The 72,089-nt window shown below is 43.9% G+C and overlaps 1 protein-coding gene and 2 pseudogenes across 1 annotated transcript; all 3 read left to right on the forward strand.

Moving 5' to 3' along the window:
- The first annotated feature begins 7,312 nt into the window (after positions 1-7,312).
- On the forward strand, positions 7,313-17,975 carry LOC136489170 (protein FAR1-RELATED SEQUENCE 5-like; annotated as a pseudogene).
- A 5,101-nt stretch (positions 17,976-23,076) lies between these two features.
- Positions 23,077-28,785, forward strand: LOC136489952 (uncharacterized; annotated as a pseudogene).
- A 35,586-nt stretch (positions 28,786-64,371) lies between these two features.
- Positions 64,372-65,222, forward strand: LOC136489171 (anther-specific proline-rich protein APG-like). Its single transcript, XM_066485884.1, has 2 exons — positions 64,372-64,435; positions 64,552-65,222. The coding sequence occupies exons 1-2, from the start codon at positions 64,372-64,374 to the stop codon at positions 65,220-65,222; spliced, it is 735 nt and encodes a 244-aa protein (XP_066341981.1).
- The last annotated feature ends 6,867 nt before the right edge of the window (positions 65,223-72,089 follow it).

Consider the following 72,089-nt stretch of genomic DNA (forward strand, 5'->3'; position numbering starts at 1 on the left):
CCACAGGTACACATCAGATGGAGAAGGGTCCCATAGGTACATGTCGCATGGAGAAAGGACCGAGCAGAGACTTTTATGACGAATTGTAAGCATCACGAATGAGTAACTGTAGGTCCCACAGGTACATGTCGGATGGAGAAAGTACCGTGTGGAGATCTATGAAGAAGCTGTTCGTTACAGATCGAATATTGTTTGTCACAGATGTGTAATTAGTTCAATGACGAAGCCCTGCTTGTCATAGTTTTAAAGGAGATCGTCATAGATGAGATGCGTGAGTGATCTGTGATGAAACCCTACGCTCTTCTTATGATGTTTTTGGTGACAATGCCTGATTTCGTCATAGAAAGGGAGGGTTGTAGGATCGTCACCACCGATCTATGACAAAACGGAAATATTCATCATAAAAAGCGCTCTTCTGTGATGGTTTTGGATTCATCATTAAGATTTTCGTCATAGAAGTGGATATTTCTAGTAGTGAGTCGGCTCAGCCGACTTCCTCTGTTCCGACAGCTGACGAAGCACTTTCAGGTGATTCAACAACTATTATTGATCGTTCCCTAAAGATGAAGAGCAATATCATTTAAATCAAGGACGTGCACTTCTCCAACTTGATTGGCAAGGTAGAAAATACAAATATTTTGCTCAAGTTCCAATTCGGTCATACTATTTCAATTTCTGCATCTATTAGAGATATTCTTGCTAATAGTTATTAAAAACCGATTGAGAATGACATTTTATTTGTTGATAAAAAACAAATTCCGATTCTATCGGGCAACACATTATGCCATATGGCAAGGCCGATAGTTCTAGTTTATCAAAGCTAAAGCTTCCCAAAAGCAATTGCAAAGGTGTGGCCGAATGGATTGATGTCAAATCTGATCCCTTCGTTTGCCTAGCTTTAGAGCCGACTCCACAAAAGAATCGGCTAAAGAAATCAAAATACACATTTGACTTTACTTTTTGTGATCATGTCTTTGATATCTTGCTCAAGAATAAGTTTATTAGAATCATTGATCACAATGCTTTGCCATCTATTCAAAACTTAGAAAACCTTACATATTGCAAGTGGCATAACTCATCTGACCATAATAATTCTAATTACAATATGTTTTGTCGAGTGATCCAATCGGCCATTGATAAAGGACGATTGATATTTTCTGAACAGGTTTCGAAACGGCTTGCATTAGTCGATTCATTCAAAGCTCAAGGCTCGGATGCCCAAGAGAGAGATGTGGAGCCCTCAAGTGAAGATAAGATTGTTGTTCATGAATTGCAAATTGAAGATATTCTAGAGGACATCAAAGTTATCACAACTCCAGAAGACACTGGGGGGCAGGTGAAATCTCTACAACTAATGCAAAGGCCGATTGATCCCATTGAGCAAGGAGAGTAGGCTAAAGATCCTCCTTTGAAGCATGTCTGTCAAGATGAGGATAAAGAGGTGAATGCTCACATAGCTATTGGCGGTAAAGGCCGTGATAAGCAAAAGAGTAGAAGGCCAAAGCTCAGCTTCGAGGAACTTCTAGCTAAATACAAGAAGGAAGCAGAAGCAAATGTCGCCAATTGGCCAAAGAAGGTCCAATCATCAAGGTTGCCTCCAAAGCATAAGTCTCAAGAGTGGAATTGGCAAGGAGATAAATCTCATGCAGCAGCAACACATTCTCCTTTTGAGAAGCCGATTCCCGTGTCATATGGACCACAACCCACTGGTTTTCATCCTTATTCACCTTAGGGCTGGTCTGATCAAGAAGCACATATTCCATCATACTTTAGGCCACAATATGTAGAGTATGCAGCTCCTAGACATTCAGAGGGATCATCATTTTATAAAGACCGTTTTGATCAAAATTGGTCCAGAGCTCAACCAAAGAAAAAAGTGGTAAAGCAAGTCTATCATGTGAAGTATGATGGCCGAAAGAAGAATAGTTCAGATCTGAATGCAACTATTGAAAAACCGATTACATTGTTGAAAAATCTGGCTATAGATGGCAAAGAAGTGGGGAAATCATATATTGATATTTTAGGTGCCAAATCTGAACTAAAGAAGGTGAGAGTGCCTAAAATCAAGAAAGAATTGCCGCTGTCCAAAATAGAAATAACACCGAGATGCTCACTCTGTTTACCAAAGTGACAAGAAAACAAGGTACAAAAGCTTAGTGCAGAAAAGCTGAAAAAAAGGGCTTGGCGTGGGTTAGAAAAGAAAGTGTTCAATTCTAGGTTAGAGGAAGAAGCAAAATAAGATCAGTTGGTGCTGTCTTTATTCATGGCAAAGAAAAAAATTCTGGTTCATGATCAGCTTAGCTTCAAGCAAGATGAAAAGTTGATTGGACAAATTTACCAAATTAAGGAGGATAGAAGGGTAGCTGGCAGTGTCATATATGAATCAAATCAAAGGCCAGCCCGTAGCAGTGGTAAGGGACAAGGAGAGTTGGCCAATAGAATTATGGTTGGAAGTGCACCGGCAATCGTTGAAGGAGCTGAATTTACAGGAGCTGCTATTTTGGTGCACGGCAATGAAGAAATTATCATTAATGGTCGGATTCAATTTCAAAAGAAGACCAAAGTTCTGGCAGGAGGTGGTCACACATCAGAAAATTTAGATTTTCCAAAAAGAATGGAAGGGCTAGCTATGGCTAATAGAAAGAAGATCACCAAAAAGGTTTATTGTATGAAATCAAGTGAAAAAACTGATTAATGTACCAGGTGCGGCTGTTACACACATCAAGGTCAAGGCTTGCCGAACCTGGCGTGATGACAGTTTGGTCTTTGATCAAGTAAGAAAGAGAAAAGAAAAATTGCCTTCTGATTGCATTATCGGCAGGAAAGTGGAGTCAAATTGCAATACTGTTAATGAGAACTTGTTGCCGATAAACAATGGTTCTCAAGATGGTTCATTGGAGGACAAGGACACACGTGTTAAAGCTATTGTGCCTGCATATAAAGGTGTCAGTACATCAAAGTTAGCTTGTCACACCAGGAGAAGCAGGAACAAAGCCACAATATCATTGGCGACCTCTTCATGGGAGCTCGTTATCTATCATGCCAATGCACGCACCTTGGTATATGCTTCTTGAGGTACGCCTAATTATAAAGCTTAGATATATATCGTCCTTGGACGTTTCATGATATTCCATATTCTGACGAGAATATTATTATTGAGTATGCTTACATGTCCAAATAGGCCGAAATATTTGATGGATAAATAGTTCTGTATCATATACTAGAATTTATTTCGGCTATAATAGTATACTCAGAAGAAAAATATGGACTATATTTATGGCTGATGCTTGTTTATCATCGTCCTAAGAACAAATATAAATATAGCCGATGAGTGCTCGCAACCATCGTGCTATGAGAAGACCCTCCACATAATTTAATTTGATGGCTTAAAGGCCCTGGGGGCATGATATATGTGTTTTGGATTTACCTCATGGATGTAACAATATATTTAATCGGCTTGCAAAGAAGGCCAAGGTGTTGGCATAATTATTATTTTCACATCGAGCCGATTAAATTACATTGCACCAACATTCAAGCCGAATGCGAAGTTTTCTTATTCGGCTTGGTAATAATATTGCAATCCATGACGGTGTCACATAGCCATTGGTGACTTGTGAAACATCAAGTCGCTGGTGCGTTTTAATGTTGAAGGATTGCCTAATAGTAAAGTTATCATGTTAGCTCAACAAGCATCAGGATTCGACATTGGAGGGTGTAATTTTCATATCAAAGAGAAGCACAAGCGTGATGCCAAAACAATGGCCGACATACACCCATAAAACAACATGGCCGATGTATACATCATCCTTAGATCCCGAATAGCCGATGAGTTGGACATCGTTGCTGTTTGGTGTTTATGTTTTTAGGTTCGCATAAACCTCACCTAAAAACAGGGGGGCATATGTTGACACTCAAATTGGGCCCACACCAATTTTATTCGGACTGCTGGCCGATTATTTGAGCTAATTGATAATCAGTAAATAAATTGCTTAAAGAGCTTTCTATGTGCTGAAACATGGGAGCACGTCGGTTATGGACAATGGAGTACTGATGCTGTACGTTGATCATACAAGGACATGTCCAGGGGAAGCACCTTAGCGACCTGGTTGTTAACGTGAAGGAAAACCTGCATGCAAGGCGCGGCGGTTGATTCGGACTCTACACTACAGCATGCATGCCGTGTTTAATAGGGAGTCAAAGATGGAAAGACAGCTTACGAAGCTGATTAGTTTTGGAATGTGCATGCATATATATACGAGATATTGGCATGTGTGCGTATGCTTTTGAGATGGTTAACCGAATCTGTTTAGATCAAGTTTGATCGGCTATTTTATTTAGCCTATGTATGGAAAGACCAGCCGCCCTATAAATATAAAGGGTGACGGCCGATCGAGGTATTCCAACACTCAATCGTCAAAAAATACATCTACTACTTCTCTTTACCCTCTTTTCCTATCTATCTCTTCTCCTCGTTCTTCATCGGCGCAACATGGACAGTGGATCGACGACAACGAAGCTCTAGAGCGGCCAGGCTGGCTAGACCAGCCCATAGGCGCTGCATGCCCTAACGGGTCCCTCCCGGGCGTGTGGGGTTTCGGGTCTCAAGAGACCTCGCCGGTGTGTCTTGCGTATCGCATTCCCGGTGAGGCTCCTCTGACGACGTGTCTTGCGTATCGCGCTCATCGCTGGAGGCACAAGGTCCAGGTGTGGACATCCCCTCGGCGCCGACCGATCTAAAAAATCGGCTAGACCCTATATCGAGCGATCTAGCTCCTTCTCGAGTGTGTGACCTAATTAAGCGTCAACAGCTCCAAAGAGCTCATTCAGCACTTGCGTTGAGATGCTTTTGGGACATCAAGTTACTCTTCCAGATGTTGCACCAAGTTCTGTTGTCACATATCATGTGAATAGATGCTGCTCTAGATTAGCAAATGCGTAAATGAATCTTTGCTGGTTACCGTGACCATACAAGGGTAAGTTTTGCAATCAATGCATTCGTCAAGGTCTAGGTGAGTTATGTGCCATCCTAAGAATTGCATGGGGTGGCTACTAACAATTTGTCAAACCTAGAATTGCAATCTCTTTAGGACGGAGGGGGTACGTTATAGCAGTGCGTGGGAACAAGATTTTTGACAAAAGTTTGCACTCCCTCTATTTCTCAAATCGATAATGATACCCTCAGAGCATCCGTCCTTCCAGACGGGATGGACCCGCCTCGCGTCGCGCTCCCTTGCTTCTTGCACCTCGCGCCGGACCCGCCTGGCGTCGCGCCCCTTGCTCCTCGTGCCCCGAGTTGGACCCGCCTTGCGCCTCGTGCCACGCACCCCGCCCAAGCCTCGCGTCTTGCACCATTGGCTCCTCGCGTTCGTGCCCCATTCATGCCTCGCGTCACGCACCGCCCGCACCTCACGCTACACTCCCTTGCACCGTGTCAATGAGCTGGCGGCAACAAGTAGATCAGCACATGTTTGCAACTATATGTCTCATGCGTTTTAGATGTAAGTTGCATATGTTTTATCTGGATATTGCAAAAGTAGATCCGGTGTTGCATATGTTGCAATGGCTACACTCGTTGTCGACAAAAGATGCTCGGCAGTCCACCGAGGGGTATGCCCACGATGGTAAATTGATTGGTAGAGGTGCGCGTGATCAGGAACTAGATGATAACAAAGACACAAGACACAAGATTATACAGGTTCGGCCTGTCAGCTCAATGTAATACCCTACGTCCTGTGCTCTATTGGTTTGTATTGTTGGAATACGAGATGAGATGTGGGATGGGGATCTACCGACTAGGGGACCCCTACCCCTTCTTATATACTATGGAGGGGTAGGGTTACAAGAAAAGTTTTCTAGTCGGTGATAGGGTAAGATTACAATATCTATAATATCCGATAAGATCTTCTAGTGCCTTGCGGTGTACACCGAGCAGTGCCGTGCGCCGTGGGTATCTGGGGTTATACCCCCCACACTCGTATGTTACAAGTGTATGTTGTAAATGTTTCAGCTATTTCAAACGTATGTTGCAAGTGTTTTATCTAGATATTGCATATGTTGTAGTGGCTATACACGTAGGTTGCAAGTGTATGTTCCAAATGTTTTAGAAATATGTTGCAAGTGTTTTATCTCGATGTTGCATATGCTGCAATGGCCATGCATTTGTTGCAAGCATATATTCCAAATGTTTCACCTATTTCAGAAGTATGTTGCAGAGTGCGTCATATTGCAAGTGTTTTCATTAGCACACAACATGCAAAGCAGCAATAGGCAGGCATGCATAGGCCAACAGCAGTAGGCGCTGTGGGCACGTGCAGCCTAGCAGCAGCATGCATAGGTGTGCAATAGCATCTTATGCATCCGGGCCCATGCAGCAGACGGGGCATGCAAAAACAGCATCGTAGGCACGCAGCCGCAACAGATGGTTGCTACCAGGAGAAGTGCTTTGCATGATGACCGAAGGAATCCTGCCAATTTTAATCCACCGCCATCAAATCCCCCATCTATAGAGCAAGCTTTGATGACACTGGCTCAGTTATTACAGACTATTGCTCAAAGTGTGTTGAACAATCCGCATCAAGCACCACCTATTGACAAGCGTGGTTAATTTATGAAGGGACACCCATCGACATTCTCTTGTAGAAGCGAACCACTAGAATTTGATGACTGGCTTAGAGCTGTGGAGCAACAATTGGACATAACTGTGTGTGATGACCATGAGAAGGTGCTTTTTGCGTCCGGCCAACTCCAGGGTGCAACACAAGACTGGTGGGAGTCTTACCAATATGGACGTCCCAACAATGCTGGACAGATCACCTAGAAGGAGTTTAGCGAGAGCTTCAGGTCCTACCATATTCCGTTAGGTGTGGAAGAACTTAAGCAAGATGAGTTACTCAACTTGAAGCAAGGATCTATGACAGTGTGTGAGTATCATAACTGGTTCACTCAATTGTCACGCTATGCTTCAAGAGAGGTGGATAGTGATGCTAAGAAGCAAAAATGCTTTTTGAAAGGACTGAATGATGGTTTGCAACTACAGCTGATGACCGTGGTGTATGCCAACTATCAGACGTTGGTGGACAGAGCAATAGTAATTGAGAACAAGCGTCGAGAGATGGAAGACAAGAAGAGAAAGCGTGACCTTCAACGCTAGTTAAGAAACACTCATCTCCTTATTGCTATACAACCAGAATATCAGTCACACCCTATGAATATGCTTGGGAGTATAGATTAGGATCAATATCAGCAACCTAATGATGAAGTGCAGCATTTCAGCTCTCAAGAGTCATGTCTATCATCTCCCACTATCACCTTGATGAAGACAAATACTTCTACCCGTGAGGAAGATTATGATTGTGGTGAGATTGAACGCTATAAGAACGATTGTCTTGACAAGTTTGCTGAGAATAATCAAGGACAGAGTCAACAGCAGCAGGAACTAGAACAGAATGTCCAAAAGGAGCAAGTGCGAGGAAATAAGTTAAAGCGAAACTACATTCAAGGCAAGTTGAACAATGTGGATCTGATTACCACTCATTGAGCTAAGGAGGTCATTTATGGTTTGATTGCAGTAAGCTCAGCCACTGCCATGGTTTTGTTTGGCCTAGTGTGTTACATTCGTTCATATCTAGGGAATATGTAGAATATCATAAGATAACTATGCTTCCGATGAGGAAACCCCTAATAGTTAACTCTCAAGGAGGAGAAAGGAAGGCAAACCGCATATGCCCAAAAGTTAGTCTTGATATAAAGGGGGTAAACTTCGAGGCAAACCCTATTGTTTTGGAGTTAATAAACATTGATGTTATCCTTGGAATGGGATGGTTGTCTACATGCAAAGGAGTGATTAAGTATGCCCAACGTTCGGTGCTTCTAACAACATCGTCAGGAGAAAGAATTGAGTATGAGGGTATTCAACCTGCACCTGAGGAATACGAGGATGATCTATTGGAAGGTGTATACACTAAGGATAGTAAAGTGGACTGTGATTTTTCATATGTTAGTGTAGAGGAACAAACACCTTTGGAGGAGATCAATAATATTGGTGATCAGGCCTATGCAAACTATCCAACTAAGAAAGGTCTGAATGCTCAAGGTGCCATATGAAGTTCAGTTGTGCTTTCTAGCTTTCACTTGGAAGAATCGGTTAATCTAATAAGAAAGGTGATACCCAGAGGATGTATATCACTTAAGGGCTTCATCATCCAGAGTAAGTATCCTTTGCTCGGTTGATAAGTTATTGGACCATCTACGAGGAATGGATGCATTCATCAATATGGCTCTGTAATTCGAGCTATCCTCAGCTGGGAGTCCAATCTTCAACATACTTAGGACAAGTAGGCATTGAGATATCTGATAACTATAGAAGGTTCTATGGAGTCTCAGGAAATCCCAATGATATACTAAGCATGACAAGAAGGTTGGGATTGAAGAAAGTTAATGATGTGATAGGAACCCACCCAAGGATATAAGAGAGAACTCAAAGTTTTCAATGAGATTTGGTTAAAGGTACAAGGGAGGTTTATCCAAGATCGTCAAGGTATTGATAGTGTTATTTGAGAAGGTTTTAAGTTCGTTGGGATCAAGAAACCCCAGGTAGGTATTTGAAGGAGTTAAAAAAAGAGAGGTTGAAGTAAAACCTATGTATTAGCTTTGCCAGATCAGGACAAGAGCTTTATATCCACTATGATGCACCCTGTCAAGGTGTGGGATGTGTCCTTATGCAAGAAGAAAAAGTAGAGGCTTATGCAAGAAAATATGAGATGGAACATCTGACGTATGATCTGGAGTTATCCATTGTGGAGTATGGAGGTACTATCTACTTGGGCATAACAAGTGACATTTAGGTGGATCACAAGAATCCAAAGGACATCTTCACTAAGGTTGTTTTGAGCTTGTGACATCATTGTTGGATTGAAGCAATCAAGGTTTTATGACTTGGAAAAGTGCTACCACTTCGAGAAGCAAAGTCGTGGTCGATGCCCTTAGCGAAGGAGAGTTGTGCTAAGAAGATTCAAATGACACCATGGATTTAGAATTATGTTTGAGAGTTGAGTAATTTAACCTGAGCAAATATAGTCGTGGCCGATGCCCTTAGCAAAGGAGAGTTGGTAATAGAATCTACTTTAGACCAAGAAAGTAAGAAGGCTCCATTGGAAGATGAATATTTTAAGAAAGAGAATTGATAGTATGGACTAAAAAGGAAAGGTGGCCTAGTGATTGGAGTTACCTGAGAGTTGTTTAAGGTACCTGTCAAACTCTTGGAATTAGTTGAGCAAGTTGCTTGAGTAAGGTTATTAGGGTATGCAAAGTAAAGCGGAATGTTTACCAAGAAGATGGAGCTACTCAAGGTTGTGAAAAAGATCCAAAGGCAAAATATCCACATCTCTTTTATCACCATCATCCGAATCTCGAGGACGAGATTCGTCTTAAGGGGGTAGAATTGTAACACCCAAAAATTTGCTCTTTCTAAAATAAAGTTAGAATGATTTAATTATGTATTTTTGTGCTCTTTAAATATAGGAAATAATAAATTTTCATTAAAATAAAATTCATCATAGGGTTTAGAAACATGGTTGTGCATACATGCTGGTGCATTTGTATTTTTGTGATGAGTTGTTTTGTCCAAAATTCAAAAGAATTTCAAATGCTTTTGAAATGGTTTGAAAATAGAATTTAGAAAAAACTCTCTCTCTCCTTTCTGGCCGAGCCAGCCTGCTCCCACTTCTCCGCTGCCCACCTGCTCGTAGCCCAGATCTGCTCCCACCTCCTTCATTGCCGCGGGCCGCTCGCTTCATCCTTCCTGGGCCGGCCCAACCAAGCCGCGTCACCGTGCCTCCTCTCTCCCGTCTCTTCTCTGCTAGCAAGTGGACCCCGCGTGTCAGCGTGCCGCCTTCATTCTCCCCGCGACATCACTGAGCCAAACTCTGCCGCTGCATCGGTGTCCACCGCCGCCACGCCTCCGCACCTTGCCTTGCGCCCCACTTCGCTTCCCCGGCCTTAAATAGGAGCTCCTGAGCCACGCTGCCCTCGCAAAACTCTAGCTCGCGCTGCCTCACATCTATAGTTGCAGCCACTGTACTCAGAACCCTAGCGTCGTGTCACTGAGCTCAACGTCCTCATCCACCGTGTCCCATGTCATTTTTGAGCCTCCACCGCTGAAGATAACCCTCTAGGTGAGTTCGCCATCTCCTTCTCCTTCTCCCTGTGCTTCCGATTTGCTCTCCCGTGGACTCTAGGGTCGATTTCAAGCGCGACGGCGAGGTCTCTCGCCGTCGGCCATGTCCACCGCCGCCCTCGGCTCTATTTCCGGTGCTAGCATCTCTTCTCGCTCCCCGTCTTCTAATCTCCGATGCCCATCTACGATTGAACGACTGAGATGGGTCGATACCCTTTCGGTGGGCAATTTTTCAAAAGAGCCCCTGCAGTTTCATGTAATAGAACCTGCAGTCCATAGCATATTTCTAGAATACGTTTTTTTCTTTGGAAAGCATAGTTTTCTTCGATTAGCAAAATATGTTTTCATCTATTTACAGTTTTGCCACTAGCCTTGTTTAGGCCATAACTTCTTTGTTTTAACTCCGTTTTGATCTGTTCAAGTTGCGTTAGATTAGTAATTGCGTAATCTACATGTTTATCTTACTATTAAACATGTTTTCAACTTTTTAAATTTGAGGTTAGATTTAATCTATTATTTTATTATAGGAAATCTTGTTTAATTCATAACTTCTTCGTTATAGCTCCGATTAGAGTGTTTTTTGTGTCTGTGTGCTCGTAGCAATGCTTAGATTAGTTTTCAAACCTTTTTATTATCTGGTGTACTATTCTAATTGAGTTTTATTGTTTGCTTCATGTATGATTGCATGGATGCCTGTGTTGTGTTCTATGATCATGTCCAGTCGGTGAGCTATACGTGGTGAATCCAGAAGCAATTCATTGAGGGTTTGGACTAGAAGAAGGATATGAGTTTAAGGCAAGTATAGCATGGGATCATTCTTATTTTCTATCAACTTTAATATTATTTTAATCATATGCATGTGTCTACCTTGACTACCACTATGGACTTCCTAGCATTTGTACTTATACCTTGTCACCTATGGATTATTGCATTGGGTAGTATGATGCTAGTGCCCAAACCAAAGCCGTGATCTTGTAACTTGACTAATGATATTTGCAATAAACACTAAAAAATGCTTTTTAGCAACATGGAACAAGGGGGCTAGAGCATTGGGCTATTTTTATGGTGCTCTAGATTCCTCTCCCTAAGGACTTATCTATAAGCGATCATCTGGGACTTACACTACAACTGTGAGGGCTACATGGCTCTGGCTTTAGTCAAGTATGAGGACCTTTTCTAGCTTGCTATTGGTTACCTTTATGGCGCAAGAGGGGCTCCGATAGGTATGATCTTTGCCTGCCTGGTTGAGTGCATTTTGGTTTCTTGGTCTTTTGTCAGTGACTCCTTGGAGGGGAGTTCATACTTATTGATGGGGAAACCTAGCGGCCCTAACTTGTTAGACGAACCTTTGAAAGACTTTATAGTGAACCCTGCTGACATTCCTTGGTAGTGGGTCAAGAGGTTGGCCGCCTCGGGTGAAAGGGTAAATCACGACTCACAGTGAAAGTATACAACCTCTGCAGAGTGTAAAACTGTTATAACAGCCATGCTCACGGTCACGAGCAGCCTAGGTCCCTTACGAAATAGATGATGAACACTGATGATACTAATGATAAAGATACTAATTAATGGTTAATTGTTTATGCCATTCATTATTCATGTTTATCTGATCATGTGTTTATATGGGTTTGTGAATAAACTTGATGTCACCCAATTGCTAAAAGATGACTCATTAAAAGCTAATCATAGTTAAACCAGTGTCAGCCTTTTGAGCCTCATGAACCCCATGTTATATTTGTTGAGTACGACATGTACTTATGCTTGCTTTACTTTTTCAATACTTTGGAAAAATCCCGGACGAATACCAGATTGCTAGAGTTTGGAGGAAATAGGCTTGTGATCAACCAGTCAGTTGTCCCTGTGGAATTGGAGTCTTCACTTGAAGATCGGAGTTGCCTTTCCGCTGTTTGCTGTCTAAGGTTATATCCTTTATACTAAATACATTATATATTGAGCATTGTCTTTCGATATTACCCTTATTTATAGCTATATGTGAGATTTGACTTTCTAGGCTCACATATGGTGGAGAAGAATGCACAGTCTTGTTTGATCAAAACCTAGGGCGTCATCCGAGACCCGCTGTTTGCCTGTCCAATGTTTGCCCAAGAGGTAACTTACTCATCCCTACTATAATTATCACTTCCATAACTACATTGCGCTGTAACAGTTATCATGCCATCCCAACTGTAGTGACTACTAATTTATTAAAATACAGAGGGAGAGGGAAGCATGGTCCCGATTTTAGGCTGGCTCCTCTTGAAGAAAGCCCTGTCAGCTATGCTTTAAGAACCTCGATCAACCGTCCAGGTGAGCTTATATTCATGCCATATGTTGGGTTGGAGTTCAACACCGTAAAAGATGCAAAAGATGTCTACAACCTTTATTCGTGGGAGATTGGGTTTGGGATTAGGAAAGGAAGAAATCGAACCAATGACAACAATTACATGACCAGGAAGGACCTTGTTTGCTCTTGTAAGGTATAAATTACATATCTGGACTTTAAAACCTCCAACAACACTGAATTGAGGCTCTAATTCAAAGTTTTACTTGTTGCCTGTTATGCAGGGTATATGAACATTCAGGACTGGCACTACCCCAGGCAACCTTTTCCCTGACAGCCAGAACCGTCATGGAAAGTGGCCCAAACCGTCAGGGAAGACTATTCCTGACGGTTACCGTCAGGGATCAGCCGTCAGGAATGAACTGTCAGGAAAAGTCTACCTTCCCTGATGGAAAACCGTCAGTGACCATTTCTTGATGGTAGTTACCATCAGGAGAGTTTTCCCCTGTTGGTTTTTCCTTCTTCGTCAGGGAAAATATTTCTTGTCGGTTCGACGCCGTCAGGGAAGGTTCAAACTTTCATTGTCGATCACAGTACCGTCAGGGAAGGATCAAACTTTCCCTGTCGGTTACGTACTATCAAGGAAGACCCAGCCTTTCTCTGTCAGTGAATGACCATCAGGGAATCTTCATTCAAATTATAATGTGCATACAACCCCAGTGAACTATTCAAACCATAGCCGATCCTTTTAACCACACACCAGCCAGTATCAAATGTTACACTCAAGTGTCATACATATAATCAACATCCAAGTTGTTCATACATTAGATAGTTCAATGGTCAATAAATCTTAAACTACATTCTAAAGGCCTTGCAAAATAATGCAGACCAAGTTACAATGCTCATGCAACTAGCATATAGGAAATAGATAGAAGTTACATATAATCATCATCCAAGTTGTTCATACATTAGATAGTTCAATGGTCAATAAATCTTAAGCTACATTCTAAAGGCCTTGTAAAATAATGCAGACCAAGTTACAATGCTCATGCAACTAGCATATAGGAAATAGATAGAAGTTTATTAATTACTACTTCCTACAAGCTCTTAGACAACAATACACGGTAGCTGCTACACATCAATTTATCTCCATATCCTACAGCCAAAATAAGAAAATATCAAGTCATGAGAAATCTTGTTAAATATGGCATTCAGATCCAAATTTGCAGCAAAGTCACTGTATATGGCATTCAGATCCAAATTTGCAGCAAAGTCACTCTTCTATATAGCATTCAGTACAAATCTGAGGTTGACAGTACAAATCTGAGATTGATGAATATTACCTAATGTAGTTGAAAAGTGTCTTGTGCTGCAGAAGCAGTTTGATCCTTTTCACCTGCAAGAAAAGGATTCCCTTATATCTATATATGGTGAAAGGAAACATAAAGTAGCATATGCTAGCTCTCTTTACAAGCAAAAAACATCTACTAGATCGCAGGTACATGAACAAGCAATAATTGCATGATTGCATCAAAGTAGAGACCAGGTGACTAGGAATTCATGAAAAACGTGTTGTCTACTAAAATCCTCCCCCCAACAACCCCCCCCCCCCCCCCCCCCCCCCGTTAGAAATAACAGAGCTGAACAACAGCTAACTGGACTTCACATATAAATCTGCACCTGACCTCGTTTCTATGAAGCACCTTGGCCTACATAACAACAGTAAGAACTAGACAGGTCTATGTGAATATTCAGTTTGATATTGTTGCTTGGAAAGCAAAATTAGGACTCACATTATGCAACTGCTCGCTCATGTATCCATCAGAGCCGATTTGTCTCCACAATTGAAGGCGTTGTCCACTGTTTTCCACAGCACCTGAAACATAGTTAAGACAAAAAAAGTTTAGATCCCAAATATATTAGTTACATACTTGCTAATCACAATCCAATCCCACATGAGGTGCATACATAAGGCAGCTTGTTAAATGTTCCTGTAGGGCAAAAGTTTTACTGGCTATATCTCACAAGTTATGGAAAGCTATAAAATTTTAAATTTCATCATGTTACAGGCCTGCATAGATGATTGCTTGTGCGAGGTCTCTAAATTAAAAGAGTGACCATGAGAGCACTACAGTATATTGGCAAAGTACTATAGACCATAGAGAGCACTATAGTCTGGGGTAAGGCGTTTGTGGAAGCAATCAATATAGAGGCAACGCAAAGTCACAAAGGGAATGAAAAAGACTTAGGACTTAGGCTAAAAAATATATAGAAATTCTACTTGTGCCAATGAATGCCTTAACGATCATGAGTACTATAGTTTAGAGAAACAAAACAGTACCCTCATCAAAGATGGAGCAGAATGTACTACCAAGTCTGGATGAAAATCGGCCACATGAATCTGTGTAGCAATATTACCAAGTAGAAATCAAACTTAAAGCATAAAGCTAGAGTGAATTAATGTGAAGCCAAAAAATGTAAGAACAATTAAAAACCATGATTCCTGCTTCCATATATGCATAAAAGACAGATTAATTGCAACAAGCACAGAATAGATTAATTCCCTAGCCAGTGTTCATGTGTATCATAGATAAGCAAAGCTATGAAAGAAATATCTGCAATGGTTTGGACAATCTAAAACACTAATGGATATGCTCCTTTTTAGAATAAGAAACATGCTCTTCTATGTTGGACAAAAATAATCACCATGTACAACGAAGCATATGGAGCTTCTTGTAGTTCAGAAAACTTCAACAAGATAGTGCACTAGAACCTATCTTTAGATTCAAAATGTTCAGATTTAAAATATTGTCTGGACAGCAAAAAAAATAAGAATATTCAGTCTTGTACCATGGTAGCTTGATCTTACCATGTCATTTTCTTCTCCTGAGGCATGTCAGATGGTGTCATCTCTTTCTTGTGTCAGCTTGTGAGTAATTAGATAATAGAGTTGTCTGCATCAGTGGGATATAGCATAACAAATTAGATCAGAAAATTAGTTGAGAAAGGCATTATCTATTCAAACAATAAAAATACTTGAAACTATCTCCATAATTTGCAGATCTGGCCTTTTCAAACAAGGAATATTAAGACAATAAGCACGCTTTTAGATGGTACATTATTTAACTTTTCCCTCATGTATATGGCCAGATACTTAACTGTTGAATAAGGAACATTCAGATGGATCTCGCTGGGGTTGTGTGCCTCCATGTCATGGATCCGCCGGATCTGGCATCTTCCTCCATGGGCAAGTACCTTGTGCATGGCTGCCACGCCATGGACCTGCATGGGGAGGAGCAGGGGCTCACCTTGCTAGATCCCACCATAGACATGCGTGGGGAGGACTAGAGGAGCAGGGGCTCACCTCGCTGGATCCAGGGGAAGTGAAGCCGTTGTTGACTTGGCCTCCATTGGGCCACCCTTCGTTGGAACCTCGCCCGCTCATGGCTGCTGGATCTGCCACATCCGGAATCTCTTCCATGACCCTGTGTGGGAAGCAAAGGGAGAAGCTGTGAGAGGGAACATAGAGAGGGAGCAAGGGGGTTACCTCGGACACGCATCGGCGGCGTCCTTGCCTGGGTTGCGTTGTGCTCCGGCCGGCCGCCGCCGTCTTTCTGAGGGAGAGAGAGGAGAGGGCGAAGAAAAGGGAGATTTGAAGAGTCCGCCCATGTGAATGAAAGGATAAGGACGGGAATTTTTTTACTTGCGCGGGGTGCGTGGCCGCCGTGAGCCTGCTTCCGCGCCATTCTTTTCATCCCTCTGTCTAACACGTGGGCCATACCAAGGCTGGGAGCGCGCGGGTCTGATTTTTCAGGGACGCCTAGAGTGTCCCTAACGGTGCAGATGCTTTCCCCTTCAGTTTTTTCGCACACGTCAGAGAAGGTGAAATGGCCGTGACGGGAGGTTCGGGCCGACGCGAGTGCTCCACGCCGCAAGGAAAGAATTGGGCTGGGGTAGTGTGGGTGGCTTGCACGCTCCAGTGAACATGGCTGGATCATTAGTCGTGTTGAGGCAAAGCATAATCACCCTTGCTCTGCCACATACGGGCAAAACAAACAGTGGCCATCTCATAGTGAGATTGATCCAATGGCCAAGGATGTTGTTCAAAAGCTCCGTCAAAATAACATACCCATAGGCATCCTAGGTGTTCATGGATCGCAACCAGGACCTTCTGTTAGAAAGGAAGCTGTCAGGTACTCACGTCACTGTGTGCTAGATTGGCGCAAGAGAACATGAAGGATGATATAGTGAAGACGCTGACGCTGCTCCAAGATATGAAGCGCAATGACCTGTTCATGGAAGTGAGGTTTGCTGTTGATGATGATGGGAAAATAAAATCGATGCTTTGGTGCACTGGAAAGAACAGGACTGATTATGCAGTTTGGGGATGTGGTTACCTTTGACATTGACACCACCTATCGTACAAATTTGTATAACCTTCCCTTCGGTCTATTTGTTGGTGTGAATAACCACTTCTAGTCTAGTTTTTGGAGGTTTACTTCTAACCAATGAAAGGATACAAGACTTTGAGTGGGCCTTCAGCAATTTCATTGAAATAAAATGGCCGGTAAGGAACCAGTCACAATTCTCACAGGTAACCAGATTTGGGTGTGCTGTTTATTTTACCTTCTCGATGCTATTCACAATTCAATTGTATTGTCCTGTTACTTGTATTTCCTGCTGACATTGTCTTCTTTGCAGATCAATGTGCAGCGATGGCTGCTGCTATAAATTCTATCTTCAAGTCCACCAAGCATCGATGGTGCCGGTGGCATGTTATGAGCAAGACAAAACAGCAAGTTGGACCGAAATATAGTAAGCATAGCAACTTCAAGAAAGAATTCAATAAACTAGTCACCGAAGAAACCATGGTCTCCAAGTTTGAAAGGAAGTGGAGGCAGCTAATTCGCAAGTACAACCTTGAAAATAACAAGTTCCTGGTGCGATTGTATAAGCACAAGGCAATGTGAGCCAAGCATTATTTTATGGATAGCTTCTATGTGGGTATGACCAGCACTCAGAGAAGTGAGAGTGCCAATCACATACTAAAGCGATTCATCTAGAGGTCTGCGCCAATGCACATGTTTGTACGGAAGTTCAATGAGTTTCAAAGTGACATGAATGATGAAGAAGAGAAGGAGGTTCATCTCACAAAACATGTGGGTATATCCTTCTGTTGTAACATTACCATCCAATTTTCCAGAGTCTTTGTCAATTAATCAAACATGTGTATCATAACATATCCATTAACTAATTTTTATGCAGATGCGTAGGAAGCACTGGGTGGGTGTGCGTATTGAGAGGCACGCTCAATAATTATATACAAGAAGAATGTATGAGAAGTTCTACAATGAACTTTATGCATCTGGTGGATTTCTTATCAAGAGCAGAGATGCAGATGGAGTGTTTCTACTTGCACATTCATGCACAATTGCCACTGGTAGAGAACAGAGCTTTACTCCCGGTGAGGAACCCCCTCTAGTCCCGGTTCCCCACCCGGGGGCAAGCATCCGAGACTAAAGGGGGTCCTTTAGTCCCGGGTCAGGAACCGGGACTAAAGGGAGACCTTTAGTCCCGGTGGGTAACACCAACCGGGACTAAAGGTGCCTCCTGACATGCCACGATGGCCGGCACCCTTTAGTCCCGGTTGGTAATACGAATCGGGACTAAAGGTTTTTTTCTTTTTTCTTTTCTTTTCATTTTTTTGTTTTCTTTTCAAAATAGGTTTTCGAAGTCGTATTGTACGCTGCTAATTATACATTTATACGCGCGTATAGTATGTTTCGGTTCAAGCACAATGAACGTATTAAATCACACAATTCAAGCATAGAAAAAAATATATATATATATATGCATGCATGCATCATATATATATTTACATGCATGCATGCATATGTGTATTTTACATTATATTATTTCATGTGCATATATTACAAAAGATTGCATTACAGTTGTTGTGATATAACAAGTTTCCTCTCATCCTCTAACTTGGCTTCCATGGCAGTGTTGGGTCGAAGTAGAACTCGCCCTTGGAATCGATGACCTGCTCATTAAAAAATCCGGCTATAGACTCTTGAATTTCTTTGATTTGGTCTTGCCGTATGACCTTTTCCTCCAACCATCGAGCCTACAGGTTTGAATTGAAGGAAAATAAATTCATATATATATATATATAAAGACATAGTAACACAATCAATAATAATAATTAAATGAATATATAGTGTATTTTTAACGTACTTTGACTCTCTTTGTAGGAGTTTTTTGGGAGACCACCTTGATAAACTTGCAAACATAGTAACCACAATAGTTGTTCCCCTGTTCCTGCCTCAGATACCACTTTACGAGAAAAAGATTTGTCATCCAATCTGGTGATCCGGTGAAAGCTATATGTTTAATTAATAAAGATGATGCGATTCAGAGGACTTACTTTCAAAGGGATTACATTTAGTGGCGCTTTGCATTTTCCCATGTGTTGCTTCTCAATAAAGGTTTTCCAAACACTGCCCAATAAAAAATTTGCCACGTCATCAGATATAGTTAATCATCATGTTTGTGTGTATATATAGTTGCTAGAGATACCGAAATTACATCTGGATAATATCTATCATATCTTGGTAGTCTTGTTGTGGTTTTCTCATCGAGTCATAGATTATCAAGTGACTTTTCACCAGATCGATGTCCATCAATATCCAGTGATTGATGCATGTGTTTATAGGATATAACGCATAACACTCATTAATTAACTAGAATCAACATATGAGCCATTAAGGATGATCGACATTATTAACACTCACTTGAAGTTGTAGGGAAAGAGTATATCCTTCTTGTGGCGTTGGTTCACTAAGAAGTTCATGAGGTTACTCTCTGACTCAGACTTCCAATTAGTCTTTGAAGTAACTGGGTCTTTGAATACTATATGGGGATCAACAAAACCAATTTCATTGCCGCCTTCCTTTCTGAGCTCTGTCATTGTAAATCTGCATATATATAGTACTTGTTAGGATAATTTATATGCATATACACACATATGATGAGTTTAATAATAGATCGAAAGAATTATTACTTACAGGCAATAGCAGCTAATGATAACTTTGTCCAGAGAGGTCAGGTGGCATAGTTGATGAAATTCTGCAAAGTCAACATACATAACATCATCGCCACAGAACCAATGTTTGTCTCTAATTCTAACACCAACGCAGAAGTCTCCACCGATAGACGCCTACATGTACCACTTGTTTAGCAGGTACATTTGCGTCCCCAGATCACATAAGGCTTGAGGGTTGTATAGACTCTGGCCTAGTACAAATTTTTTCTTCCAAATATCAACCTCCGCCGCACTCTCAATGTTTCGATCACCAAACATCTGGTAAAGGTCGAGACCAGTCACATCAATAAATTCACCAAGGTGATCCAAATCGACATCCGGAGGTATGTTTGCCTGATGCATTAATCCTAAATTCGAACCATATTCATTACCAACAACTAGCGGGGGGACTGATTGGTGCGATTGTTGTCCGAGTTGTGCAACTCCTTTCCCTGCCCGCTTCTTTTTCTGTGCCGCCTCAATTGACTTGGTGAGAGTGCGGTCATAGTCCGTTAACGTTGATTTGGATGGCTTACGAGATTCCCGCTGTTGTTGCTGGTAAGAAGCCACCTTTTTTCTTAGAATATCTGGAGCTACGAAGAAGTACGGTTTCTCCGGGTTTCTCCTTGCTTCTTGATTCTTTTTAAGTTTGTCATAGAATCTAGACATATCTTTTTTATATGCATCAGTTACTTCTTCCTTCTGTTCAGATATTATTTTGGGAATAGCCCTTGGTTTCACGGTGGCTTTCTTTGCCGGCGGGGACTGGTTCTTCGTTTGCGGGGCTGGCCTCTTGGTACTTGGCTTCTTGGTAGGCGGGGGCGGGGGAGGCGTTGGAGACCTCCTTGGAGGTGGTGGCAATGGCATTGGAGACCTCCTTGGAGGTGGCGGCTGCGGCATTGGAGACCTCCTTGGAGATGGTGTGGATGCAGCCTCGCCTTCCAACACATTGTCATCATACAGAGCACTATGATGATCTGGCGATTGAACAATTGGATTTAGGTTGGGGGAGGATCTGCTACAAAAAAAGGAATGACATATTATTATGAGCAGATTGTTAATTATTTAAGCCAATATAAATTAATGATGTAGTGTTTTCATCCACACCTATGGTGAGGTAGTTCAGGAGGAGGTGGAGGCGACATCCCGAGAATGATGATGTAGCGCTTGCGCCATAGAATGAATGTCTTCTCTGCTTCTCCTAGAGTCTTCTTGCCATCACCTCCATTAATGTCAAGAGGCAAATCACTAAAACCTTTTTCAGCTTTATCTACCGAGATGGTAGCATATCCTTCTTGGATTATATTCCCATGAATCCTTGGTGTCTTGGTTCGGTCGATAGGATTAACAAGACCGATAGCCACCTTGATTGTGGAATTCCCCTTCGGAATGTGTAGCTCACACGATGTAAAAGGTTCAGTGACGTCATCCACAGGGAAGCGCAATCCTGTGTCCCCTTGATTTGGTATCTCTGTGGAAGCGCAGCTGCTTTTCAACTAAACAGATTGGCTAATGTTGATTCTTGGCTCTGATGTCTGCTTGCTTGCACTCACTACTATTTGCACTTGCCTTCTGATTTCCTCCTGCATTCTCACTTCAAGGTTTTTTTCCTGCTCCTGTGCTTCACGCACCGCTTCCTCCAACCTCTGGAGCCATTGTGCCTCTTCTTCCTTCTTTCTCTGATGGCTTCTGTTGGAAGGTCTGTCCTGAGGGAATCCATGCTCCCACGAGACACTTCCTTTGCCTCTAGTTCGGCCACCATGTTCAATAGTCCCGATGACGTATGTCAGTTCATCCTTCTCTCTGTTGGGCCTGAATGCACCACTAGCAGTAGCTCTCTGAGCATAAAACAATCTTTCTACTGCTTCTTGCAGTCTTGCGCCATAAACGCACTTCCCTGTCTCCTGGTCCAGTGTTCCCCCATGAGCGAAAACCAATTCTTTGCACGCTCTCCCCACTCGAGTGATTCTGGTGTGATACCCTTGGCAAGAAGGTCTGCTTCCATTTTGTTCCACTTCTTCATGGCAGTCGGGTAGCCACCTGATCCCAAGTTATGGTGGTATGTCTTCTATTGGGCATTACATTGGTTCTTTATCACCCGACTCACACCCTCTTCCGATGTCTTGTACTGTACAAACTCATCCCAATAGGGCCTCTGCTTTGAGATCAGGCATGGGACAGTAAAATCTGGTGCTATGTTCTTCTTGACATACATCGTGTATAGGTGTTTCTTCCAAGTCTGAAACTGGGTGGCCATCTTCTTCATTGCCCAATCCCTAACTCGCTCCTTCAATTCATCACCATCTATTATATCACCATAACCATCTATTTGGAGCGTGAAATGTTCCAAGACATCATTCCAAATTAATGTCTTGTCACGATCGGAGACAAAACTGATATGAGGAGCATTGGTCTTCTTCTTCCATTTGTGGGTACTGATCGGGAGCCGGTCCCGTACAAGGTAACCACAGTGGTGCATGTTGTAACACGGCTTCAGCGGGTGATGAAGGCCTCCGACAGCAAGGTGTCGCCAAGGCGTCTTCGACCATCTTAGGGCGGAGACCTGGCGCTGACTAAAGGAACTTTCCTGGCTATGCTCGTAGGGCACTACACGAGGCTCGGTGGGCTGGTCGCGAATTCCACCCAGGCCAGGCGCAGACACCTCCGACCTGTGCTCAGGCGGACGCCACCCCACCTCGGCTCACGGGCGTCTCCGGCGATGAGGGTGGAGGCCGCCTTACCTTTGAACTAATTAGACAAACAATCTTGCCTAAGTGTGTGTAGGTACTCAAGCGTAGGCGCCCGTGGTCCGCGCGAGCGCGCCGGCATGGCCCCCGTGAGGCCGGGCGGAGACCCACGGTTGACGTCTTCGACCGGACCGGTGGCACCCGTGGTCCGCGCGACCGCGCCAGCATGGCCCCCGCGCGGCCGGGCGGAGGCATACGGACGATGTCTCCGACCGGACCAACAGAGACCCGCCGAGGCGACGACGCGCCACCGAAGACGGAGGCCAGCAACGGGAACCACGGCCCCCGCGTGGCCGAGCGGAGGCATACGGACGATGTCTCCGACCGGACCGATGGAGACCCGCCAAGGCGACGATGCGCCCCCGAAGACGGAGGCTAGCATCAGGAACCTAGGCCTTTGGGCCGAAGATCGAGGCACGGTGGGCCGGCCTCTTATGGAGGCCCGTTACTTGGAGATGGTGTGGTAGGATTGCCCCGCAAACAAGAGATCTGTAGCGAAATATTCCAGGAATGTACTATAGCAGTTGTGGGGCATTGTAATAAATTCCGTTAGGGAGTAGTTGAGCCCTATAAATAGGGAACACTTGTAACGTGCAAGATGGTTGGTGAATGAATTAATGAAACCCTAGTTCTTTGTGCCAGCTTCCCACAAGTTCATCTGTCGAGCCGATCCCGAGCCTCCGCTAGAGGGCGACCCCTGACAGGCGGAGGCCCCTGTCTTCCTCACTCTGTCCAGAACCGCCAGTTCCAACATTGGCGCCCACCGTGGTTTGGCCGAGACAAACCAACGATGGCAGGGAAAAGAAAAACCACCACCAGAGCAGCAACGACCACGGGTCAGAGAGGAAGGCCTAGGCGCACCACTCGTAGCACCTACGCAACCTCGCCAGCGGAGGATGGCACCAGAGCAGATGCCCAGGGTCAACAACCGGAACCCCAACATCAAGAGATCCAAGAGCCGGAGGCCCAACCAAACTCAGGTACAACACTCGAGCAAGAACTGCAACAGCTGCAAGCATAGTTGCAACGAGCGTAATAAGAAAGGGACAGAATGGCAGCAGCATTTGCAGCGAATCAGCAAGCTACTCAAGCGTCAGCACAAGCAGCAGAAATAAGGCAGCAGTTGGCAGTCCTACATGCTGAGATGCTAAGTATGCAGCATGTAGTACCAGCGTCAACCTCCGCGATCCCAGCCTCCGCAGCAACACCAACCGCAAACATGCCTCCGCCAGTGATCAGCCCAACCCCGATGCCACCTCAGGTGATGCGGAGGCCTATCGACCCCAAGTCCCCACTCTCGGAAGGCATACAACAATCGCCATGGCCAACGGCGTACAAGCCAATCACACTACCAAAGTTCAATGGCAAGACAGATCCCCATCAGTTCATTATGAGTTACGAGGCAGCAGTAGCCTCCGCCGGTGGAGACGACGCCGTCCTGGCAAAGTCATTTGTTATTGCTGCCGAAGGTGACGCGTTGGCTTGGTATTCCATGCTCAAACCAAGCACAATCTATTCCTGGGAAAATCTCCGGGACAAGATATTGGCAAACTTCAAGGGGCTAGCAACACAGTAGCTGACATCCACAGATCTGTTCCAGTGCAAACAAATGCAGGGAGAGACACTACACGACTACTTTTGGAAATTTGTGCAACTAAAGGCGAAGGCACCAGACGTCCCAGAAGAGATCGCCATTGAAGCAGCGACCAAAGGGCTCCGAATTGGGCCGTTCCTAGCACACCTAGCAAGAAAGAAACCAACTTCCATACAGCAGTTGTACGACGAGTTTGAGAAGTACTGCAGATCAGACAATGACCTCCGGAAAAGGCTAGAGGAGCAGGGTCAAAACAGACAGCAAAACAACAGCAAAAACTCACAGAAGAGCTATACGAACCAGAACGCATCAAATCAGAAACCAGGCCAGGGGCAGGTGCTCAGCATCGAGGGTCAACCTCACCCCGAACAAGGGCAAATGGCAGGGCCAGCAGGGCCAGAGACCCAGACCAGGAACCAAGGTAGGCAAGGTTACCAAGGCAAAAACTGGAACAAAAACCACAACCATAAACAACGTAGGCCATATTGCGTTTTTCACAGCGAAAGCGCAGGGCACAGCACCAAAGATTGTCCGGAGACAAAGGAGACATAGGAAAGAATGAAGAACAAGCAGACCGCCCAACCTCCGGCATAGCAGAACGCAAGAGAGGTCAACACCACCTACACAACTGGCCACCAGCAGTACTGCCCGATGTACCCAACGCTAAACGTAAACCAAATACATCCCTCCACACTGGCCTCCGCCTATTACCCAGAATTCCTACCAGCATGGCGGTCAGCGCCCTCGCAGCAGCCTTCGGCGGCCAACTATAGGTCGGAGGCAAGCCTGACCTACATAAACCCAAAAACTCCCCACATAACCTACCTCGAAACAAACCAACTGCCACAAAACCAAAGCATGTTCGAGTATCCGCCACAACAGCAGCAAATGCAGCAACTGCCTTCGCCACCCCCTCACAACCAACTCCCAACACCAAAAAATGAGCCAAACCCAGAAAACCAAGTCAACCCTCATGGAGCACTACCAACAATAGGCATGATACTGCCAATCGCTGGAGGATCATCAATGGATTTTCAAACGAAAAAGCAGAAAAAAGATCACCTCCGCCTGGTAAACAACGTAGCAGTCCAAGGCCCAGCAAAATACATAGATTGGTCCAGAGTCCCAATCACCTTCACAGAAGAAGATCTCCACCTAGAAAGCTACCCTCACATAGACGCAATGGTAATCAAAACAAACATAGCAGCATGGGAGATAAGCAGAGTGTTGATCAACACGGGCAGCTCAGCAGACATCATCTTTGCAAATACCTTCGACCAAATGAAGCTCAGCAGGAATCAACTACAGCCTTCTGAATCCCCTTTGATAGGATTCGGAGGCAAGCAGATACAAGCACTAGGAAAGATATCACTCCCAGTGTCGTTTGGAACCCAAGCAAACGCTAGAACCGAATACATAACCTTCGACGTCGTCGATCTATATTACCCATACAATGCCATCTTGGGTAGAGGATTCACAACCAAATTCAATGCAGCCCTGCATATGGCCTACCTGTGCATGAAAATACCAGCACTCCATGGTATCATCACAGTCCGAGGCAGCCAGAAAGAAGCAAGAAACATAGAAAAAGCTATCTACAGAGCCCAAAGAAACATCAATGCAGTCGAGTCGGCAGACAAAGAACAAGAGCCTCCAGATATGCCCAGAGGAAAGACAGATATGGCAGGTCAAGAACAGACAAAGCTGATCCCCCTAGAAAAGGAGTTACCAGATAGAAAAGTAACAATCAGCTCAGAATTGAGCAAGGCAGAGGAGGAAGAGCTCATGGAAACTCTAGTAAAAAACAAGGATATCTTCGCCTGGTCTGCCTCCGACCTCTAAGGAGTCAGCAGGGACATCATACAGCATGAACTGGATATCAATGAAAACATGAGACCAAGAAAGCAGAAACAGAGAAAAATGTCGGAGGACAGAATCCTGGCAGCAAAGGCGGAGGTGCAAAGATTGCTAGATGCAAAAGTGATAAGGGAAGTCAAGTATTCAGAATGGCTTGCAAACGTAGTACTGGTACCAAAGAAGAATGGCAAAATGAGAATGTGCATAGATTTCACAGATCTGAATAAAGCTTGCAAAAAAGACTCTTTCCCATTGCCAAGAATAGATGCCTCCGTCGACAAGGCAGCCAGATGCCAGAGGTTCTCTCTACTCAACTGTTTCTCTGGGTACCACCAAATCTGGATGAAAAAAGAAGACGAAGACAAGACACGTTTCACAACTCCATTCGGGACATATTGCTACACCAGAATGCTGGAAGGTCTAAAAAATGCTGGCGCGACTTTTGCCAGAATGACAAAGGAAGTTTTGGGCTCACAACTAGATAGAAACATCATAGCTTACATCGACGACATAGTGGTCATGAGCAAGAGCAAGGATGATCATGTCTCCGACTTACAGGAGACCTTCACCAACCTCAGGACAGCCGGCCTCCGCCTCAACCCAGAAAAATGCATATTCAGAGTCACAAAAGGGAAGATGCTCGGATATATCATAAGCAGCGAAGGCATCAAAGCAAACCCGGACAAAACTAGAGCAATAGTGACACTGGCAGAACCCAAAAACAAGAAAGAAGTGCAAAAGCTGACGGGAAGAATAGCAGCGCTCAACAGATTCATCTCAAAATCAGCAGAACGCAGCCTACCCTTCTTCCAAGCCCTGAGGGTCGGAGACAACTTCGAGTGGGGGCCCAAGCAGTTGGAAGCATTTCATAACTTGAAAGAGTATCTAGCAAGCTCACTGGTGGTCTCTGTCCCAAAATCAGAAAGCCACCTACTACTGTATGTGGCGGCCTCCGACCATGCAGTCAGGGCAGTCCTAGTTCACAAGCTTCAAAAAGACTCAGGCAAAACTCAAAGGCCAGTTTATTTCATCTCAGAAGCACTATCCGGAGCCAAGCTAAACTACACGGAGGTGGAAAAAGTCACCTACGCAATACTGATGGCATCAAGAAAACTAAAGCACTATTTCCAAGCCCACGAAATCTCAGTTCCAACATCGCTGCCACTGCAAGACCTGCTCAGAAATAAAGAAGCCTCTGGCAGGATAGGCAAATGGGCTACAGAGCTATCACAATTTGATATCTCGTATGTCCCCAGAACAACAATCAAATCACAAGCACTAGCCAATTTTGTAGCAGATTGGACACCTACGACAGAGACCAAGGTACAACCAACTATCCAAGGCTGGACAGCATTCACGGATGGAGCTTGGGGCCAAGCCAGAGCAGGAGCCTCCACCATCCTAACGGCACCCTCCGGTGTCAGAATGAAATACGCAACAAGGCTAGAGTTCAAATCAACAAACAACATTGCAGAATACGAAGGCCTGATCTTAGCGCTAAGAAAAGCAAAGGCCCTAGGGGCAAAAACATTGACAGTCAAAATAGATTCTCAAGTGGTCACTGGCCAAGTAGAGAAAGAATACACAACAAGAGAGCCGGAACTCATAAAATACCTATCCGTTGTCAGAAATTTGAAGCGGAGATTCGAGGGCTTCACCCTGAAGCACATACCAAGAGTAGAAAATGCAGAGGCAGATGAATTGGCAAAGGCTGCGGCAAACAACCTGCCACTGCCACCAAACACTTTTTACCAGATATTGAAGTCTCCAACAACTGCGGAGACACCTAAGGCATCAAAGGCAGTACTACACATGCAAAATGAAGATTGGAGAAAGGCGATAACAGATGTCCTAGTAGGCAAAACCAGCGAAGAAGATGAAGCAAAAGCAGCAAGAATGCATGCCAGAGCAAGGAACTACACAATCTTAGATGGTGTACTGTACAAGAAAGGAGTAGTCCAGCCTCTCCTCAAGTGCATATCGCAGACTGAAGGCATAGAGTTGCTTCAAGAAATACACTCAGGAATTTGCGGGTCACACATTGGCTCAAGAGCATTATCAGCAAAGGCAATAAGGCAAGGCTTTTATTGGCCAACACACATACAAGACGCAGAGCAGACAGTCAGAACATGCAAAGCATGCCAAACATTCTCTCCAGGGCAGTCAAAACCATCGTCGGAGACCCAGCTTATACCTCCGACATGGCCGCTGCAAAGATGGGGTATGGACCTGGTCGGCCCATTACCGCCATCCCAAGGAGGAAAGAGATTCACAGTAGTAGTAGTGGAATATTTCACAAGATGGATAGAGGCAAAGCCATTGGCGAAGATAACATCAGAAACTATCAGAAAATTCTTCTGGCAGAACATCATTTGCAGTTTCGGTGTACCGAGGATTTTGACAGTAGACAATGGAAAACAATTCGATTCAGAGAACTTCAAAGAATTCTGCAAAAGCATAGGGACAAAACTAGCCTTCGCCTCGGTATACCACCCAGAGTCCAATGGCACTGTGGAAAGAGCAAACAGAATAGTGTTTTCAGCAATATCAAAAACATTGCTGGGCCTGCGCAAAGGAAAATGGGTAGATGAATTACCTAGAGTTATTTGGTCACACAATACATCCGTCTCAAGAACAACATGATTCACACCATTCAAACTGCTTTATGGAGAAGAGACCATGATGCTAGAAGAAATAAAGCACGAAAGCCTCCGCACAACGAGTCAGCTGATGTTGCAAGATGAAGAATATGCAAAAGAAACAATAGAAGCAATAAGACTGGAAGCAGTCGAAAACATTGCAAAATATAAGTCCCAAACCAAAAACTAGAGAGACTCCCAAGTGGTAAGGAAAGACATAAAACACGGAGACCTCGTACTCAGAAGAAAGCACAACGCACAACTTGTCGGCAAGTTGCAACCAAAATGGGAAGGCCTATACACAGCAACGGCAGCAGGCCGACCTGGCTCTTTCCACTTGACCGATAGCGAAGGTGTCACGACAACCCACACATGGAATATTGATAGCCTTTGCAGATACTACATCTAGGCAATGTACCAAAGGGCAACCTCCGCAAAATATAAGCGGAGGCCCCTCCATGTGTTTACCTTTAGGTTTTTTTTACTTCAATCAAAACAAAATGTAAAAGAGCCTGCACTCTTTTCCTCACAGGGGAACTCCAAGCGGAGGTGACGTTTTTAACGAGGCAGGCTCAATGTAAAAATCCTCTACAAGTATAAAGATGTAATTCCCCAAAAGAACGCTCCAAAAACCCCAAAACCGAAAGCGGCCAGCTCTGGCGCCGCAATATTCGGTAAACAAAAACTACAGGTCCTTTCAAAGCGCCAGCCATAGGCAACGACAATTTGAAACGACCTCTATGGCCAAACAGGCCTTCGACCTTGACAAAGACATGTCCAAAGTTAGGCATCAAGGCAGCAAAAAATAGCCAAAACAGGCCTTCGACCTTGACAAAGACCTATCCAAAGTAAGGCATCAAGGCAGCAAAAAATAGCCAAAACAGGCCTTCGACCTTGACAAAGACCTGACCAAAGTCAGGCATCAAGGCAAAAAAATTTTTTTGGCAAAAAAGGCCTCCGACCCTTGACGAAGACCTGAACAAAGTCAGGCATCAAGGTCAAAAATTTTTTTGGCCAAACAGGCCTCCGACCCTTGACGAAGACCGGAACAAAGTCAGGCAGCAAGGTCAAAAAATTTTTGGCCAAAAAGGCCTCCGACCCTCAAAGAAGACCTGAACAAATTCAGGTGCCAAGGAAAAAACAACGTCGGCAAAATAGGCCTCCGACCTTAACAAAAAAAACACCCCTAGCATCAGGGGCAACAAATTTGTGGTGCTAGAGCTACCCAAGGTCTCCGCCATAGAAAACAAGAAAAACAGAAAGTGCCTGACAAAACACTACCACCACTGCGGCGCCAGGCCTCTTTACTTCAAACGATCTCAAGCGGAACGAATAATTCAAGCAAGATACAGGCTATCAAAGCCAAGATACGATCCAACTAACAACGTACAAAAATGTTAACACCCGAAAGCCACCACCACACTATAAAAACAGATTCCCCCCATGCCCTTAAAAACTCAGTCGGCATAGGGTGCAAGGGGGGAGCAAGGCATAGCACAGAAAAAAGCCACAGCGCTGGCCATGGAGGCAGGGGTCGTAAAATCAGGGGCAACAGTAGACAGTCGGAGGCAGTGGGAAAAGAGATAGGACCTATGGCACGGTGATGAACAGCAGAGGCCTACAGAAGAAGGGGGATATCGCATGAAATCTTGTTACATCCCCCTGATGCCAGAGACCTAACCTGCCATCTCCAAAGATCAACCATGTGCCACGGGTGTGCAGCATCGGAGACCCTTACCTCCAGACAGCTAAAACACCCAGCCACAGAAATATCAAAAGTCTCCGCCGTCTGCCCAAGCTGCGCCAAACCTCCAGTCGGATCGAACACCGATTCGGCAAGCCTCGCCAGGTGGACTTCAAGTACGCCTCCGCCGGTCGAAAAACTGTGGAGACTTCTACCCCGGCCATCAAGCGAGCACAGAGAATGAGAAAAAATGGGGCGAAGGTCCTGGCCACCACCTCTGTATCGCACGCGTTCGCCCAAGCGAAGGACAACAGTGTGCGAGTTTGGGACTAGACGAGATATGTAAACCAGCTCGATGGGCTCAAGCCACCGCACAAACAATCAAGAAAGTGAACCTGTCTTGTATTCCATAAAATGTCAAAAAACATTCTTACAGGACAACGACTTGAAATAAAATCCTAACTATGGTGGCGGAGGTCCGCGCCAAGCGAGCGCGCGAGTAAACCCAGCGCGCTCGTCGTCTATGTCAAACCTAACTGACTCGAACACGTCACGCGCAACGCTGCGGGGAAAGGCCGAGCGCCAATACTCCCAAAGCTCTCCGCTCACATAAATACCGTCGTTGTAGAGAGTCAAAGGCGCAACATCTTGCGCAGGCTCCCGATTCGGAACATGCGCAAGATTAAAATTTTCCACAAAACCATTCAGAACAAAATAAACTTTATTCACAAAAGTCCAACTGGACTGTAAAATACACGCTAAAGCAATTAGGTGCTACAAACTACCTAGACCTCCGGCGTTTCAGCCGTAGCGGAAGTCCCTGGAGCGGAGCCCGCATCAACTGTGGGCGGGCACGGCGCCTGCGGCCTCCGACCATCGCCACCATCGTCGATCGTAGATCCCCCCGGAGCGCCGCCAGCGGCGGAGGTACCGACCACAGTCGCCAAGCGTGGAACTAACGGAGGCCTGCCCGCAAGACTCTTCTGCGCATCCTGTAGCATAGACTAAAGTGTCAGGACCACAAGCAACGAAAACCTTCACAGCCTCGCAAAAAAACCAAAAAAGAAGGGGCGGCTACAAAGGCTATAAATACCTTCTCCCTCTTGTCCTCCGCCAATTTCCGGGCAGTAGATCGCCCATAAGGAGCCCAAAAGTGCCCAATGAAGTTTCTCAAGGTTTTTCGCAAACCAAGAGAAGTCCCACCGAGCTCCTCCGGACCAGGCAGCGCTCCTTCCGAAACACTCTCGTTATGCGTACACCCGCCGCATGCCAAAAGCTTGGCATAGTTCGCTACTCCCGCTAGCGCCCCGTAGTCCGTGCAACCATTGATCAGACCGGGGAGCTTTGCAAGGTGGCGCTTTAGCCAGGAGGCGAGGGCGTACACACTGTCTTCCTCCGGAGGAGTGGAGGTTTCGCCTCCGAGCTCGGTGACGGTGGATCGGTAGTGGCCAACGGTTGCAGCATGGACTCCCTTGACCGAGTCCAAACGCCTCGTCGACAAAGACAGCTGCTCCCTCACCGCCGCTACGGATTCCTTCTCAGAGGCAAGCTCTCGCCGGAGACCCTCGGCCAGCTCGTTCGCCCTACGGGCCTGCTCGATGGACAAAACCTCTGCATCCCGAGCCTTGGCGAGATCGGCCCTCAAACCATCCTTTTCTCGCTCCTTCTCCGCCAGAGACAGGCGAAGAGCTGCAATGGAGCCGGACAGACCCCCTTTCTCACCTTCCAGGCGCTCAATTTCTGCCTTGAGCGCTTCAATCGCAGCGTCTCGGTCGGAGACCTCGCGAGTACAACGCTCTTCCATAACAACGCCCGTGTGATACCCCTGCGACCAGAGAGAGAAAAGCCAAAGCGATCAGCAACGGAATCAAAAACAAGTCTAGAAGCGCGCATAGCGCAACCCGCCGAAGACGCACCAGGCTCTGGTGTTCTAGATGAACACGGAGAAGCTGGAAGAAATCCATGTCCCTCAGACGCTGTTTGAAGCGATCTGCTCAAAGGAGAATAAACAAACACAAAACGATAAGGTGAGAAAAGCAAATCTCACGTTAAACACACCAACAGCCAAAGACCACCTCCGACGTCTCCAAGAATAGCAAGATAACACTCCTCCCAACCTGAGATAGAGGTGTCGGAGGAACCTACATAAAAAAAAGACAACAACAACAGATCAGGTCAGAGGGCAAACCAGAAACAGGCAATAACAATAGGCCAGATGACGATCGAAATAAAAGCATTCTATACTCACTCGGACCCGGCGCCGTCAGCCCCGGCTACCCTAGACCAAACCTAGCACCGGCAGCGGCTGCTTGCTCCTATGGGGTGAGGAGTCTAGCCATGACATCACCTGCAAAGCAATAGATACACAGTATTAGCACCTGGCACAATACGTAAAGAAACGAACCGGGCGAAGACATTGAAAACAAAAGGTGCGCCGAACAGACTTACTCATAAAAAGCCTAGGCAGGGCAGCTTGCCGCGCCCCCTGGGCAGAAGTCTCCACCATATCGTGCGGCGAAGGCCCAAAGGGCCGGATCTCCTTGGCCAGCGGCCTGGCGGGCGGAGGACTCGAAGAAGGCCGACCACCGGGGCCTGCTCAGCAAGCATGGCCTCCAGCTGCCCGACGTCAGCCGCCGACGTGGGCGAAGGCGCGACAACAGCAAGGGACGAAGGAGCGTGCCGCGGGATGACCTCTGTGTCCTCTTCAGAGCTTGAGCACAGCCTGCCGAGAACGTCAGGCTTGGGCTTGACGGCGCTACCTTCCGGCTGTTCGCCGACACTCATAGCACCATGCGATGAGCGCGCCGGGGCAGCGCTAGCTTCCAGACGCCCGACACCGATCGCAGCTCTGCTCGTGGGGCACACCAAAGCTATGGGAGAGCCGCGGTCCCCTCCGCTCGCAACCCGCGCATCTGCTGACGGGACGGAAGAGCTCTCAACGTCTTCACTGCCGGCGGAGGCAGCGCCCGCACTACCGGCAGAAGACATGGCCAGCGCGATCAATGGAGCACCACTCTTCTTCTTTTTCGTGGGCGCCCGAGCAACAACGGCGCCTTTTATCTTCTTAGACTCGGCCTCCGCCATAACATTCTTCGCGAAGGCCCTCTTCTTCTTCTTCTCAATCGAGGCCAGGACCTCAGCGGGAACCTCGCGCTCCCGATAGACGATCCCGACCTCCTCAAAAACTCGATTAAGCCGCGGCATGGTGCCTGCCATGACCATCCGAGATGTGTACTCACGCTCAGAAATCTTGCCAACCAACCCTACGGTGGCTTCCTCAACCTCAGAGATGAGACCGTCCTCCGACACCCCCTCCCCCAGAGACTGACCGAAGCAGGAGAACGAAATCCCAGCCTCTGGCCCAAAAATGGGAACCTTCACCTGCTCCAGCCAAAAGGCTGGGTTGTTATTGCCCAGGGGCCAGTAGTTGGAAGCCATAATCTCCTCCACCAGGTCGTGGCCACTGGAGTAGCGGCACGCTGCCGCAAAACCCTAGTCGCAAGCCTCCCTCGTCGGAGACACCTCCTTCGGCGGATCCACGCGCGTGAGCGGCGCCATCTCCTCCATCCTTGAAGTCAATGGATACTCCAAGAACTCCGCGCCATCCTCGGTAGTGCTACGGACCCCGTAGGTCTTCATGTAGAACCATTGCTCAAGCCAGCCGCGGTCCCACTTGCCCGTCTGGCAGAAAGAGATCTCCAGGCGGTCCGTGCCTTGGTTCCTCTTAGACATAAAGGTGCAACTACCGTACTGGTAGATCACCTCCACCTCCTTGCCCTCTCGCACCTCCTTCTTCTTCTTCGGCTGCTTCTGTAGCTCATAGTACGCGCAGAAGGTATCCACATCTGGCTCGGCACCATAAGAAATGCACGCCCAGCAAAACTTGCTAAGCATGAGGAAGGCAGTAGGAGTCAGATGATGGAGCTGGACATTGAAGGTCTCCAACACCCGGCGAAGGAAGGGGATGTAAGCTAGGTGGAGGCCGCAAGTGAAGAAGTCCCGAAAGACCACCGCATACCCCTCCTCCAGTTCCGGAACAGTCTGGTCCGGCAGAGGGATCTTTACCCTAGAAGAAGGAAAACATGACTCCTTCAACATCTCCGTGATTGCCTCTTCAGTAATAGAGGAGGGGCCGAAATCCCAAGACTTTATCGCCATATCTCTAGAATCCACAGCGATCAGGTCTCCGACAGACACAGAGACACTCCCCAGATCCTCCTCCACCAGCTTTTCGAACTCCAACGTGGAGGCAGAGGCAAGCATGCACTCCTCAAAGCGCGCACCCCAGCCGATGGTCCTAACACCGAGAAGGTGGCGGTAGGGTCCAAAAAAGGTGGGCCGACGAGTTTGGGCAGAGGCAAAAAGGAAAGCCACCACGACAGCAGCCTAAGTGCGAGACGCTAGCAGGAAGACGGAACGCACGGGGGCAGTGAAAGGCGAAAGCGAAGAGAGCAGAGAGCTATTTCTCAAATGCAATGAAAGCGAATGAGCAATGCGAGGGGGGGCGCAACCAACGACACCCATATATAGGCAGCAGACAGGCGGTACGGCTTCCGCAATACAACGGTCACCTCCGGAAAGTTCACCTGCCACGCAACGGTCATCTCCGAAAAAGTCGCAAGGTGTGTAACGGAAACTGACACGGCATAAACGGCCGCGCCGTAGGACAATGGCTAGATTTGCTGCCCAACGGCCACTCTCAACAAGACCAACGGCCACGCCAGAGCGGGCCAGGGGGGAAGTAGTAGGGCCTCACTCGAAGACGCCGATGAATATGGCCTCCGCCCCCACGGACGCCTTTGGCCAAGGCGTTTTGAGCTCACGGCACACTCCGGCGAACCATGGCCTCAAAAGGGGGGAACTGTTGTAACACGGCTTCGGCGGGTGACGAAGGCCTCCGACAACAAGGTGTCGCCAAGGCGTCTTCGAACGTCTTAGGGCAGAGACCTGGCGCTGACTAAAGGAACTTTCCTGGCTATGCTTGTAGGGCAATACACGAGGCTCAGCGGGCTAGTCGTGAATTCTACCCAGGCCGGGCACAGACACCTCCGACCTGTGCTCAGGCGGACGCCGCCCCGCCTTGGCTCACGGGCATCTCCAGCGATGAGGGCGGAGGCCGCCTTACCTTTGAACTACACGAGGCTCGGCGGGCTGGTCGCGAATTCCGCCTAGGCCGAGCGCAGACACCTCCGACCTGTGCTAAGGCGGACGCCGCCCCGCCTCGGCTCACGGGCGTCTCCGGCGATGAGGGCGGAGGCCGCCTTACCTTTGAACTAATTAGACAAACAATCTTGCCTAAGTGTGTGTAGGTACTCAAGCGCTGGCGCCTGTGGTCCGCGCGAGCACGCCGGCATGGCCCCCCGCGAGGCGCCCATGGTCCGACCGGTGGCGCCCATGGTCCGTGCGTCCACGCCAGGATGGCCCCTGTGTGGCCGAGCGGAGGCGTACGGACGATGTCTCCGACCGGACCGATGGAGACCCGTCGAGGCGACGACGCGCCCCCGAAGACGGAGGCCAACAATGGGAACCATGGCCCCCGCGCGGCCGGGCGGAGGCATACGGACGATGTCTCCGACCGGACCGACGGAGACCCGCCAAGGCGACGAGGCCAGCATCGGGAACCCAGGCCTTTGGGCTGAAGATCGAGGCACGGTGGGCGAGCCGGTTATGGAGATCTGTAGTGTAGGATTGCCCCACAAACAAGAGATCTGTAGCGGAATATTCTAGGAATGTACTGTAGCAGTTGAGGGGCATTGTAATAAATTCCGTTAGGGAGTAGTTGAGCCCTATAAATAGGGAACACTTGTAACATGCAAGATGGTTGGTGAATGAATTAATGAAACCCTAGTTCTTTGTGCCAGCTTCCCACAAGTTCATCTGTCGAGCCAATCTTGAGCCTCCACCCGAGGGTGACCCCTAACGGGTGGAGGCCCCTGTCTTCCTCACTCTGTCCGGAACCGCCAGTTCCAATAGTGCACGAATTTCGTTTTATTTGGCCCCCCCGGTTCGCCTGTATCCAAATTGAACTCCGAGATGATGAAGTGGCCCTCCAATGGCTTTTTGTTACCTCGAACATTTTTACTCTTCGTTGTAGTTGTTGATGTCGATCTAGAGGGCTACAAAACATAAACATTATTTTTAATGTCATGAGCACACATAAGACATATGATAATATATATAGCTAATAATAAAAAATATATACTTGGCCAATATGTTGTTGCTCATTTTGTTCAAGAGCTAAGTACCGACTCCCGTCATCTGCATCCTCTTGCACGTTATTTTTAGCACCATCATCGCCGGCAACTTGAGTGCCAGTGTTGATCAAATTCATCATCAACTCCTCCTCATCCATGTTTCTCGGGTCGGCCATCTAGCTTCAAAAAACAAAACCAATATATAGTACGTCAAATCTTTGCTTACATGCGTAAAATCTACGAACAATATGCATTATTAAATCTTGCCCCTCGGTCACGGACGCAATTCGCCACACTAGGGCGAACTGCGTCGGTACTAGGGCAAATTAGGGCTATACATAAATGGCCGATGGCGAATTGCGTCGGTGACTAGGGAGAACCACGTCGGTGACATCAACAACGCGGTTCGCCCTAGTCACCGACATAATTCGCCCTGGTGTGATTGGTTAGCGTTAACGATAACGATAATACGAATGTTGATCGACTAGGCCACGAGAGAGGGCGGTGTGACAAGAGTGGCGGTGCTCCACTCCGCCGTATATATGTTTGTACACATGGGTGAACGAGGGCGGCGGTGCTCCGCCGTATACATAGAAACGCATGGGCGAATGAGGGCGGCGCTGCTCCGCGACGTATATATACATGCATATGAATACAAATGACGTATATATACATGTCGGCGTGGTGGCCGGTGTGCTGACGACGACGACGTGAGGCGGGCCAGCGTGCTGACGACGACGACGTGAAGCGGGCCGGGGCGGTGTCGGTGCGTGATGTTGTGACCCTATGTACCATGTGAACCATGTAGTCATTCATCATATATCTTAAACTAAACATAGTCACTTTATTAACTACAATATATCTTATGCCGACACGTAATACGAATGTTGATCAACTAGGCCGCGAGAGAGGGCGGTGTGACGAGAGTGGCGGTGCTCCACTCCGCCGTATATATGTTTGTACACATGGGTGAACGAGGGCGGTGGTGCTCCGCCGTATACATAGAAACGCATGGGCGAACGAGGGCGGCGGTGCTCCGCGACGTATATATACATGCATATGAATACAAATGACGTATATATACGTGTCGGTGCGGTGGCTGGTGTGCTGACGACGACGAGACTCTCTTGTGCATCCTCTCCACACGCGTTGCACGCTCGCCGATGACACTCTTGTGCATCCTCTCTATGGCTCGCGAGAAGGCATCGCGAGATTCGCCAGTGACTTCTGCAGACAACAATTAAGGGCCGTCAGAGTAGGTTCGCTAGTAACAATCAAGGAAATGATTCACGCGCCGCAGCTTCGAGAGGCCACCTACCGTTACCTGGATGTGGGTGATGGCTCCTAGGCGAGCGACCCTTATATCTACGGCATGGTTACATGCTCCCTAGCTACCAACAGAAGGCTTGAACCTTGAAAGGCTTGAAAGGTACGGTAAGATTGCTCTCGTCGTTGCTAGCGTTGTCTTCTCACTGGTTTTTGGAACCCGGCCAGTGGCCATGACAGCCACGCGCCATTGCCACGAAAGTCGAGAGATGAACTCACCTCAGGTGGGCACGGTGGAGGGCCACGGGCGCGCGCGGTGGAGGGCCGCACGAGGTCGTCGGCGGTGGAGGGCCGCATGAGGCGAGGCGCGGGCTCCGGTGTCACGGAAGACAAATCGGCGGCGGCACGAGGAAGAAGAGGGCGGCGGTGTTCGACGAGCAAGAAGAGGAGGGGATCGATCTGTGCCAGGCACTGGCGGTTATATACCAGGGAGATTTACTCCCGGTGCCAGCCACCAGCCGGGAGTAAATGTCCTTTACTCCCGGTGCGTATTACCAACCGGGAGTAAAGGGTTTTTTTTGGTGGGCCACAAAACTGCAGCCCACCTTTACTCCCGGGTGGGCTTCCCACCCGGGAGTAAAGGTGGCCTGCAGTTTCGTTTCCCGCCTGTTTTGAGCAAAATTTTTTAATAGAAATATGGATTTTCTTGTTAAATACATAGTAAATTAAATAAAAGGCATAAAATTATTTTGTTAAAAATATGGATTTTCTTTTTCTTTATTGCACATAGGGAAAATGTATAACCTAACTTTTTTTATTTTTTGTTATAATTATAAAACATAATGTAACTAATATTTATTATTTCGTTAATGCAAAAATGTAGTGTTTAATTAAAATTATTAAAACTATTGGTTTTGGACAGGAAATTTGTTTTCACATGATTTTAACGTTAATATTTTAATTTTTCATCACTCAATATCCTAATTTAACTTTTCGAGAGAGAAATCCGACCAAATCAAACATTGATTTAATTTGAAACACGACATAATAAACATCTGAATTCACAATTATTACATAATATCTCAAACACACACTACATTAAATCACTATATCATCAAGTGGGCACAGCAGTGAACTTCTTCTTTATGTATGTCCCTTGGTTATGATCGCATCGTAACCATGGTGTGTCCTCATCATTTACCAAGATGCTAGGGTCTTTGTTCACTTTGAAGGGCGGAATTCGGTCATACTTTTCATAATCTTCTGACATGTCCGACTTGTCCTCAATTCCCACGATGACTCTTTTCCCTGAAAGAACTATGTGGCGCTTTGGCTCTTTGGTTGAGTCATTATCATTTTTCCCTCTTTTTGGTTTGGTAGACATATCATTGATATAGAACACCTGATTCACATCCTTGGCAAGGACGAATGGTTCGTCTTTGTACCCAATATTACTAAGGTCTACTGTTGTCATTCCATACTCGTTGTCTACTGTTACCCCGCCTTCGGTCACCTTGACCCATTGGCACTTGAACAATGGGATCTTCAAAGTAGGTGCATATTCTAGTTCCCATATTTCATCTATGCATCCATAATATGTCTGCTTATTCCCATTCGGGTCTGTGGCATCTATGCGGACACCACTGTTTTGGTTGGTACTCCTTTTATCTTGGGCTACTGTGTAGAATATGTTCCCATTTATCTCGTACCCTTTGTATGTGATGATATGCCATGATGGTTGCATAGTCAATAAATACAGTTGCTCATGGATGCTCTCATCACCTTGACATTTTTTTCGCAACCAACCGCCGAAAGTTTCCATGTGCTTACGCGTAATCCAAGCTTCAGTCTTCCCTGGAAACTCGGATCATAAGAGATCCTTATGTGTTTCAATATACGGATCTACCAAAGAGGAGTTCTGTAGAACTATGTAGTGCGCTTTATTGAAATAATCATCCTCCGTACCAATATATGTTTTCCTCCCTAGTGTCCCCTTTCCGCTTAGTCTCCCCTCATGTCTCAATTCAGGAACACCAATCGAGTCAAGGTCAGGAATAAAGTCAACACAGAACTCAATGACCTCTTCTGTTCCATAGCCCTTGGCAATGCTTCCTTCTGGGCGAGCACGGTTGTGAACATATTTCTTTAGGACTCCCATGAATCTCTCTAAGGGAAACATGTTGTGTAGGAACATAGGATCGAGAATGAAAATCTCCTTGACTAGGTGAACTAGGAGGTGTGTCATGATATCAAAGAAGGAAGGAGGGAACACCAACTCAAAGCTGACGAGACATTGAACCACATCATTCTGTAGTTTAGCTAGATCAGTTGGATCAATTGCCTTATGAGAAATTGCATTGAGCAATGCACATAGCTTCACGGTGGCTAGACGTACATTTGGAGGTAGAATTCCTCTTAATGCAACTGGAAGTAATTGCGTCATGAGAACCTGACAGTCATGGGACTTTAAGTAACATAATTTCTTCTCTGGCACATTTATAATACCCTTTATATTTGAGGAGAATCCAGATGGTACCTTGATGTTGTTTAAGCATTCAAACATGATTTCCATCTCCTCTTTGCTTAGAGTGTAGCTGGCAGGACGTAAGTAATGGCATCCATCATCTATCTTCTCTGGATGCAGGTTGTCTCTTTCTCTCAAACAATGCAGGTCCTATCGTGCTTCAAATGTGTCCTTAGGCTTTCCATACACACCCATGAAGCCTAGCAGGTTCACACAAAGATTCTTCGTCAGGTGCATCACGTCGATCGAGCTGCGGACCTCTAGGACTTGCCAATAGGGTAGGTCCCAAAATATGGACTTCTTCTTCCACATGGGTGCGTGACCGTTAGCGTCGTTCGGAACAGGTTGGTTGCCATGTCCTTTTCCAAAGATGACTTTCACATCATTGACCATATCGAGTACATCCTCACCGGTTCAGTTGCGAGGCTTGGTCAGGTGGTCTGCCTTCCCTTTAAAATGCTTGCCTTTCTTTCTTACGGGGTGATTTGCAGGAAGAAATCGACGATGGCCAAGGTACACGACCTTTCGACATGTTTTCAAGAATACACCTCTAATATCACCAAAGTAGTGTGTGGATGCATTATATCCCTTGTTTGAGTGTCCTAAAAGATTACTTAGAGCAGGCCAATCATTGATTGTTACGAACAACAATGTTTGCAGATCAAAGTGTTCCTGTTTGTACTCATCCCACACACGTACACCTTCTTTATTCCACAAAATGAGAAGTTCGTCAATAAGTGGTCTCAGGTACACATCGATGTCATTACCAGGTTGCTTCGGGCCTTGGATGAGCACAGGCATCATAATGAACTTTCGCTTCATGCATAACCAAGGAGGAAGGTTGTAGATACTTAGAGTAACAGGCCAAGTGCTATGACTAATGTTCTGCTCTCCAAAAGGATTGATACCATCTGTACTTAAAGCAAACCTTAAGTTTCTTGCGTCATTTGCAAACTCTGGGAATTCTCTGTCGATTGCTCTCCACTGGGACCCATCAGCAGGGTGTCTCAACATATTGTCTACCTTACGGTCTTCTTTGTGCCATCGCAACAATTTTGCATGTTCTTTGTTTCTAAACAGACGTTTCAAGCATGGTATTATAGGAGCATACCACATAACCTTGGCAGGGATTTTCTTCTGCGGACGTTCGCCCTCAACATCACCAGGGTCATCTCGCCTAATCTTATACCGCGATGCATGGCATATCGGGCATGCATCCAATTTCTCGTACTCTTTGCCATGGTACAGGATGCAGTCATTAGGACATGCATGTATCTTCTCGATTTCTAGCCCCATAGGATAGACAACTTGTTTTGCTTCGTAGATAGTGGCGGGCAATTCATTGTCCTTCGGAAGCATCTTCTTTTGGATTTTTAGTAACTCTCCAAATCCCTTGTCAGATACACCATTCTTTGCTTTCCATTGCAGCAATTCTAGTGTGGTTCCCAACTTTTTCTGCCCTGCATCACAAGTTGGGTACAACAATTTGTTGTGATCTTCTAGCATTCGCTCGAACTTGATCTTCTCCTTTTCACTTTCACATTCTATTTGTGCGTCACGAATGACCTGACAAAGATCATCAGCAAGCTCATCTTCTGTGGCTACCTCTTCTTCAGCTTCTCCCATTGCAGTATCATTGAAGCACGCACCATCGGGAATAATATCATTGTCGTCCCATTGTTCTTCTTCACCTTCTTCCATTACAACGCCGGTTTCTCCGTGCTTCGTCCAACAAATATAGTTTGGCATGAAACTCGACTTGAACAAGTGTGAATGAAGAGTCCTTGATCAAGGATATTCCACTGTATTCTTACATACGCCACATGGGCAGCACATGAAACCGTCGCGTTTGTTTGCCTCGGTCGCACGTAACAAAGAATGCACGCCATCAATGAACTCTTGGGAGCGGCGATCAGCATTGTACATCCAATGCCGGCTCATCTGCATTACATGACATAAATACCATATTAAAACCTAGATCATAATTAATTATTTATACAACATGTGTGCCACCACAAAAGGTACAAATTTATGAAAGCATCGCTACAATGTAGACAATCCCAACTACCACTAAAAGAACTAAAGCTAAAATACATTTCAGGAGCACTAGGATTTCACGACCAATCTCAACTAAAACAGACAGATCCCCCGATTGTGCAACATCTTTGGGCTTCTTCGGCTAGATCACTGCCTCATTAGCTGCCATATCTGCCTGTTGTGCAAGATATTTTTGCACGAGTTCAACATACTCTTCCTCCCAGTAGAAGCCTGAACATCGTCCACTGCCATCCCACTGAAATTAAAACAAAAAATTAGAACTTTAATCACAACTATCATGAAAATAGGTATAAACTAACCATAATCATTAAATACGATAAAATAACTCACATTGCGATCCGGACACTTGTAGAAGATACGATCCTTGTTGGGACCCTCCTTCTTCACTCGGTACTCCATCACAATCTTCATCTCATCACGACACTTGCCACATGGAATGAGAGGGAGGCCTAGCCTAAGTCGCTTTGGAAACCCATGAGAGGCCGAGGACCCAAAAGCAGTTGCCATCTACTCTCTATACTCATTTTTTAATACACTATAAATTTCTTATTTTATAAACAAATAAAATTAAGAAACTATAAAATTATCTATATCTCTAAACAATGATATTTTTAATGGTCATTGTGTTCTCATCTTTTACTGCGGCAGGTAAGTAATTCACATGATATTTCCGCAAATTAACAGAAGAATGGGAGTGTACACACATAACAATCGATTATCGTTTATATTTATATATATACTACATTTGGGAATGGTGATTGACAGACTATTGCGACGATATCGGGACGTGTGAATAAATAACCATCAGTACTAGTTGACCTTGCTTACGTGATCATCTCGGCGAGCATTTCTCCACCGGACGGCACCGTACTTGGCCACGGAAGAGCTCCGATTCTACGAGGAAGGGAACACGGTCTTCCACAACCGTTGCCGCTCTCCCTCGTAGAATCAAAGCTCCTCCTTGACGTCCGTTACCGCTCGGCAGAGAACATGCTCGCCAAAATGAACATGGTCCGCTAGTTCAACTAGCTACTTTAACCTTCCTTCATGTAAATATGCAAGCTTGAAGTGATTTTGAGCTCAAATTGCTTACAAATGAAAAAAACCACAATAAAGAACCATATATATATATATAGTGAACAAAATGGGATAAGACAATGATGAAACATGAGAGTATGAAGTTGGTAACCTTTAGAACCGAAGAATCGATGGAGGAATCGAAGAAATCGATGGAGGAATCGAAGAATGGATGGAGAAAGAGAAAGAACACTGCTTAAATTTGAACTTAAGCTCTCGGGCGGGCTCGGGGAGGAAGAAGACGGCCAGCAGGATTTATAGCTCAAAAACATGTTTTAATAAATAACCATCCGTACTAGTTGACCTTGCTTACGTGATCATCTCGGCGAGCATTTCTCCACCGGACGGCACCGTACTTGGTCAAGGAAGAGCTCCGATTCTACGAGGAAGGGAACACGGTGTTCCACGACCGTTGCCACTCTCCCTCGTAGAATCAAAGCTCCTCCTTGATGTCCGTTACCGCTCGGCAGAGAACATGCTCGCCGAGCTGAACACGGTCCGCAAGTTCAACTAGTACGGACTTTCTATAATTTTCTAACTATTTTCTAAGTTTTTCATTTCATAAAAAGTTAAAATAAAATGTTTAGTCGCGGAGTCCATAGAAATGACCATATTTTGACCTAGCAACGCATTGTCAATTGTCTTTGCGTTGCATTGCACCCCGGACCGGACTCCGAACAATAAAATACTATGGTCGATCGATGCCGTTCTTTGTCGTACAGTCGCACGGCGACGGCCGACGTACCCGTTCAACCACCAAATCTGTCAGGCCCGGCTGTTCGGGCGTATCGTCAAAAGAGAACGGATTTGCTTTCTATTGCATGGCCTTGCATTGCATCTGTCATACCAGTCGGAGGCACTAGTCCCTATACTAATTTTTTAATACACTATAAATTTCTCATTTTATAAACAAATAAAATTAAAAAACTCTAAAATTCTCTATATCTCTAAACAATGAAGTGTGCTATGCATGCTACAAATGAACGGTGAATACTAGTTTTTAATAGCTACTTTAACCTTCCTTCATGTAAATATGCAAGCTTGAAGTGATTTTGAGCTCAAATTGCTTACAAATGAAAAACACTAGTGCAGTGAGCTTCAAAATGTGCTGAGCTCGGGCTCGGGGAGGAAGAAGGAGACGGCCGATATATAAAGGGGGGACCTTTAGTCCCGGTTGGTGGCTCCAACCGGGACTAAAGGTCCCTCCCAACGGCTCCTGCGCCAGACAGAGGTGGCAGAGACCTTTAGTCCCGGTTGGAGCCACCAACCGGGAGTAAAAGTCTACCTTTAGTCCCGGTTGGTGGCTCCAACCGAGACTAAAGGTCCCTGCCACCTCTGTCTAGTGTAGTAGCCGTTGGGAGAGACCTTTAGTCCCGGTTGGAGCCACCAACCGGGACTAAAGGTATCTCTAGTCCCGGGCGCAAAAAATGCTGGGACTAGAGCCCATTTTGACCGAGGATCAAAGGTATGTTCTCTACTAGTGTGCTATGTCCTCACGAGTGTCATTGAGCTTTCATATCAACCCCTACACCTCAGCATCCATGCATCTAAACACTACATTGATCTCAGCTCATTAATCTACCCCCCCCCCCCCCCGAATCTCAAAGGCCCCATCGACGGCTACCCTCGAGGTGGGTAGGTACCCCTAGGGGTACCATATATGCGGAATGTTTCAGTACCGATAGGGGTAGGTACCCCTAGGGATACCATATCTGTGTTGTGTATGGCGAATGTATTAAAGTACACTGCTAAACAGTGAAATGTGCAATTGCTACGTCCACATGAGTGTCACTGAGCTTTCATGTCGCCTCCTACACCTCAACATCCATGTCATCTAAACACTACACTGATCTCAACTCAGTAATCTGCTCCCCGAATCTCAAAGTCCCCATCGGCGGCTACCCTCAGGGTGGGCAGGTACCCCTAGGGTACCATATCCACGTTGTGTATGGGGAATGTTTTAGTAAAGGCCCCATCGACGGCTACCCTCAGGGTGGGTAGGTGCCCTAGGGGTACCATATCCGCGTTGAACCATGTATGGCCAAGTCCATCAGCAACTTCACTCCTTCCATGATGTGATGTCTCTAGCGACTCTAAGGGCACATGCATGTCAAATTTGATGGAGCTGACCTAGATATTATTCTTCTGCCCCGACCTAGATGCATATGCGATGCCAATGCTCACAACCTGTTCAGTCATATGTCCAAACAAACTCAAGTTTGTTTTTTTTCCTTTTTTGGTTTGAAATGAAAGGAATATGCCATGTATATGTATATGTATTTGTACATCATCCAAAACTTGGAATTAAACAAGAATTTGTAGAATGGTGTGTCATGTATATGTGCATTCATCAAAATGATGATCAACAACCTTAATTCTTCCAAACGGAAGATCACTACTATCCTATGGCCTAGGCGTTACGTCGCCTGCCCCTCCATCACAAAAGAGTTTTTTTTGGGGGGATGACTATAAATTATAAAAGAAAGATGAATTGTTGGCAACCACATGGATGGAAAATAAGCCAAAGATCCAATTCACAGGGTGGCAAAAAGGGGAAGTAGCTATTGGAAGAGGGTTTACAAGCAAGTTCTTCCATTTGTTCAAAAATTATGAGCTATGGAGTTACACAAGTGATTGCGATGACAATTCACTTGCCCAAAAATGCAGTATCATTCAAGATTCATCCAACAAGTTTTGTGGAGACTTTGTGCAAATCAAGATTAGGAACCAATGTGGGGCATAGGAATCAAAGACCACATAAGTTTGTACATAATTGCATTGTTCATCTTGTTTTTGCTTCCTATGCTGCATCATATGTTTACATTGATTTCAGTTGATATATGAGCAATGCCATGACATTGTATAAGAGCAAAGAGGGAAAGCCATTTGGGTTGGCTCATCGTTGGACCTTGCTAAATAAGTGCCCCAAGTGGCAAGATCTTGTAGTATTGTCCCTAAATAACCCCCAACACTATATCCAAGAAGCAAAAGGACACCAATGGCTCAAGCTCATCGTTGATCCACATGGATGAAGATGACGAGTTAGCTACAACGGTAATCTTGGAAAGAGAGTGGCCATTAGGGGGTTGGCACATTTAACCCGTAAACTGAAAACCAAACTGAACTGAATCGAAGTGTTTGTTTTTCGATTCGATCGGCTTCGATTTATCTTGATTCTCCATCCGAGGTAATCTGAAAACAAAATTGTAGGCCCTAAATGAATCCTAATGATATTTTTAAATGTTTTAGATGTCGTCAAGTACTACAACTTTGCTTTATCTTGATTCTCCATCCGAGGTAATCTGAAAAATTCAAAAAGTTTGAATTTCAAAATCTAAAAAATTGAAACAAAATTTCTAGATACTGGGTGATTTCAAATGAAAAAGTAGTCAACTGCAAAGTTGCAAATGTTTTAAGTATTACAATTTTGTTTTCTCCATATGAGCTTATTTGTAAAATTAAAAAATTTTATTTTAAATTATTTGTACTAGTGATAGGTTAAGAAAACCGCCAGTGTAACATATCTACACTCGCGGTTTTCTTAACTATGAGTTCTAGATTTACACCAGTGGTCCCTTAAGCCAACCTCCAACATTCATTCAATTTATTCTGGTGATTGTCTTAAGTCTACCGCTAGTGTAAATAGACGATTTATAAAGATATTGATGGGTATTGGTATACTTATGGAACACAAGAACACATGATGTATATTGATATATATACTGATCGAACACAAGAACACGCAAAACAACAACGAGTGATGAGCCATTAATTTTTTGCTAAAAAGATCAACGACGCACCAAATCAACTTTATGCAACATCTGAAGATGCATATCCATATAAGGCATGCATTGAATAAAGTACACAAGGTTAGGCTAAAATCTATAACTATTCCATATAGATGGCCTCTCATAATTTAGGTTTGTTTCTCCGTATCAAAGGTGAGAAGTCATTAAGTTTCTGCTAGAAATGAATAGTGCCCACCACACACTTGAATAAGGCCACAAGGCTATTCCAACTCTATAAGTACTGTCCATTAGATACGGGCCTTTTGGTACGCAACACACATGCACTCCTCCATAACCATGTCGTTCTACAAGAAACTAGCAATCGTTGGCTTCGTCTTGACCTTGCTCATTGTGTCACACCGTATGTATAGGGATTATTTCGTACAAGTTTCCAACAGAAGTTAAATTAATACGAGACACACTAGCTTGTAGCAAGTGTTGGCGAATATATATATGTCTGTATGTACTAGCGTTTGCTAAAAGTAGGACAATTTATTTTTTGGTTTCAGGCATGGAGGCGGCTGCAAAAATGTGCGATTCGATAGTGCAGAGACTCGTGTGCGGTGGATCAAACCCAGCCAGCACAGACAGGGCATGCTATGACGCGTGCACGGACTTGGGCTACATGGGTGGCGGCAAGTGCGACATGCACAAGCCGCAGCGTAATACATATAGATGTATATGTCGCAAGCCGTGTGCATCGGAGCAAACACAGGTGCAAAGCAGTACGTGGACGCCGGAGATATGAAGAGCCGGACGATCGAGTGATGCCTGATATTTAAACACCCACCATATATAAGAAATAAAATCTAAACATATTTGGATCGTTGTTATGCACATTTGTAATCCAAATTAATCAATGAACTAGCAACAGTTAGTTGTAGTTATCAAAAAGTTCGTCATGCATCAGGCCATTGATTAGACGGAGTCAATTGGATAAGAGAAAATTCTATAAAAAAAAATGGATAAAAGAAACAGCAGCGGTAGCACCACTAAACAAAAATAAGGTGCATGTTGCGCTTTCTGGTCCCTGCATAGGCAGGTGCAAAGCCAGTATTTTGACATAGGTGGAGATAGAAACTTTTTGGAATTAAGACAATTCTCATTTTGTAGAAATATTTATCTAAATATTTTATAGCATTTTGTTTTCATACAAATAATAATTTTGCACTTCGCTGACGAGCCTAGACGGCTGTGCAGGGTCACCGAGCGGTGGCTCTCCCACTGAGTACATATAGCAACCAAGTGAATAATCTTTCGTTAAAACTAAAAAAAAACCTGAAAACTAAAAAAAGGAACACTGAATAATATTTCAGTGAAAAAGAGAACAAAATTAATTAGCTCTAGGTCTCTAACCATCACTCTGACCAATCTAAACAAAATTAATTAGCTCTAGGTCTCTCCTTCACTCGACCAATCTAATTCTTAAGCCATGAAAAATCATGGTAATAACAAGAACAAAGTAGATAAGGAAGATAACAAGAAGACTAATCACAAATAATATAAACACTATTTGAGATTAATTCGGAGGGAGAGAAAAACCAAAACTACCTAAATAGAGGGTGTACTGTGGGGATGAACTAAATGTTTGGTAGACAATAATAAAAGGAACAAAAAAGATGGAGAAAATAATAGAAAGACTAATTATTAATTATATAAGATGGTATTAGAGAAGAAATTTAAGTACAAATAGCATCGTTAAATAGCTAATTAAAGTATTAAGTAACTAATTAAGCAAATGTTTTATGGGGAACATAGATATGTTGGGGGTGCCAGGCCCCCCTCAGTCCCCCTTCCCTCCACCACGACACACATGTAGGCGGTTAGTTTTGTGCGGTAGCCCCTGTATGTAAGCCAATACCATGGACAAGACCACTAGCTTAATCTCTATCTCTGTAAATAAAAAACTTCAAGTGTGGTCATCTACCCGACAACACCAAACCTGACATATGCCCTTTTCCCCTTCGCCATTTTTTTGTAACCGCCTACATGTGGGTCTCGACGTACAATCGCATGGAACTGTCACCCCCTCAATCCCTGAGATCTCTCTTGTGTGTGGCCTCAAATCAAATCACATTGCTTCCAGAGTCTCTTCCATCTCCCACCATGTGCTTGGGCCTTCGCATCCATGTCGGAGGAATTGCAGTGCCTCCGTAGTAGGCGCTAGGGCAACATCCATGATGCACGTTCCTCAACGCGGAGGCGAGCGCCACCTCTGCATCCACAATGTGCTGGGGCCTAGTGGCGGGCTGCATGCTCCCAAGGAGTTTATAATCAGTACCCGTCGACCATATTAGGGTTTAGGATTTTGCTTAGATGAATCTATCTTCAAACAATTTTGCCATGTATCAGTTTGTGGAACCCCAACTCATGTGCTTAATCCACCTTTGACCAAATTTAGTTGAGTTCTTTTGAGTTCTTGCTTATGTTGACTCGAAGGCAGGTATTAGCCTTCTCGACGAGGTCAACCTGGAAGTGATACTATTGATACTTAGGACAAATTTGGATTAACTACATTTATGATCAGATGTATTATCTAGCACTACTACAGAACCGACATTCACGGCCGGTACCATCACTGCTAGATTTTATTAAACCAACAGTGAAAGACACTTCAGTGTTGGTTCTGGGCTTCCCAATCAGAAAATGATTGGGAATGGCCAAGAACCGACATTGAAAGTCCACTTCACTGCCGGTTTATGGCTGGAATCGGTAGTGAGTGTATATCACTACCGATTCTAGCCAAGAACCGATGGTGATAAATTGACTACAAAAGGTTGTTGTCCTCTCCTCCCTCCTCTCTCCCATCCCGAGCACACCCATCAAGGAGGCGCATGTTTTCCCCAATCCCTCCATTGTTGCGGCCGTTCTTCACCACAAAGCTCTTGGATTTTGAAGCATGGGCATGATCTTCTTGCTTTAAGGTTAGTAACAAGCATCCACTCTGATTTTGTAGCTTAATTACCGTTGTTTTGATGGCTATATTGCTTGATTCTCATTCTAGTTGTTTCTCCATTTTAGAAAGGACTTTTCCAATTGGATTTTGTGGAAGACATCCAAGCAAATTGTGGTGAATCCATTATCCAAAAGGTTGGTTTCTATGAACCCATTTAAATTCCTAGCTAATTACATAGTGGTTTTGATGACTGTTAGTATGTGATGCTATAATTTGTTCTTGTAAGGAGTAGAGTAGATTCTTGGATTAATTTGATGAGCAAAATAATCCATGTGTCACCTACCAACACATTGTTTGGAGCTACATTGTTGTTCATGATTAAGTCTCTAATTTTAGTTTTTTTAAATTAGTGTACCCATGTTTATGTGGCATGGAGTAGAATAATTGTTCTTGATTAATGTACAATAATTGTTTTTTATGAGGCTACCAATTTCAATTTTCTAATAATTAGTGTAGAATTTTTTTTTCCAAAATGGGGTGACTAAATTAAATTAGTGTAGAATAAATTGTACTTTGGAGCTACAATTGTTGTTCATGAAGCTCCACTTGTTATTAGTTTCTCTGTAATTACTCTCCCTATTTTTAGGTGGCATGAAGTCTAAATATTTTTTTTGTGCAGGGATGGATCGAGGGTGGATGGACACGCGGTACATGGTTGGCGTCTGCAAGTTTCTCGCTGCTGCTAAAGCCGATGCGTGGATGAAACCCTGTATTCTGCCATGTAAAGATTGCAAAAATCAAAGTAAAAGGGGTAAAATTGAGTCTATACGAATACACTTGATAACCAGGGGGTTCATGCCAAACTATACAATATGGAGTATGCATGGGGAGCTTGGTGAGAATGTTCGGCAAGAAAACAATGATGATGTGGCCATGCCTGACCTAGCCCTCCACGAGGCTGTTACTAATGAGGAAACCATTGTCAACACGCAACATGTGGCTACTATTAATGATGTGTTTAGGAATACGCTAGCTGATGACAACGAGCATGACAATGGCATTTCTCAGCAGTTACGTAATGTAGAGAGTGGATTTCTTAGTGATAGACAGTTGAGAAAGCTAGAGATAATGAGACAATATAGCAAAGCACCATTGTATAAGGATTGTCAAGGCAACACTGTCGGCTTGAGCCACAAACCGGTAGTGTTGGCTCAATTGGTCAATGCCGGGTGACGCCAGAAACTAGCAGTGACATTTTATATCGCTGCTAGTTTGTATTTACCGGCAGTGATATGAACCCCCATCACTGCCGGTTTGGTTGTGCCGGTTCAAAATTCGGCAGAGTGATGTCTTGATCTGGGGTAGTGTAGGGATGAATATGGTATGGATATAATTCAAATATGTATTGGTCAGATATTGACATTTTTGCCAGATTTAATACGTATATAGATTTTAAAGTTCTCGACTTTGAATACAAGACATATAGTTCGGAGTTGAATTCGCATTCATATATTTACTCTATTTATTTAGTTAATATCATGTATCTACATTCTTGTCCATAATTTTGAAATAACAATATCATTATGCAAGTAGGTACTAAAGAATATTTAATATAATTTATAGGTACAAATGTAAAATGTTCAAACTAAATTGAATTAAGCATAATGTTTATATATGAATACTAAATTCTATATTATTAGTCTTCAATTATTTTTCATAGAGTACTTTAAATAGTTTCAATGATACATCATTAATAATATCAAAAGTAACAATTAGTCATCACAAAAATAGCATTTAAATAGTTTCACCATGTATACATATTCTTCATGAATACAGGTAATAGTCCGATGTTTCATAGTATTCCTGAAAATGCGGATCGAGAATCAGATAGATACAATTAACGAAAATCCGATTCAAAAAATATAATGAGTTATCCGTGTCAGAAACGGATGTAAATGCGGATATGCATGATCCTTTGAATATGAATACATCTATTTCCACTCCTGTTAATCTCCAACATTTATATGGTATTTGGTTTGAGCAATCCTACCATTCTAGATAGAGTGGTGCATCTTGAGTCTATTCCTTAGAATGACTCCACTTTTCGCGCTGGTACTAACTATTAGCGGGTGAGGAATGACGTGATGATGCATTAACTCATTCCATCCTATAAACAAACAAAGAAAAGTATTGAGTGAGAAGATAAACTCATTCCTCAAACCAAACACCCTATTAGATCCTCATATATCTATTTAGTCCGGACAACAAGGCAACCCCTATAAATACAGTGCACATGTTGTTTTGGAACACCACACTCCATTATATTACATCATGTTGTTCAACAAGAGAACTGTGGTTGCTGGCCTCAGCTTAGTCTTGCTCCTTGTGTCATGTTGTAAGTTCTATATGGATCGAGATTCATCAAGTCCCAAATATCTGCAAAATTCTTCTAAATATAAAGTTGGCTTCTGGGTATCGTCTAATAATCTTTTGTAGGCCACTTGGCGTGCAATAAGAACAAGGAATGCAGGACATATTGCATCAGTATTGGCTACACAACTGGTCACTGCAGCAAAATTGGCACCTTCACATGCGTATGCGTCAAGGACAGGCCTCCATTTGAGAAGCCAGCATCGCCGGGATGGGAACGTTCAACAACTGATGAGTTGCACGGGTTTCCTATAGGAAAATAAACAATGTAGATATGGGTGCGCACAAGTGTGTGACCAAGATCCCATGAAGTGGAATTATTTAATGAAGGCCCAAAAGACATATATATCCGAGCATCGTACGCTGACAGGGAATGAATGAACTATCCAAAAAATGACCTATTTTCCATCTATCCATCAGTGCATTCAACAAAATTAGTTGACCCGCAAGGATTTTTCTTTTCTACAGTATCATCACATAAGTTACCATTGTATGATGGTAGCTCTATGCTATTTCTTTTAGTAATTCTCTAATGCTTAATGTTTCCATGAGGAGTGATTAGGAATATATATATATATATATATATATATATATATATATATATATATATATATATAGATATATATATATATTTTGCTTATATTGGCATCACTACCACGCGTAATCCATTTAGAGCAACCGTCTGCTCCAACCATTCCTGAGCATTTGTCTCTAGAAATCGAGTATTTCTATAGGCAAGTTTTCAATAGGCCAAAGAATTAGATTTCTAGGGGTGGTGACCCGGCAGCATGACCTACCAGTAAAAATAATAAAACAAACAACAAAAAAAAGTAGCACTGGCACCATTTCAAGACCGGCCTTGTGAGCACCATTGCGCCCACCGCTGCTGTGTCCGCACCGCTACCGTCCCTGTGAGGTGCGCCGCCTAATATCCTGTGCCACACTTGCTAGGCCTTACCCGGCCAGGCTGCTACCTCTGCCACACCCGCCCTCCACTGCCTTGCCCCGCCGCAGCCATGCCTGCAACATTGCCATCATCCCCTAGGCACGCGTTGTCCACCGTCATGTATGTGTGCAGTGCCTGCTCGGCCTTGCTGGCACCCGGACCATTGCCATGTGCCACGCATGCTATCATGGCTCATAGCCACCGTGTGCCTCGTTGCGGCAAGGATGGCTTCATTCATTGCCACTGTGCGCCATGCCATTGCCGAGGACAACCTACCTTGCCCAGCGCGAGCTACCCTGTACCACCGGGGGAGAGGAAGTAGAGGTGGAAAAAAAATTCTCAGCAGCACGTCTGTAATCCACATCTGCTGCATACTGAGTCTCAGCATACGACGCGTTGTCCAAACGTCGCAAGCTGATGCTACCGTATGCAGTGGATAGAGTCTACAGACGCGATGCAGGGAAATTTTCCCGTACAGGTAGGGGGGGGGGGGGGGGGGCAGGGAGGGGTTAGGACTTAGGATAGGTGACCAGAAATTAAAAAAAGTGTCTCTAGAAATGTAATTTTACAGGCAGTTAAAAAGTTAGGGTCTTTCTCTCTATTCATAGATGCACATATAGAAATATAGATCTGTATCTTGAAAATAAAACTGTTTATATATAGCCACTTAAAAGCACATATAGATCAAAACATCTTAATCCCGGAGAACAATCTGGTCGCATTATTTTCTTTTGACATGAAGGAGCGCGCTGAAGGTAGCAGCATGTACTGCATGTTGGATTTAATTGGACTAGTCCCATTTTTATTCAACAATTAAATCAAATAATAATTCCAAGACTATGGTTAATGTTGGGTGTAATAAGCATGGTCCTTTATGCCGCTAGTGTAACTGACGTCTTGATGGGTGTCAAGTTTATGATGACCATTATATGCTAGTGGGTCATGATGTCTTAGTGTTTCTGTTACTAGTAACGAACAATTGATTTGTCGGTTTCATAAGTTACTGGTAGCGGACGCGCTATGATGACCACTGTCTCTTCATGCGCCTGGCTCTTCATCTTCGTGTTCTCTTGTTCGCGAGGGAAGAACGCATAGCCAAGAACACCACCACACTGCTGTTGTGTTGCTCTCTGTCATTGTCATCCCAATCCTCTGCGCGCACGAAGAGTTGGGAGAGCAGGCCTCCGGAATTGCCGTCCGCATAGCGACACCTGCTTGGGTGTGCGGATGATCAGGTTTTTGGGGAGAGTCTCTGCGACTGCTTGCTAGCTTCCTTGGATCATTCTTCCAGGTGACTGCCAACGTCTTCTTCTTCTTCTTCCTCAGATCGTCTACTTCTCGGTTGACGTTCGAGGAACTACACTGTGAAATCGTCCTGCATCGACTATGGTACATGACATCGAGCAATGCACTATGTCGACTAGTGCGCATGGAGCCACCGGTGCCTTGAGCATAGGTCTCTCCGCTCGGTATAATTCTATTCTTGAAATTGTTAAATTCAATATATTTTCTGCTATGATCTGTATGTCGTTCATGTTCATATTTGCTAGTAGTGCAAGTAGTAACATCACATACGTGCACATACATGTTGTCACCAATTTCCTATGGAGTTTCTGGATTAAATTAAACATGAAAATGCCTAAATTCCTAATAATCTAAAAACCTGATATTAGGCAAATTTCTTTGAGTAGTTTTGGTACTGCATTGAAGCCGGATGATTTTGATGGCACAAATTATAAGAGATAGTGTGCTAAGATGGTCCTGTGGTTGACTACAATGAATTGCTATCACGCTGCACAGGGAAAGCCCGAACAATTCACTCCTAAATAGGAGCAAAAGTTCGCGGCTGCCGATAACCTATTACGAGGTGCCGTGATTAGTGCTCTTCATAGCAAATACGAGGACAATTACATCATATGTACAATAGGCAAAGAATTATGGGATGCACTTGATGCTCTGTTCGATGTTTCTGATGCTGATAGTGAGCTGTATATCATGGAGCAGCTGTATGACTATAAAATGGTTGATTATCGCTCAGTAGCATAATAGGCTCCTGAGATACAGTCACCGGCTAAGGAACTTGAGCAGTTTCCATGTGTGTTGCCCGACAAGTCTATGGTCGACGGTATTATCGCTAAGCTGCCACCTTCTTAGAGGGATTTTGCTACATCTCTAAAGCACAAGAGACAACAGTTTAGCGTGGCTGAGCTTATTGGGTCTCTTGATGTTGAGGAGAGGGCGAGAGCAAAAGACAACCGTGGAAAAGGAGTTGAGACTTCTGTTGCCAATATGGTGCAGAGGAAAAACAACCATGCATCTCGCAATAAATAAAGAAGAAAAACAAGCAGGAGAACGGCTTGAAACCTAAGCAAACAACCAATTTTATGAAGAAAAAGAACAAAGAAGGTGGTTGCTTTATTTGCGGGAGGGAGGAGCACGTGCGCCCAAACTGCAAATTTAAGCAACAAAAGAAATCAGCAAACATGGTTGTTAGCGAGGCTAAAGGAGGAACATCTGGGTACGGAAATTCTTTACCTACTCTTCTTTTAGTTTGTCATTCGCCTGAGTGGTGGATGGACACTGGCCCAATATTCATGTGTGTGCTGATACTTATTTGTTTTTGAGCCTTGCTGATGGGGAACATGTCCCATGCACGTGTTCTTGGTGTTGGTACAATCATTCTAAAGTTTACTTTCAGGAAAGACGGTGTTGTTGAAGAACGTGCAGTATGTCCCCTCAATCAAAAGGAATCTAGTTAGTGGCTCTAAATTGTGTCGTGATGGTTAGAAAATTGTCTTCGAGTCAAATAAATGTCTACTGTCAAAGTATGGGATATTTGTTGGTAAAATTATAGTTGTGGAGGCTTGTTCCGCTTATCTTTGCATGATGATTTGTGTAATAAGGTTGTGAACAATTCTATTATCAACTATTTGGCATTCACGACTTTGTCATGTTAATTTTGGTTGTCTATCATGGCTAGCAAATCTGAATATAATCCAAAATTTTAATTTAGCCAAAGGTTCTAAGTGCCATGTGTGTGTGCAATCTAAGCAACCCCGCAAGCCTCACAAGGCTACAGAAGCGAGGAACTTGGCGCAATTAGAACAAGTTCATTCCGATCTGTGCGAGATGAATGGCAAATTGACTAAAGGTGGCAAAAAATACTTCATGACATTTACAGATGATTGTACAAGATTTTGCTACATGTACTTGCTAAAAATCAAATGATGAAGCGTTGCATTATTTTAAGACATAAAGTTCATGTAGAAAATCAACTTGAGAGGAAAATTAAACGCTTAAGGTCGGATTGTGGCGGCAAATACTTTTCAAGTGATTTTTCTGAATTCTGCGTAGAACATGGAATTATTCATGAGAGGACACTGCCATACTCACCACAATCCAACAAGATTATAGAAACAAAGAACTGCACCCTAACTGAGTTAGTTAGTGCCTTGTTGGAGACAGTGTGACTATCAAAGCAATGGTGGGGTGAGGCTGTTTTGACCACCTGTCTAAGCAACGGTGGGGTGAGGCCATTTTGACTGCATGTCATGTCCTAAATTGAGTTCCTACAAAGAATAAAAAAATCACACCATTCGAGGAACGAGAGAAGAAAAGATTAAATCTCTCTCATTTGCGTACTTGGTGTTACTTGGCCAAGGTGAATGTGCCAATTAACAAGAAGCGCAAACTTAGTCCTAAAACTATTGACTGTGTATTCCTTGATTATGCTATTCACAACGTTGGATATAGTTTCTTAATAATAAATTCTAGAGTACCCAACATGCTTGTTGGTACTATAATGGAGTCCAGAGATGCTACATTTTTTGAAACTAAGTTTCCTATGAAAAATGCACCCAACACATCTAGTCATGAACCTATAATACCCCATGAGCAATTTATTCTGATAGAACATTTTGAGGAAACCCCTGTGCAAAATCTTGAGGAGGATGACATTGTAGTCACTCGAAAGATTAAGAGAGAAAGGACTACAAAGTCTTTTTGTGATGGCTACATTGTGTACCTTGTGGATGACACACCAAGAACCATTGAAGAGGCATATTCTCTCTTGATGCTGACCTTTGGAAGGAAGCAGCATGGAATGAGATGGATTCAATTATGTCCAATGGAACTTGGGAAGTTGTTGAACATCCTTATGGGTGTAACCTATAGGATACAAAAGGGTATTCAAGAAAAGGCTTAGGCCTGATGGTACTATTGAGAGGTACATGGCAATGCTTGTGGCCAAGGGTTATACCGAGAAAGAAGTTGAAGATTTCTTTGATTCTTATTCACCTGTTGCTCGATTGACCACAATTCGAGTATTACTTTCTCTTGCAGCCTCACATAGTCTTCTCATTCATCAGATGGATGTTAAGACATCTTTCCTAAATGGAGAGTTAGAGGAGATCTATATGGATCAGGTATATGGATTTGTAGCAAATGGTCAAGAAGGCATGGTGTGTAAATTATTGAAGTCCTTATATGGCCTGAAACAAGCTCCTAACAATGGCATGAGAAGTTTGATAGAACTTTGACATTTGTCAGCTTTGTTGTGAATGAAGGTGACAAATGTGTGCACTATCGGTATGGTGGGGGCAAAGGTATGATCTTGTGTTTATATATTGATGACATACTAATATTTGGAAATAGCCTTGATGTGATCAAGGGGGTTAAATAATTTATGTCTAATAATTTTGAGATGAAAGTTTTGGGAGAGGCTGATGTTATTCTTAATATCAAGCTGTTACGAGAAGGCAATGGTGGGGTTACATTTCTACAACCCCAATATGTGGAAAAAGTTTTAAGTCGCTTTGGGTTTAGTGACTGTCAGCCAGCTCCTACGCCTTATGACCCTAGGGTTCTATTGAGGAAAAATCACAGAATATCAACGGATCAATTCAGAAACTCCCAAATTATTGGTTTGCTTATGTATCTGGCTAGGGCTACAAGGCCTGATATCTTGTTTGTTGTGAGCAAACTAAGCCGGTTTCTATCTAATTCAGGAGATAATCATTGGCGTGCTCTTGAGAGAGTAATGCGCTACCTGAAAGGTACTGTGATTCGAACTGGATATCTCATGCTAATGAGGTTCACACCATAAGTGGATATGTGTTTCTGCTTGGAGGTGGTGTTGTTTCATGAAAGTCAGCAATTTTCTGATGGTTTCATCAATTATCCAAAACCAAACTAGGGCTTTCAACATGTTGTCACCAATTTGCTATGGAGTTTTTGGATTAAATTAAACATAAAAATACCTAAATTCCTAACATGTACATCACCATAGAGTGCTCCACACTTCTGCCTTCGGGCCATACTCGCCAGCAAGATAGCAACCATCTCATACATCCTTCATAGGCTCCATTTGGTAGGGCTTCACTTCACTAACGAAGCTATTTTTTTGGCTTCAGCTCCACGAAAAGCTCCACCGGTGGAGCCGAACCCATTTTGGTGACCCGTTTGGCAAAACAGCTCCTCATGATAGATGAAATTGCTAAAATGTCTATAACACCCTTCTTCTCTCTTTCTTTCTTCTCCCCTCGCTCTTTCTCCAGGAGACTGCAACCTCATGCTCCTCCCTCAGCGGCCGTGTGCTCCTCCCCGGTAGCCAGCGTGCACCTGCCCGGTGGCCGCGCTCCCTCCCTAGGCGGGTGGCACCGGCTGCCCGACGGCTACGCCCCTCCCCCGGCAAGCGGCACGCCTCATGCCGGCAGCCGCGCCTCCTTCGTTGTTCTCAGTCTCTGAGAGACCGCAACATCATGCTCCTCCCCACTAGCAGCCGCACTCTCCTCCCCTGGCGGTTGGTGCGCACCTGTCTGGTGGCCGCACTTCCTCCCCCACGGGGCGTCATGCCTCTCCAAGGTAGCCACGCCCCCTCCATCGGCGTGCCTGCATGTAGTGGCCATGCGCTCCGGCACACACACGGACGAGCGCGTGCGTGTTTCGGCTAGCCACGCCCTCCAACATCACTATTAGAATTTTGTTAATCTGTGATGAAAAATTTCCATCACATATCACAAAAAAACCGTCACCAAGCAGCATCTGTGATGGTTTTAGATATCATCATGGATTAACCTACGTGACGGTTTGTCCAAAACCGTCACGAGTTAACGGAATCGATGACGGACTTAAACCATTACGGTAGAGCCCGGGGCCTAGTTAACACAACCCAAGCCCATTTCCTGCGACGAAAAATAACCGTTATGGATGAATTACCATATCATCATTGATGTTTACATGGATGCTTACGTGGATGCTTACATGGCTGATGACATCACCAGCCCATTCATTACTGGGCCAATACAATAAGTGGGCCACCAAGTTCAACCATGGGCGGTCTAGTTATTTCAGCCCAGCCCAACATTGGCCCGGCCATGAAATATTGGCATTTGTATAAAGCAAATAAAAAAATACCAATTTTCATCCCCATTTTAACAATTACTATTCTAGCTCACGAGAAGCCTTAAGGCCCGTATAGACAACATTATAATTTTGTGAACACATCAAGTTATACCAAGCTTATTCCAGCATATTGATACAAATAATAAGTCATGTTTTCATCCAAAATCACAGCAAATACAAAGTCACATGTTTCATACAAGTTAAACTTCATATCACATTAGCTACTCTAGGTACCAACAAATGCATTTGCCGAGATGCTCTGCTCCTCTCCACCTGCCGTTGCTCCTCTCAAGCTCTGAAAACAGAAATATAAATGCAAGACAATAATACACTAAAACCATAGAAGTAGAGAGCTTAAAACTCTCTGAATAGAGCTATTTTAAAATGTCTGCAACCTACAGTTAGAACTGGCCAGAATAAACGGGTCATTGCAAATTTAATCCAAGCTATTCACGTGAGGGACTATGACTATTAATTAATATAATAGAGACCATTAATGATTGCTCTCGTGATCGCTTATCACAGTTGCACGAAAAAGACAATTCATAGAATGAAACCTGTGCCAAGTGATGCACTATGAGAACTGAACTAACTTCACAAAATTCAGAAACTAAAACTCTAAATATTGATTGAACTATCTGCTAAAATCCTGAAAACTGAAACAAACTGCAGAACAAAAATTCACTCACTGAAGACCAACTTGCAGTTAGACAGTTGCCTGCTACTATAGCTGCACTTGAATTTTTTTTTCACTTCTATCAATACATCAGGTTGTCATGGATAACAAACAAAACAATATAATAAAACCTACATCAATGTAGAGAACTTGTATTTATCTACCAGGGCAAACAGAAGTCACCTAGTGCAATGCAAAGTGCAATAACTCAAATGGCAATTTGCCGGATGACTCATAACCCTTGTGTAAGCTGCAAAGGTCACAGTGTGGTTTTAGAATATGCTAGCTACTGAAAATATATGGGATCAATTTTTGTATAGAAATATTTTCCCAAATATTACGTCTCAACCATTCACCAAATAGGGCAAAAGGAAAAGAAATTTATATCTTTACCATAAATTGGATAGGTAACGAAGCAATGCTTACTGTAAAGAGAAGGATTGGTACGGTGGTACCTGCACCTATTCCACACGGAGGTGGATGACAAGCTCAAACTGCCAAGGATTTCGTGGGTCAGATTTGAGATGGAGAGCAAGATACAGATCGATATGGGAGAAGACATAGAGGTAAGACCAATGAAAATGGAAAACAGAATCTGCTCGGATGTACCCCCGCAGTCCGAGTTTTAAGAAAGTTTAGATATTATTACAATTATTTTATGATACTTTGGAGATGGGAAGATGAATTGTCCCTAGCAAACAAATGTTTTGTTCGTCTAACTTCAAGATATGGAATAGAGTGATTCATGTGATCCAGCTCAGGAGAATGGGGAGTTAGCAGAATGGGCTAAATGCGGCCCAGTTCAGGAGATTGGCTGCCCATTCGAAAAAAGGAACATTTTCTATGTGTTTCCATATAGGTTTAAGTGTGGCATTAAACTTAGTGACTCTAATAAAAACAATTATATCATTAAGTGGTCAAAAAATACTAAAAATTAGCATGAGGTAATCGTACGGATGTATAAGTTCTCATAAAAAAATTAAGCAATTTCAATAAAGTGTGACTATACATCTTTTACAAATACAAACACCTTTCACTTAGTCGTATAACTATGTGTGAGTTGTATCCATTTGTGAACAATGTGCAATATTGTTTTGTTAAAATCATTTGAAATTTTTATGCAATGATTGTATACTAAAATCGTATCGTCATGTAAGTTTGTAGATTTTTCTAATCAAGTTTACATTATTATATTTATTAAATGGTAATTCAAGAAATAATTACAATAATTACTAAACTTGGTCTGAAAATTCTTCAAATTGACACAAAAACATATTTTGGATCTATAAGTATTGCATAAAAAATTCACGTAATTTTAATAAAGTGATTTGCATCCTTCACAAATATAAACATCTTTCACTTAGCCACATAACTATATGAGAGAGATATCTATTTTGGGATAGTAAACGATTTTGGGATTGTACACAATTTTAAACAAAAAAGTTGTTAACAACAAACTTGTTGAACCCATCGAGATCTATAACTTTTGTTTTAGACATTTCTCCATCGCACTTTGTTTGAATAATTCGAAATTTGAATTTCAAATTTTGAGAACTTCAAATAGAATTTTGGGCTAGTAAATGATTTCAAATGAAAAAGTTGTCAACAAGAAAGTTGAAGAACTCATCGAGATTTACATCTTTGGTTTTGATCATTTCTTCATCCGAGTTCATGTGAGTAATTCAAAATTTTAATTTCAAAACTTGATATGGTTATTTTCATGTGTATAAGTAACCGGTAACAATATAAACTATGTATGAACACCAAATGAAGTAAATGGACATAGTCACTTAGTTATGATTTTCATGGTGTGGTTTGGTCCCGTGTACATATACTAACTTGTTTATTTGCTATACAACACGAACACCTGCGTAGTGCATTGGTCAGGCAGCTTGGTTTCCAACCTTTGGGTCCCAGGTTTGATTCCTGAGTGTCACATGTTTTTCTCCTTTTTTTTTGAGGCCATCTGCTGCATTAGTGTTGAGCTAGCCCGCTGCAACAGTGCCAGCAAAAATAAAAGAGATGGGCCGCGCACGCAAAAAAAAAAAAAAAAAAAAATGAACACCCAAAGGTCTTGTTCGGTAGGTGCTGTGTTCAAACCCTTGCTGTTGAGTAATTTTTTTTTTCCAATTTGTTATTTAACCTGTTTGCTTTTTTTCAATTGGTTACTTAACCTGTTTGCTCTCATTGATGACGTGGTGACTTGGAACCGCAGATACCAGCTTATGAGTGGACCGGTAGCCATGGCAGACACCACTAGAAATACAACAATTTAGTTCCACCTTCTATAATATGGAAGTACTTCAGTGGTAAGGCATTTGGAGTTGCTCTTTGAGCTCACATGGGTTCAATTCGTATGTGCTTCAGATTCAGATTATTGATTTTTTTTTGCCATCCGCACCATATAAATGCAAAAAAAATTCAGATTTGTTTGCCATCCGTACCACATAAATGCAAAAAAAAAATTTATTTTTACTGTATGCACCCAAAAGCCCATATACATACAAAAATATTTTTAGTTTTACCGTATGCACCCAAAAGCCTATATACATGCAAAAATGTAATAAAATTATTTGGTTCATGATAATAAAAAAAACAAGAGGTACCTATTTGGTTCATGATTATTTTTCTTTGCACTAAATATATGTTAGCGGACCTATTGTTTTGGGCTAACTAGAGTATGACAAATTTAAAATCATACACTGTGACGATCCGGATAAAACCGTCACAAATTATTGAGCCGGGAATACCCACATGACGGAAAAAATATCGCCATGGATTGAGTCTGTCAGTGACGGTTTGTAAATCCGTCACCGAGAATCCGTCACGGATTAACAAGTTTCTCGTAGTGAACGGCCATGCGCTCTGGCGGCCTTTGCGCTCTGGCGGCCACGCCCAAACCGTACACCCCATGCCATTGTGCCTCAACACCCATGAGCCTCGACCTAGGGCAATCTGGTTTTTCATCCTTGTTGTGTCCCACGTAGGCAAGGTGAATCCGGATGAAGCCATTTTTTTTGGCTCCATCCCATCCTAAACCTCTGTGAGAGTAGTTTTTAAGGGGCTTCACCGGTGAAGTGGTTTTATTTTACCCTATTTAGCAGAAAACAGCTCCAAACGACTCATGAAGCCGGTGGAGAAGCCATGCCAAATGGGGCCTTAGTGAGGCATCACCATTATTCCCCACCAGCCCCTCCACGTGGCCAAGCCCACAATGTTGAATTGAACTTAGCATACAAAAACAAGAATTTTCGGAGGCTCATAATTTGATTTACAGAGACAATTATATTGACTACCATCTCTAAAAATCATTTGGAGCCCAAATAAGTTAAGCTCATCTCTATAAAAAAGTGCACTCCCTCTATCCATAAATGCATAAAACTTTAGCATTTAAAATTGTCCAAAGTTGTAATTAATTTATGGGTTAACCCTACACTTCCCTCAATGCCTGTTGTTTCAATTATAGCACCTACCAATGGAATATTTATATTTAAACATAATTATCATATGCCATTTATGTCACCGGCAGAAAAGGAAGATGCTGAATTGCATATCTATAATCTTTGTGATTAATTGAGGCATCATAGTCATTTCCATTTCTCCATAGTCTTTTCTAGGAAAAAAAGGAAAGTGCTTTCATTTATGGACAACGAGCAAGTATAGCATCTAATATTTCCATTCCCACATCAACCTGGGGTGCTTGGTTTGAGGATTGGGTTAGTCTATCATCTTCTCATTTCTCACTTTTTTAATTGATTTCTGGAATGGAATGGATTTATGTATCGTTATCTCATTACTTGCAGTCTAATGATTTGTACTGGTGTGAGGAATGAAGTCATTCTATCAAATTTGAGGAATGGACTTGTGATACACTACCATATTTAGAATGGTTTGATTCCTCAAACCAAACAGCCACATCCATATAGAGATAAAATTAGTACAGTGAATTCATTGATGATGTGTAGGCCGCCACCATCATCCTTCTATAAATCAAACACAACACATACAACCTCTTTTTGGCAAGGAACGTCACTCATCCGTACAAGGTACAATCATGCCCTCCCACAAGCAACTAGTGGCCTCTGGCTTCACCCTGGCCCTGCTCCTCACGTCACATTGTAAGTGGCGAGGAAATAGAAATTCAGTTTCAAAATTTATGCAAAATTTGCACGAAGCACACTAGCTGATGCTTCATCATCAAAATCTACATAAAAAGAAAGTGTTGTGGTTGCAGCTGGAGCTGAGGCAACAGGGACAGGAGGACTATGCGAATCGCGGTTGCACTGGTCTATCTGCAAGGCCAATTGGATGTGTACGGCCTTGTGCTGTGTCGCCATGAGAGGCTACACTGGTGGCTACTGCTCTAGCTATACGGACACAAGCCAAGTTGCGCCTGCTTGGCTAGGTTTTCACTCGTGTGTCTGCACCAAGGTGTGCGATGGCGGGCCACCGCCGGAGCCTTGGGTCCAGCCACCATCAACGCCTGGGGTTCAGCCTCCGCCCATGCCAACTCCTTCGGTACAGCCTCCACCGATGCCTACTCCTTGGGTGAAGCCTCCACCGATGCCGACGCCTTGGGTCCAGCCTCCGCCGATGCCGCCTTGTTTCAATCCTCTGCCGATGCCGACGCCATGTTTCAAGCCTCCACTAATGCCAACGCCATGGGTCCAGCCTCCGCCAATGCCAACGCCTTGTGTCAAGGCTCCACCGATGCCAACGCCTTGTGTCAAGCCTCCACCGATGCCGACACCTTGGGTCGAGCCTCCACCGACACCTGGGGTTCAGCCTCTGCCAGTGCCGATGCCTTGGGTCCAACCTTGGCCGATGCCGACGCCTTGGGTCAAGCCTCCAGCAGAGAAGCAACCAGTCAACCACCGCTGCCGGGGTGCTCAACTAATGGAGTAGTTGGGGACTGAGGAATGTGAAATAAATATGGAGAGATGGCATTTATAGATTTGGGTTTGTTTTCAATAGATCTGATTCCTGTTAATTATTTCAACTGGTCATCTAAATCTTACAGCGTCTGTGTTTCATCTAATAAAATTATTGCAATGCAAGTTAATGGAATGATCCCATAGTCTAGCATCTCTTGGTTGTAACATGTAATTGCTCTCAACTCTCCGGCCTGCTCTGGGATGGTGCGCTGGAGTTTGTTGAGAACCTGGTGTTTGAAGATCATCTTCGGTCTATAAGTTAATGGAATGATCTATTCTTCTAAAAAAATAAATTAATTGCAATGCAAGTTTATTTGAACTTTTTTACAACATCTCTTGCATAGTGAGATAACATTGTTGAGTAAAAACTGTCCATTATCATTAATGGTTAGTCAATAGGTTCCTACTTTTTTATATATAAATTATGGACTCCGGCTTATGGATGTGCACCATTGGATATGCACAGAGACGGTGCAGAACAGTAGAGAGACGGCAGGAGAGAGATGTTGTGCAGCATTGTTTAGTGTGTATGAGAAAATTGAGGAGAACGATAAAGTCTTCATATTGGCTTCATTCTTACCACCATCGCGGGAGCAGTTAGTGATGAATATTCTTGCCGAGAAGACTACTCACAACTTCAATGAGACAGTTGTCTACCTGCTAGAGGCGGAGTCCTTGAAGAAGCTGCAGGAATCTTTATTTTCAGGTTATCAGGCTTTGACTGTTTCAAGTGGAGCAAGAAAAGTCATGAATCATGGGAAGAAGAAAGGCAAGAACAAGGGACAATGTACATGCTATCTATGTGACAAAGTTGGTCACATGATAATCAAGGACGTAGTGTCCAGCTTTGAAGACTATGAGAGGAGCAAGTGAGAATGAAAGTGATGTACTTACCGTCAATGAACCAGGTACTATTCTTGATTGGATATATTAGATTTAGGTAGTTGTTTCCATATATGTTCGGTGAGGGAGATGTTTGATGAAGGATCTCTACACCCGGCAAATGGAACTGTTCAATTAGTGGATTGCAAGGAGTATGCAGGATATTGATGGGAGTTCAATGTATCCTAGGCTTGAAGAAGAATATAATATTTGTAAGGTTGCTAAAACTTCAAGGTTGTGGCTTATAGCTTCAAGGTGGAGTCGTGCAAGTTACTTGCAAAGGGCAGGTAATTATGAAATGTATCTGGAATAATGGAGGCTACCGATTGATAGGAAATCTTAAGCGCGGTGCAACCATGAGGAGATTCGGTAAAAATGCTAATAAGGAGAAGGAAGTTGTCTCATCAACGATGAGTTCTCAAATCTTAATTTGCGGTCAAGTGCAAGGCTGCAAAGATGGTTGCAAAATCTAATAGTAGTAGACGTGAAGCTGAGAGCAGTTGGAAGAAGGAAGACATGGTGGGACCAACCATGCAGTACCAACGAGCAGGTGGAGTTTGGAGGTGGTACAAACCTATGGCATGGAGGGTCATAGGAGAAGGTGGTGTGGTTAACCGAACGAAGAAATTCCCAGGTGGAAGGTTCATGCACTACAGCCAGGAACTGACACGCACATTCTGGAGATGTGTATGAGCTCCTGTGGTGTGTGTACTTTCGAGGTGGGACTATAAATAAAAAGGGAGCCAATTTGGAGCGAATTCTTATGGGAGCACGATGACTTCAAAGGATTAGAGTCAAGGTGGAGATTGTTGTATGGTGAATCAAATCCTACTTGTAATAAGACTCAATAGAGATGTACTATTAGGACTTCTTTTATTAGGACTTGAGTGTAGAATCGTACTAAGAGTAGGACTCCTACTTGCATGTATGAGGGGCCATATAGGCGACTATATAAACAAGGGGTAAAGGCCATAGGTATCAACCAAGCCAACATAAGGGTCTCATTCAAGGCTTGCAAGGAGCAATATGGAGAGCTCAAGCGGATTAGGCTCCAAGTTCTATTGCACAAGATTCTTGTATAGGATTATGAGAGAGCGGCAATCAATTGTGCTCTTTTGGAGTTGTGCTAATAGAATTTGCGGCCGGCTTCGCCAAAATTATTCTATTCTCTTGTCGTGGTTGCTTCAATATCGTTGTCTAGGTGTAACACCGTAAAATTTGCATCATTTCAAAATAGGTTAATTTGACTTATTTATGCATTTTTGTGAGCAATTGAAATACATGCTGCTGCATTTTTAGAGAAATAATAACTTTTGTTAAATTAAAATCAACTATAAGGTCTAGATACATGTGTTGTGCATACATGCTGCTGCATATTATTTTGTATTGAGTGGTTTGATTCAAAACTCAAAAGAGAATTCAAAAATACATTTGAAAAACTCTTTGGAAATTTAGAAAATAAATTGAAAAGGAATTTTACTTCTCCCTCTCACTCTCTTTGGCTTTTTGGCCCGCTCAGCCACACTCTCCCTGCAGCCCAGCTCCACTCCCGCGGCCCAGTTAAACGGGCTAGCCCAGCATGCCGTGTGGGCGCTCTCCCTCTCTCTCTCTTGGCGCTGACAGCCCAGCCCCATGCCTTGAGCCACTTACTACCGGGACCCATAGGTCAGGGTCATCTCCTACCCCGAGTCTTGCCCGAGCCGGACTCTCCCTCCGATGGAAATCACTGCCCCACCTCCAATTCCTCTGGGATTTGGCGTGCTACCCACGCCATAGCCCCTACGCCACACCGCCTACTCCTAACCCTAGAGCAAGCGCCACCCTCGCCTAAAGCTCACAACATCGTCGCAAGCCCTAATCCGCTGCTGTCGAGTTTGCCCGCGCTTCCGTCGCTTCAACGCAGTCGTAAGCTCTTCTTCGAGCTTCGCGTTGGTTTTGCGAAGCCACCGAACCCCTTCTTTCTCTTTTCCTCATTTTGGTTTGTTCACCTCACTCCACCGACGTCTGCAGGAGATCCGTCGCCGCCGTTCCGAGCCGCTCATCACCTTCGATCTATCTCCACCTTCGTTTTCGGCCTTGGTCCCCTCTATCTCCCCGTGCTTTCGTTTTGACCGGTGATGTCCGGGATGTCGAAAATGACGAACGCCAGCGATGACCTCTGCTTATTCCGGCCGTACGCCGCCGTCTCAGCTCGCCACCGGCGGCTCTCTCTCCCTTCATCTAATCTAGGCCGTCCCGATCTAATCCAACGGCTCATATTCCACCATACCCCTTCGCTGGTCTTTTTGCTAAAGAGACCCTCTATTTTGTTTAAATAGAACCCACAATCCATAGTGTATTCCTAGAATACATATTCCCTTTCTGAAGACGTAGATTCCCCTCTGTTAGATTGAAAATACGTTTTCTCTATTTACAGATCTGCCACTGATTTTGTTTTTATCATAAAAACTTTGTTTTAACTCCGTTTAAGTTGCGTCACATTCGTAATTGCGTAATCTACATGTTCATACTACTGTTAAACATGTTTTCAACTATTGAAATTTGAGGTTAGGTTTAATCTATTATTTTACTAAAGGAAAACTTGTTTAATTCATAACTTCTTCGTTATAGCTCTGATTTTTGTGATCTTCGCGTCTGTGTGTTCATAGCGAGATGTAGATTCGTTTTACAAAATTTTCATCTTGATTCTATACTGTTGGTGTACTGTTATAATTATAGATTTGTTTGCTTTGCATGATTGTCTCGGGATGCTTGTGTGTTGCTGTATTGATCGAGTATAGACGGTGAGTAATTCATGGGAGATCCAGAGTACTACTTTGATGAGCAGGGTCTGCAGGAACGCTTTGATCAAGACAAGTATATCATGGGATCATCCTTGTTACCTATTCACCTTTAATCACATAATTCATACTGCATGTGTCTACCTCGATTACCACTAAGGATTTCCTAGCTTTTATATCTTGTACCTTGACACCCGTGGGACATTGCATTGGGTAGTATGATGCTAGTGCTCTAATTCAATAACCATGATCTTGTAACTTGACTAATGGTATATGCAATTAACGTTAAAATATGATTTTTAACAACTTGAAATAAGGGGGCTAGAGCCTTTTTTTGTGGTGCTCTTGATTCCTCTCCCCAAGGACTTATATGTAACTGTAAGTGATCACCCAGGACTTATAGTACAATCATGAGAGCTATGGTTTCGGCTTTGGCTTTAGCTAAGTAAACAGAGCTTTTCTAGCTTGTTAGTGGTTACCTTAAGGTGCAAAAGGATAGGCCTAGGTTGCAGAATGGCTTGCTGTCTCTCAGGGTGTGTATAACCTGCGTGGAATGTGCCACTCTGTTAGAGGGGCTCCATTCGCCTAGCTGTTGAAACCTAGCGGCTACTAACTTGTTAGAGGGACTTTCGAAAGGCTTCATATTGAACCTTACCGACCTTCCTTGGTAGTGGGTCAAGAGGTTGATCACCTCGGACAAAAGGACAAATCATGACTCATGGTGAAAGTGTACAACCTCTGCAGAGTATAAAACTGGTATATCAGCCGTGCTCACAGACACGAGCTGCCTGGACTCCTTATGGAATAGATGGACACTAATGATTATTGTTTCTTGCTATACATTATTCTTGTTTATATGATCATGTGGCTATTTGTGGCTTATGCTAAACTTGTTGCTACTCAATTGCTAAAATTGTGACTTATTAAAAGCTAATCGCAGTAAACTAGTGTCAAGCTTTTGAGCCTCATGAAACCCATGTTACACTTGTTAAGTACGAGATGTACTTATGCTTGTTTATTTTCATTATTTGGATAATAATCCCGGATAGGTAACAGATTGCTATGATAATGATGACTTTCCTGAAGATTACTAGTCTTGTGGTCAACCAGTTGATGTCCCTGTGCTATGGAGCTTCCACGAGAGAGTTATCTTAATATTTCCGCCATATTTATGTGAAGACTATGTGATAATATTCGTGATGTAATAAACACTTGTGATGGTACTTTCTATAATTTGTCGGCTTATGTGTGTGATTGATCTCTGGGCGCACATAAGATTATGCATCCCATTTTATCCTTAAAATTGGGTGTGACACTAGGGTTTTTTCTACGCGATTCGACTACATCATTCTTGATATGGTGCAAGCTTGCATAATACTCATAATATCCTTTCTAAGATCCGAGGGCTGCTGCGCAAGGGTATCAGATTCTAACCGTTTTCATGTGAAATACACCCACGTGTATCCACAAGGCCAGCCTCGGGCATTGCTTACTTACCACTTTGCATTAGAGTCATTTGTCACCAAGTGGTTGATACAATCTTTTTTTGTCCAATTTAGCGAATATTGTAATGAATATTTGAGACCCTTAACCAATTTAAATGAAAAAAATTAAGAGTTTTATATCTCGTCAAGTATTACGACTTTGGTTTATGCCATTTCTCCATTAGAGGTAATTTGAAAACTTCAAAAAATTGAATTTTTCAAAATCCGAAAACTTGAAACAGAATTTTGAGATACTAAATGATATCTAATTTAAAGTAGTCAACTAGAAAGCTGCACATCTTTTCAAGTACTACAATTTGGGTTTATGTCGTTTCTGCATCCGAGCTTATTTAAAAAAAATTAAAAATTAATTTCGAATTCTTGCAGTTGTGGCAGGTTAAGAAAACCACATTTGTAAACATATATACCCTGGTGGTTTTCTTCATGTGCAGTTAGTATAAATTCAAGATTTTACACTGGTTGTCCCCTAAACCAGCTTCCTGTATACATGGATCTAATTTACACCGGCAATTGTCTTAAGTCTACCACCAATCCGCTAGTTCTCCACTAGTGGGTCATAGCCATGGGCCCACAGCTCTATTTCTATTGGCATCTATTTCTTATGAACCGCTATTGGAAAAAATCTCTGGCGCCAACAAAAAATAGTTTCTGTACTAGCGTGTTAGGCTTTCTTGGGGGGCCGGGTAGTTCAGACATTAGCTAACAAGTTAGGGACAACAACGTTAGAATGAGGTAGTGTATCATGTGGGCATGTGTTTGGGTTTATCTAACTGGATATGTACATTGATTTGAACCGCTGCTCTCTTCGATCGGATAAGGATACCACTTGCATTGCCATCTTACTAGCAATTGTCATAGTAAAAACCAGAACATAAAGAATGACAGGATATCGATGGATTTTGATATACTGATCGAACACAAGAACACACTGAATAACAGCGAGTGATGAGCCATTATTTTTTTGCTAGAAAAGAGTAACGACGCACAAAATCAACGTTGTATCCAACATCTGAAGTTGCGTATCCATATAGGGCAAGCATTGAATAAAATCCACCAGGTCAGGCAAAAGTTTATGACTATTTCATATAGATTGCCCTCTCATAATTTTAGGTTTGTTTCTCCATATTCTTAGGAGAAGACATTAAGTTTTTGCTAGAAATGAGTAGTGCCTACCACACTGTTGTGTGAAGGCCACAAGGCTAAGCTGACCCCTATAAGTATCCATTAGCTAGATATAGGCCTTTTGGTACGTAGCACACAAGCACTCCACCATAACCATGTCATTCCACAAGAAACTAGTAATTGTTGGCTTCATCCTGACCTTGCTCCTTGTGTCACACGGTATGTAGAGATATATTACTTAGTATAAGTTTCCAATAAAAAGTGAAATTTATGCGAGACACACACCAAATGTTGCTTCAATCGGCGACTAGTGACTTCGTAACAATACATCAATTTGTTTCATCAACTGGTTTCAGGCGTGGAGGCGGCTACAAAAATGTGCTACACGTGGCCAGTTCGGTCTAGCTGCTACACAAGCTTTGGATGCGAAACATTGTGCAAGTACGAGCTCTACACCACTGGCTTTTGCGACATGAAGCACAGGTGTGTTTGTAGTAAGCCGTGTGCAGTGGAGCAAACAGTATAGGCGCCGGAAATGAGCCCCCCTGC

This window comes from Miscanthus floridulus, chromosome 10 (assembly GCF_019320115.1).
Source record: "Miscanthus floridulus cultivar M001 chromosome 10, ASM1932011v1, whole genome shotgun sequence".
Classification (NCBI taxonomy): Eukaryota; Viridiplantae; Streptophyta; class Magnoliopsida; order Poales; family Poaceae; genus Miscanthus; species Miscanthus floridulus.

What these genes read in the sequence shown, in the direction of transcription:
- LOC136489171 (XM_066485884.1), top strand. Translation starts at nt 64,372, where the DNA reads ATGCCCTCCCACAAGCAACTAGTGGCCTCTGGCTTCACCCTGGCCCTG. An exon ending in CCTGCTCCTCACGTCACATT is followed by an intron (nt 64,436 to 64,551) that starts GTAAGTGGCGAG and finishes TTGTGGTTGCAG; the next exon opens with CTGGAGCTGAGGCAACAGGG.